The sequence below is a fragment of the Aulonocara stuartgranti genome (genome assembly GCF_965226115.1).
Source record: "Aulonocara stuartgranti genome assembly, chromosome: 5".
NCBI classification, from domain to species: domain Eukaryota; kingdom Metazoa; phylum Chordata; class Actinopteri; order Cichliformes; family Cichlidae; genus Aulonocara; species Aulonocara stuartgranti.
Window position 1 is genome coordinate 1,162,780 of NC_138943.1, and position 72,089 is coordinate 1,234,868.

Below are 72,089 nucleotides of genomic sequence, written 5' to 3' on the forward strand. Positions count from 1 at the left end.
CGCTGCTGCTCGGCTGTATGTTCTATATGTCACGTATAATGTAAAAAGCTACACCTGAGTGTCAGTATAACTACACCCTGAAGATATGTGATGAAGCTACCAGTGCAAAGACATGCTGTGCTGCTCATTTACAGCTAGCATGCTAACCTACTCTCCGTGTTAGCCCTGCGTCAGAGTAACCCCGCCTCTCACCTGTGGTGGTTCAGATAAGGATAATGGAGGCTAACATTAGCCTGGCTGCTTCCTGATGCTGCCTCATATCTAATTATGTCCATAGTTTGTTGGACAAAGCGACCCTGAGGCAGCAGGAGCAGAAACATCCCATCTTTGGATTTTAGTGGAAAATTTGAGTCTTTCACAAAGAAACGAGTCCATGTGTCACTCGAAGCAACGACAGAGTCAGACGCTCACAACAAGCTAAAATCTGCTCATATACTAGCAAACAAACATAGAAAATGTGTGCTAGCTGACTTTATTCACATATTACTGCTATATTTTTCTAAATATCATGCAGCTCTTTAATAAATGGAGCCTGTTTTTAAGGGTAGCATCCTGTATTTTTTTTTTTTAGTCCTTTATTTATCCAGGTAAAAAATCTCATTGAGATTAAAAATCTCATGTCCAAGAGAGACCTGGCATCATGGCAAAGTCAAATTACACATACCACATAAGTATATAACATTTAAAATAAATACAGTATCCCATACCAACGTGTAAAATATACAGATCAAATTAAGAGTACATTAAAAACAATCACACGGAGTAAAAGAGTTATTCTCTCGTTCCTTTAAGACAGAGTTAAAATCTCCCAAAAGGTAATTCTGATCATTTCAGTTCCTTCTGCAGATTTTTCCAGGAAGCAGGGGCAGCGTATTTAAAGTTTTTGGGACAATCAGCAGTATGATACTGTGAGAACAAAGGCTGTATTGGTTGTGGTTTTTACACATACAAACACATAAATAAGATGGAACCAGCCCAAGGACAGATTTATAGATAAAGATTAACCAATGGGAGAGTCTGCGAATATGCAAAGATGGACATAATATTTACTGAGAGCTGCTGTTTGTCTGTCTTTCCTGTTTGAATATCACCAAAAGGTACCTGGATAATGGGACTATTTACCCAGACGGTGGAGGAGCACATTCTGAAAAGGCATTCAAAGCTCGGTTTATCTCCTTCTCTCATATCCCTGTCTTCAGCTTCCTCTGTGTCACACATCTCCACAATAATTAGACAGCTAATGAAGGGCCTTCTGTCTCCCTCGAGTGCCTCATCTAACACACACACACACGCACACACACACACGCACACACACACACGCACGCACACGCACACGCACACACACACACACACACACGCACACGCACACGCACACACACACACACACACACACACACACACACACACACACCCAGAAGCGACAAATCTGTGCTGGAAGTGAAGGCATCACGTCCATATTCAAATGAACGGTGGGTCGAGTTGCAGCGAGTGAGAAGGATTCTTGCTGAAGTCTTAAACTACGACGTTTATAGGTGACTAACGCGGAGGCTACGCAGGAAGTGCTGCACCTGTGTCTGCATCCTCGTTCAGTCTGTGCAGGAGTGTAAGCAGAAATATTACATGAAGTTTAACTTCATGACAAACATTCATTTTTCTGGGATGTTTGCGTTTGATTAGATACTCGGCTCACTCGATGTTCCTCTCACCAGAATCTGTTGATGCACACGGTCCAGGCCTTCATCACCTACACCCACTTCTTCACTTGTTCTCAGTTTACATGCTGAGGCGTAAATGTGTTGTTAGGCTCGTCGCTGTGCTGGGAAACATACATGATTTAAAAACTTCTATCAGCAGGAACTTTCACATCGTGCATACAGCTGTGGGAATATTGGGTGGAGCAAACCAGAACTAACCACCACTGACACAAGCAACCATCTGAAGTCCCGGTCTTTGTGTCGCCGGTGCTTCTGCTGTAATTATCCTGAGCTTTTCTCCTCTTTGTTCTTGCTGTTCCTGAATGTTAACTGTTGGATTTATATTGTTACACTCACTACAAGCTCCTTAGACTGTTGCGCTTTTTTCTAAATGTTTTCGGGGGTGGATCTGTTTGTGTGAATTTATAAAAGTTAATTGTTTTATTTTGAAAGTTAGATCCTCCTTTGAGTTTGGTTTCCCCGTGATGTTGGTAACCTGTTCTGATGACCTTCCTCTCGGTCAGTCAGGCTATCAGTCATTGTTGCGTGCTCCATATTTATGTATTGTGTTTGTCTCTGTGAGATCTTTCTGCCATTACTGCACGTGTGCGTTTTATTCTAGACAGTAAAGATGGTTGTAGTCTCCAGGTGTAAAAACACGTATATGCAAATTCCTTTTAAACCTGCATTCTTTTAAATGGCCACCAGGGGGCGACAGCTGTGGTTGCACAAAGACCCCTGGTCCTTTAGCCCAGCGGCCCCAAACCCCCGAGCCATAGATCAGTACCGGTCCGTGAGTCGTTTGGTACCGAGAGTGAAATTTATGGTTTATATTCTGCTTGAAAACTTTATCGTGCATTGTTGTCAGTCGGTATTAGTCAACGATTAAGCATAGGAACTATCCCTGTAATATCAGCAACTCGGCAGCTCACATCACAGCTGCTGATTCTGCTCGTCACTCGAATAACGTGCACCAAATGACACGCGTGCATATGAAGCACAGAAAAGAAGAAGCAGTGGTGTGGGCGAGAAAACAGAGAAATCAGATCTGGATTTCCTGCAGCTGCGACGCTGCCTGAGATTGCTAACAGGGCCGAAGTGCTGACAGGGCGCTTTTAAACCAGCAGGGTTAAGCTCCCTTTTGGCCCGGTCCTGTGAAGTTTGGAGGTGAAGTTGTAAATTATTGAGTGCTAAAGTGTAAGTGCAGAGTCAGTGCATTCAGTCTGATCAGTGCTGAACGGGTAAGGAAGGGCTGGAAGTAAATGGGTTACATGATTGATAGAAAAGATCTGCTTGTTAAACACAGACGTGCTCGGCTCACCTGCTCAGGGCCTGAAGCATTATGCAGCTCAGGTTCTCCTCCACAAACACTCACCTTCGCACCACACACGGAGAGCTGCACAACATCCGCGCTTCGGTAAACTACATCAAAAGACGCAGCAAATAATTTGATAGATGCTTTCAAGCTGCCTGTGAAACTTTAGCCCCTCGATATCTGCTGATGTGCAGCAGACTCACGTGTGGTGGTGTGGGAAAAAAGCGCGCTTTGGAGAAATAACCCTGAAGTGCTCATTTCCTCAAGTTTTCGGGAGTTTCCATTAGTCGCCATCAAAAGCAAATCCATTACATCCACTGGGCTTGTTTCTGTCATTACAGTAAAATAGTAATGCTACATTAGAGCTCTAAGCTTTTTCCTCTCCATCATTAACAACATGGAAGCCAATTGATATGCTTGCATGGTTGTAATCCTCCCAACTCTTCTGAGAATTCACTGGAAAAACAAATTAAAGCTTGAGGTCTGGCTGCACGCGGGTGGAAAATCAGGTGATAATGCTGCAGTGTGCTGCTTTTTCTCCTTTCTCTCCTGCACTTCTTCTTTTTCATGCCTCTGCAGGTTTTATCTTCCTCTTTCCCCTCACCTTTTTTTCCTCTTTTAAATTGCAGCTTTCCTTCTGGTGTGTCCTATTGCAGGTATTTCATTACTGTCTTCTTTAAACACCTAACTCATCACTTATTCCTTGTCCATCCATTCCTTTCTGCCGCTCTCAATCTGCTTGTTAAGTGATGACGTATCGACCCTGCGTCCAGGTCCTGGCGTCTCCTGCGTTTAGGCGAGCGGTCGTTCTCCAGCTTTTCATCAGCTCTGTTCACATGCAGCACGTCTTCACGCTCTGTTGTTCACATCTCACAGTCTAACTACAGGCCATCAGCTCGCAGCGTCCCCGACACCTCAAACAGAATGTGTCTCTGAGGACATGAAGCTGAGATTCAGGACTTTGATATGTTTTCTGCGTCCTCATCCTGTCATATGATGGTTTTTGTTTCTGCTCGTCAGTGACCCTCAACATGAACTTTTACTGTGAATCGTTTAACACTCTTCCTCCATCTTCCTGTGCTGATGTGCTTTCATATTACCCAACTCATAGTTCTGTAGCTGGTAGCAGGTAGCACACAATCATCACTGAGCCTCCAAACACTGCTGCTGTTTAGTCTTAACCCTTTAAGACCTACCATAGAACCAAGTCCGCCAGAGCTTATATCATATTTTTACATACTGTGGAGCCATTTTTGGGAGCATTTCAAGTTGCTATACATCAATACAACCATTATAGCCCAAATTTTTATAATATGTCTGCATTAAGTCCATAGTAATTACATAAATTGCAAAAAAGTGCAATAAACTACAAAAAAATTGAAAATCGTTTTTGCTTTTTTAACATATATTTCTAGTTAGAGAAATTTAAGAGGCTTATCCCTCAAAACTGTAAATACAAAAAAGTTGCACAAACTAGTTTCCCACCACAGGAAATTTATTTTGTGTGTCTTCATAGTTTTATGTTTGAAATACACCAATTTTTATATACTGCAGGAAAAACGAAAATAAATATTTTAGTGCAAATTTGCAAAAAAAGCAGCATCTGCATCAAAATAAACTATTTCATCAGTGCAATATGAGTCCTCAGCATCCCAGAAACGACACAGAAAGTCAGAAAGTCTAACATAACTTATAAAAACACCAGTATAGGCTCATGAGGCCCTGATGGTAAAAAAATACATTTCTGCGAAAATGACGTCACTTCCAGTTTCGGGCAGGTCATGGCGGACGTGCGGAAGTTCGCGCTGACGTCTATTCCAACGTAGGAAGTGTTATGAACAGCTGATCGGATCGGCAAAGCGTGTTTCTGGAATATTATGTTTTTGTTCCTGCAAGCGCTTTTTATGCAGTTGTTGCAAAGCTTTATGTGGAAGGAAACCGTGACCGAGGACAAGCTGATGGCATAAGATGTAAGTACAACTCCTCCGGTTTCATATGCAAAAAAAAAAATTATTGTGCTTACGTGGTTGCAGAGCTACCGAGATTTAAAAGTAGTTGCGCAAAACGGAGCGTGCCCGCTCTGACCGGTTTTAAAGGGTTAAGACCTGGTAAAGACCAAGCTGAAAGACTTTTGACTGCTTGACCCTGAAAACGCCATCATTCCCTGATAGAAGACATATTTAGGACAAATCTGGGATACTTTTGGGACCTGGCTCGGTTACAGCATTGGTGAATGGTCACAAACATTTGTCACATGTGACCCGTGTACGGTCAGATCCCGAGCTGCAGAATCATATAAACTCTAAAGCGGCTCATAGAACCTGCAGTTGAGCCACTCTTGGACCAAGCAGTCGCCGTATCTGGGTTCTCCTCCTTTCTATGTTCTTGTCTTTGTCGTCGTCGTCTTCGCTACATCCTTGCTCCCTCCCTTCCACCCTTCATCATCACTTTGACCATTGAACCCAGCACCTCCTCTCTGGTATCAACCACTTTTCCCACCTCGTCTTTGTCTTTTCCCTTATCTCTTCAGGTTTTCCTTTCCTCTCCACCGCTGTCCTTCCCTCATCCGCCTCCTTTAGTTGTGAAGGACAGAAAGATTGCAGCGATCCCTGCATGATACCATCTAATTCCAATACCCCGATCAGTGGTGGAGACACAGCGAGCGAGAGGGACTGAAAGACAAACAGTGGGAAGGAGACATGGAGACGAAGTCATCTAAGAGAGGGATAATCCCTGCTCCTTGTACAGTATATCCTCTTCAGTCAATAAGCCCCCCTCCCCAACTCTTCCACACATCTTTTCTGCTCCCTTTCCTCCTATGCCCTTGATCTTGGTATTTCAGGCAAGCCGCAATCAGCAGGTGGAGCAATAGCTTTGCTGCTGCCACCTCTGGCCCCATCTCTCCCAGACAGCCATCGATTTCCTATTGATGTGCCAGCGGAGAGGAGGTGGGTGAAGTGGGCTGTGGGGTGTTGTGCGTGGAGTGCGGTGGGGTGTTTGGGTTGGTGTCTTTAGCTAATCCGTCACGATTATACGTGCATGGTTTCTTTTTAAAGCATTTACAGGCCTAAACTTGGACTGAGGTCAGTTTCACACACCGAGTGATTCCAGGTGGGGCAGCCGGCAGTGTTGTTGGGTCCTAACCTGCAGCACATAACAGCAGCCTCATTCAGAGTTAACCTACTTCATGTGTGCAGAAGCCATGTTGTGCAGGTCTTACACTTCATTTAGACTGAGTATCACAGATCATTGTTGGTTATGATGCGTATCTCGTTTACAGCTGACTAGCAAGAGTTCATGCTCCTGATGTCACACTTGCTCTGCACAGACGAGGTCATTAGATGAACACGTCATCATCGTGCAGTTTTACTCTCAGTGTCCTGATAAATGACTGTTTACTTCCTTATCTTTCCCAGCTTTACTTTGAAGATGAACGGCCTTCATTCCAGTTAGCTTTGCACTCTCCACAGATTTACTGCCTCTCAGCAGGTAGTTTGCAAAGAAGCTGATGTAACCACTGACTCATTTTAAATAGTTTAGGACAGCCAAACTACGGACCAGTTGCTAGGTTCGGCAGGGCTACAATAGAAAGCGAGGCGAATATGGAATGAAATGGCTGGAGACAGGAATCTGAGCAGCAACGGTTATTATTTTACACAAAAATTAAATGAACAAGACACAAATTCCACATTGACAGTAGTAATGGTAATAATAACAATAATAAGAATAAGCCAGCAAAACAAAAACAACCCCAAAAATAGTCCCTTTGAGCTCAGTGTTCAATTGTCTTTTTGTCTTTGGTCATTCGTCACGTCAAAACTTTTTAGTCTAGTTCTCTTTCGTTTGTGGTTTGTGTGTTACCACTTGGGAGTCTCCGTCAAGGAAGAAGAGTAAGTTCCTCTGTAAAGTTCAGTCTGGGCTCAGGCTCGCCATCTCCATCCGGAGAGAATCCATTGGAATCCAAAATCTTAGTTCCTTCCACGCGAACAAGAAAAAGACCTAGCCAAAATGTTAAAAAATTCCACATGAGCTATCCGTGGCCTGTCTCATCTACCTCCACGTGCAGAAAGACCTAGCTCGTGTGAAATGATGGTCTGCTGTTTTGGAAGACGGGGCTAAACCACTTTCAACCAATGAAAAAAAAGCATTTACTCCTTGTGATTCGGCAACAGAAAAACAAAGTTTGCTGGAAGATCACACTTCCTTTTTTTCAAAATAAATGTTGCTTTTCAAAATAAAAGAATGCAAATACATTCATACAAATAAAAAGAAACCAAGAAAGAATAACAACAAAAGCAGTTTTCTCTACTGGGTTACACTGGCGTCTTCAATATGGACCATGGGCGACCACGACGGTCTCCTAGCAGCCAAATAATCAGAAGGAAGTCAAAGGAGCTTGCAAAGAAAAGCGTCTGGACTTCTTTAAGTTGCTTGAAGACGTTTCACCTCTCATCCGAGAAGCTTCTTCAGTTCTAAGGTCAAATGGTGGAGAGTCCCAGATATAAACCTAGTGGGAGTGTCCCCCCACAGAGGGACAAAAGGACCCCTGATGATCCTCTAATCGCCTGAGCCAAGGTGGGAAACTGGGTGTGGGTCCCAATCAGCCAGAGTTTCGGGTGAGCTCATTATGAAACCTGGCCCCACCTTATCATGCGAATTCCTGAGGTCAGATGGCCCAGGATGTGAGTGGGCGTTAAGGCGTCTGGGGAGGATCTCAAAACTGGATTATAGATGGCAGAGAGTTGGTGTCGTAAACCCCGCCTCTGTTCAAAGATGGTCGCTCACAGTGGACATAGATGCTTCTTTCACTCCTCTTTCAAACCATCTGTCCTCTCTGTCCAAAATGTGAACATTGGCATCCTCGAAAGAGTGTCCTTTATCCTTAAGATGCAGATGGACTGCTGAGTCTTGTCCTGTGGAGGTGGCTCTTCTGTGTTGTGCCATGCGCTTGTGAAGTGGCTGTTTGGTCTCTCCAATGTAGAGGTCTGAGCATTCCTCGCTGCACTGTACAGCATACACCACATTGTTAAGTTTGTGTTTTAGCGTTTTGTCTTTCGGGTGAACCAGTTTCTGTCTGAGCGTGTTGCTGGGTCTGAAATACACTGGGATGTCGTGCTTGGAGAAAACTCTCCTGAGTTTCTCTGATACACCGGCTACATAGGGGATGACAATGTTGTTGCGTCTGTCCTTCTTATCCTCCCTCGCTGGTGTCTGGTCTTCTTTTCTGTGCCTCTTTGCTGACTTTAAGAACGCCCATTTAGGATAGCCGCACGTTTTGAGTGCTTCCTTTACATGTGTGTAAAGGAAGCACCAGGTTTATATCTGGGACTCTCCACCATTTGACCTTAGAACTGAAGAAGCTTCTCGGATGAGAGGTGAAACGTCTTCAAGCAACTTAAAGAAGTCCAGACGCTTTTCTTTGCAAGCTCCTTTGACTACGATGACCTGGATGACTGAGAACCTTCACAGACAATCAGAAGGAAGTTTTTGGTGAAGCTCGCTCTTTGGGCTGCAAGCTCGTACCAGCCCGTCAAGGGAAGTAGTGACCTGTGCAAATGTCTGTGTCTGACACGCCATCAGTTTTACTTCTGCTTTGGCTTGACTGTTGAATTTATTTCATCTGATAATCCACGAGAGTTGCTGCTCCATCGGCTTGTGCCCTCGGCAGGCAAGCTCCTCTAAGAACTTCTGTTTGCTTTCTAAGTTCCACTTCTACCTCGCCATGGCCACATTAGTCTCTCCGACCTCCTCCAAAACATTTATCAGAGACAGGTGTTTCTTTTTCACTCAGTTTCTGGTTATCAGCTGTGGTTTGTTAACTACATAAATGGATGGATTCCCATTGGCAGAGAACTTTTTATGTTATGAAGTACTGACATTTTACTACAGTTAACTTTTTTAAATTTGACCCTTTCAGGTTAACTATCCTGTCCTGGACACTTCTCACTGGCTCACCTGTACAACTACAACATGGAGACAACAGGAAGCAACACACAGAACAATGAATGCAGCGATAACAAAGGATTTAGACGCAGAAAGATCGAAAGCTCACCGACTCGTTTCCATATCTGAAAGGCTCTTAAACCATATCAAGAATTAAAGGGCAGTTTGCACAGATGCCACCCAACAGCCTGCACTATGGCGAGCAGCAGCAGCATTAAGAAGCTGATCATGAAGCAGAGCACAGAGCAGAAAACAGCACAAAGCCTGCTTACAGAACACTTCTCACTCTGCTCCTGGCACCACGCTGCTTCTGTAATGAAGTCTGATTGCTGATAGTGACTGCAGAGATACAAGCAGTGTCTGCTCTTTTTGAAGCTGCTGCCCACATTTCTGTTTTCACCCAACTTTATACCTTTCTTTCTTTCTGCATTTAAATTCAGATGATTTTTTGCCTCTTCCGTGACATTAACGGACCTCAAAGGCAAATTTAGAGGAAATAAACCCACCTGAGAGAAGCTGCCTCCACCGCAGTGCAGTTTTTGGTCTTATGCAAACTTTTACTGAAACTTACCGCTCTTATGAGCAGATGTTTGTGGAGCAGAAATCATTAGTGAGTGATTATTGAAAAAGGAGCTCAGTCATGTGAATGTAACAGCTGTGTGATGAACTTATGAATGGCTCCATAAGCTTTCATGCCTGCTGTCAAGTGACAGGCCGAGGGGACAGAAATAAATTCTATTATAAGGAAAATCAGAAGGTCTGACCATTACAGATTCATGCAAAAGGACAAACCTGATGCAAGCGTTTGATTTTTTTATTTATTTAGCTTGTGCCCAGCTCTTTATTCCAGGTATGCAGGAAGGAACCTGACAGGAAGCTCGGCGTGTTCTTACCTGACTGACATCTTATGCAACGCTCCCCGCAGCGTCCTGTCAGGTGGAATCATTCTTTCATCATGTTTTCCACCTTTTGGATCAACCCTCACTGCGTTTAGCTGCAATTAGTCAATAAAGCTTCAGTGTTTTCTCAGCTCAGTGTTACGATACTGCTGCTGTCACTCCTTTTTATTCTCTGTGAGTGTGCAGAGCATGTCTGATTTGCTTCCCTCGTATGACCCTGTGTGATATCGTGCCTCTCCCACTGTTCTCCTCGGTGATATCGCACACTACTGTGACTTTCCTGGGGTGGAAAGGACCCTAAAACAAACACGCCACTGTGTTCCTGCAGGCTCGTCACCTTCTGAGTAATCTCACACCAAAGGCGGAGCCAGTGTAGGGGAGCCATTCTGCTTCTTGTTAATCCTGTTGTGTAGAAGTTGGCTGCAGTTCACCTGGGGCTGCCACAGGGGGCGCTGTGAGGTAGTCCTCAGTCCTCATCAAAGTCCACATTTTATTTTTCACCAACCCAGGATTGTTGCTATCTGACCACCACTAATCTAATTTTACCCATAAAACACTAGCGTGTTGTAACCACATCTATTATAACGACTGCTATGAAAACAGCGATGAACTCGTGTGATGTCCCTGCCTTTCACAATAAAGCTCCTCGACAGCTCCGTCAGTGTAATCGCTCTACTTCTGCAGTAGTAGTGATGTGTTGCTGATAACCAAATAAAATAACTTCCAGGACACAAAGAAAATATTTTTTATGAAAAAATAGCCATTTGATTTTGTTGTAAATAAATCTCATAACGTGGAAAAGTAAACCTATAAAGCAGCTTTATTTGCTGGGAAAACTCCAGACTTAATACAGGAAAACTGAACAATAAGCTAGAAACATGAAAACTGGGACAGAGAACTAGCAAAAACACACAACACTGAGGAGGTATGATGGTTACAGAAAACTCAACAACAGAACGAGAAAAACAAGGAGAGGACGGGGAACAGGTGGAAACACAGCTGGGACAAATCAGACCTAACGAGGCTAAACTAGAGACACTGCACAGGACAGGGACTATCAAAATAAAACAGGACACAGGACACAGGCACGGAGACACGACTGACTGGGGAGACACAGGAGATGAACGAACACAGAGACTAACCACAGAAAACCAAAAACATGAACAACAATAATCAACCAATACAATTCCACAAACTGAAACACAAATAATGCGTCGCAAACTCAGTACCATGACAACAACAATGACAGGGATGCCACCGAACAAAAAGCCCAAAGAACATCAGCTGGGATGAGGCCAGGACCTCGGACAAACACTGGAAATCTGAAAAGTGCGTGTTGCCTGGGAGCGTGGGAATGTCCAAGTCCCAGAAAATGTGTTGTCTTTATAGAGAGCACCCCTGTGAAACACCTCCACAGACTAGGAGACGTCTGTCCCAATGTGTCAGCAGGGGGAGCAGAAGGTCCCCTTTCAGCTGTGTGTGGACATAAATCTATACAAGAACTGTACTGTGGGAACCCGCCTCGCCTTCACAAGCAGAACGCCTCCACAGACCCATAAAGTAAATGTTTGTCATTTCAGTGTGAAGACTCGGTTTGAGGTTTGGTTCAGGCTCACAATGATTGTGGTTATGGAGGAATTGTGGAGAGAACAAAGCAGGACACTGTAGTGGCATCAGAAGTGTCGGAAGCTTGGCTGTGGAAGAAATAACATGTTCCCTGTGTGTGTGTGTGTGTGTGTGTGTGTGTGTGTGTGTGTGTGTGTGTGTGTGTGTGTGTGTGTGTGTGTGTGTGTGTGTGTGTCAGGAGGTCACAGACGTACTAAGACGTCTGATAAGAAACTCACAGTGACACTGAGTGTGACGCACAGTTGTAAGCAGTGTTTGGATGGAGTCAGGTTTGTAAGGTGCACTTCTACCACACCGATGTCACCTGATCCAGCTGTGTGAGAGGAGATTTAAGCTTTTTGTTAAATCTGTGCTGTAGGCACATGGTAACTGCAAACCTCTCAGAAACCCTACGCCGTGACCTGACGTGCATGCCCCTGCTACATGTGGCTTTGATGCAAACCACAACTATTGTGACTTCACCGCAGTCACGAAGACAGAAAAGAACGTCTGCAGCTCGACATCAAACTGAAGATGTTTTTCATTGAAATGTCCATAATGGAATTTTAAAATGATTTAAACAGGGATTTCTGTAAAAGCATAGATCAGCTTGACTGAATTATTTAAATAACGCTGGGTGACCCCACCCCTAAAACGACTGATGCTTTTTCAGCCCGGCTCACACTCTTACTAACAGGAGGCCGTGTCCTCGGTGCCCCCAAAGCAAAAGCTATTTAACGCTGACTTTCAGCTGTGCGGCTTTGAAATTAAGCATGCACCACTGCCTCTAAAACAAATAAAAGGATAAAAGTGAACACAGAAGGCTCACACTTTCCAGATTGAGTTCATCCGAGCGTTTCGGGAACCCGGTGTCCGCTGCGAGCTGAAGGACGGACGTCAGACCCATTAAATGAGGACTAATGTGCACAGAGGGAACTTTCTGTGATACGTGTGAGGTCATCAAAGTATCTCACATGCATCACATGATTCCTCTGAATGTTTGCCCCTTTATGGTACCGGTGAGCACATTTGTCTCTGAGTGTTCACGTGTTTTATGAGAACTTTAGGATGATGTTAGCATACAGCAGGATACGGCAGCAAGAGATCATCTGCTCCCGAATGTTAGCGAGACCAGAGCGATGGTGAAAGAGCAAGCTGAACTGGCCGTATACTGGAAGAAGATGAGCTCCTTCAGCCGTGTTGGAGATCTTCATTCACACAGTTGTGGTGATCCGTGTGAACGTCTCTGTGGTCTGCAGCAGCATCGGAGCTGGGACACCAACAGACTGGATATGGTGCCAGTGACAGGGAAAACGAGGTATTCATGAAGGCTTTCTGAGTGCTAACTGGAGGTTGCTTGCTGTCACTAAGAGAAATTTGGTCAAAAAGAAGGGGTTGCACTGAAAAAGACCCAGTGATTGCTTTGCTGGGATGCTGCAGACGCCTGTCGTTTGCACTGAAGACGCCAACTTCTCCTCAGATTGTAAGAAGGTGTAAGAGAGTCGAGTCTGTTAAGATGAAGTCAATAAAAAAATGTTTTTTTTCCTGGTCAGTTATCTTTCTAAACAGCTGCTCTTATCTGTAGCGTTACTTTGGTCCAGGTGCATCTCAGCAGAGACATCCAGAGGATGATTCCCAGTGAGGTGAACCCTTTGTGCTGATGGAGCTCCACAGCATCAGTCCAAACAGTTTCCAGCACACACACATGTTGGTATTTAATTTTGTGTGTTGTGTTTTACAGCTTGGAGAGCGTCTGCAGTAAAATGACTCGTCCCTTTTAGTGCTTCGTTTGGCTCCGAGCTCAGTTTTACGTTACCGGAGCCGCTGTCGCTTTTGACAACATAAAGGCTACATGAATTATTAATCAACTGGTTTTGGCGGCGAATGAAATAATGGGAAGCCAAAACATAAATGATTAAAGGTAAATAGGCAGCATTTCATGGCTCCAGGGATGACATGTAATTGGTTGTGTGTAAACAACCAGCGTGAATGAGACGCTGACCTGACCTTAAAAAGACAGACGCAGCAGTGTTTGATCGGGAGTTTCCACTTTGTTTGTCTCCAATGAGAAAAGAAAGATGCTGGCAGAGCTTTTCATGAGCTGCCCTCGAATAAATAAACACCTTATTAAAGTTACCAGCAGACACGCGACCAGAAACAGAAAGCAGGCCCTGTGGGGGGCCGCTCTGGGTTACCAGATAATCAGCTGTCCCCTCCCTCGCTTTCCTTTCTCAGTTTTCTTAGAGTGTGTTTCAGAAACACGTTGCTGGAAAACAAAGATGGCAGGAAGTCAAGACGTAACATGTGGAACATTAAATACGGCGCAACAATGAAGCAGTTGGTAATTAAGTAACTGGCAGAGATGTGATCCAGCTGGCACGGATCAGAAGCAGACAGTCAGAAACCAGCCTACAGAAAACCGCTCTCCAAACTGGCCATGCTTCAAACCAACATCAGCGAGCAGAACCTCGCACACGACTTCTGACGCTGGAGACACGCCAAACCAGAGAACCACGCCTTCTCTCACATTCTCCTCCGACACACTAACATGTGTCTGTACATGAGACCAGAAAACACACAGCACAGTGGTAATCCAGCTGTGAAACATACAGATCAAATTTGCTGCAATTAAATATTAAAAAAAAAAAAAAAAAAAAAAAAAAAGAGCAAAAAAGGGCCGATTGGCGGGGCCTGGAGCCTGTGGCCGGACTACAGCTTTCTTGGCTGCTGCCTCAAAGCACATTGTGCGCTGTCTATCTTGCGTGCTGCACAATATCGTTTATTATTTAGTATCTACTGATATCTACTGCTAGCTAGTTTATTGTGATGGTGCTGTTTTTTTATTATGTTGCTCTTTGTTGTTTGCTTTCTCTTCTGTTTTTTTTCTCCATACAGGTGACCCAGGTGTTTTCTTTCTTCCCCCCTTCTCACCGTCTCTTCTCCCCTTTGGTTTTCTTTCTCTCCCTCTCTTTCTTTCATTCTTTCTCCCCGTCCTATCCCGCAGTCACGTCTGTAACAACCGAAAACCCAATCAAATAAATACATAATTACAATAAAGGTCAATCAAATGGACCAATAAGGTAAGGCCATGATGATCCCCTTGGTAAAATAAATCCACTTGGCATCTTTCTTGGCCTTCAGACAACAATTCTGACGGCTAAAGATCCAAACGGGACACAAAAAAAAGAGGAAAAACAAACAAACAAACAAACAAACAAACAAACAAACAAACTTGTGTTTCTCACGGTTACAGGACGCCTTCTGACATAAGGATATAAAACCCCAGAGTCTTTTTGTTGGTGTTTGCTTTTGTTTGGGAGGAGGACTCAAAGTTTTTTTTCACATAATAAAATCATGTCATTTCTTCATTGTGATGTCATCAGAATCGGTCCACACATCAGTTTCATTCAGTGTTTGAAACTCGTCCCATGTTTTACACGTTCAATAGACGTCTTTCTGACTGTAGAGCCGCGAGAGACAAACCTCCAGGTTAGGCGTCAGTCACACGGGCAGAGAGACCAGTCCGTCACCCCAAACCAAAATATGTATTCTCCAAATGGCCGTAAAGGGTTGCAGAGGTGTGCAGCACTGCACCAGAAACCACCTGTTGAGTGCTTTGATGTCTTGCAGATTTCCACATCGTCTCATCTGCAACCAGACTGTTCACGCTCAAAGCAAAAGTTCCACCTGCTGAAGCGCACTGGTGACACTGGTGAGGAACATCTTTCACCTGGAAGGTGAACAGTCACCGTTTCTAGTTTGTGTCACAGTTTTTCATATTTTGCTACCACTTAGTAAGTAGTTGTGAGTGTTTGCACACCAGTCTCCATCTTCCACATGACCACATCTATCTGCAAGAAACTAGAGCAATCACGAGCAGGTTTTTGGTCCTCTTTTCTCGCCCAGGGACACTCAAACGCCAGCACGTGTCCCCCTGTTCCTGTATTACTGTAGCTAAAGACTCACACATATGGTCCAGCTCTCCATGAATTATTCTTGTGTGTTTTTAAAGTCTCAATCTTGAGCTGGAGTCATGAAACAGCAGTATCCAAACTCTGATTAGGAAACAGAACTTCACAGATAAATAAATACAAAGATCTGACATGATAGAGAAAGACTGAACCCACCATCGGAGCAAATATTGGTCTGATTCCATCAAGCATATCAGTGCAGATGCTGTTCTGACAGTTCCAGCCATGATCCAATCAGCTGGAACGACAAATCTTCCCAACTCTGAGTTTCTGGATTCAGCTCCTGCTTCTGTGATCCACTGAGGCGAGCACCGACCCCGGCACCATCACGTCACTGACTGCAGCTCAACATGTTGTTGGTTGGAGCTCCAGCACTAAACTAAAGGTTCTGCATATTGACAAAACCAAGTATGGCTCATGCAGTGCGACTTTAGGTGTTCAGTGACTGCGGGGGCAAATGGTTCTGGTTAATTTGATTTGATGCTGTAGGCTAATAAGTTAAAGTGATTATAATTAAAGACACTTTTTTAAATTGGTCCAAATTGACTGAAACACTGAAGGAGCCTCAGTCTCATCTGTATCTATACATAAAATCATTGAATCATTGATTTCAGCTGCACTCTCTGCATGTTTGTGGCATGTGGTCACATCAGTCAGAGGCAATCTAAACGTGTCACCTATGGTGGAAACGTCAGACTTTCTGCTGATGTGCTGGAGGTTGTGAGATTTCATGTTTGTTGATCTTCTTTAAGCTGCCTGAGGTGGAAGCTCCTCGACGTCCAAAGAAAAGTTCAGTTTGTTTATGATTTTCTCTGAAATGTTTGACTTGTTCTGATAATCGGACTACATGATATAACTACAGTTTGTTTGATAGAAGTCTTTGTTCTTACAACATGTGACTGACTGCTGTACAACAACTGCTCGTTCTGATAACAATCTGTCTGTACGGTAATCGCTGTGAGCTCAGAGTTTCTGCTCTGAGGTGTAGCTCACAGGAACTGGAAGGTTTCAGCTTCAACTGGTTCTGATGTGCTCTCAGGCACAGCCCTAGCGCTGCTGAAAACTCTAGACCAGCTGATGGCACCAATTTGTTGTTTGCCAAACATCAATAAACTCAGAGAAGAAGAAGAAGCCAGACTCGTGACTCTGAGGCAGCAGAGTTAGGAAAACAAAAGGACGACCTTTAAAGGCGGTGAGGTAAGACACAGGAGATCCAGCGATGAAGAAGAGATGATCAGCACATTAGGAATCAGGAACAAACAGGATGTTTGTCATCAGAGAAACCGCAGGCTAACGAGGCTACATTAGCTTACTTACAGTTTGGTTTATTTTGATGGCTCATTAAAAACTACAAAGGATTATTTTGAACTGTGAATCAAGGAAATCAGCTTTATTACAGTCGAAGCATAAAAATATACCAATCAGAATAGAATAGGATAGAATGCGTCTCTCCGTCAGTTGAGGTGGTTCACACTTCAGAGTAGGACGGCTCCTGGGGGCAGCCTTTCAGGCATGTCCTACCGGGAGGCTGCCCCAGGGCAGATCCGGGCTCGGGAACGCCTCTGTGTTCACACTGAAGAGCAGGAAGAGGTGGCTCGGGACAGGGAAGTCTGGGAATCTCTGCTTACACTGTTGACCTTGCAGGCCAAACCTGGATAAGCAGCAGAAATTGGATGAATAGAATAGAAACGAGTATAAAACAGGTTTTGCTGCTTCTTGTTTCTGGTGGAATCTTTGAAATATTAAAGAAAGATGCTACAGCGGTCTAGGTTTCCCCCCCTGCTAACGAAAGCATATTTTAGAGGTTTGTTTTTCCTCTCTTTCACTGGAGGTTGTGTGAGGTTCAACAAGTCCTGTCTACTGCAGAATCTCTGTGAACAAGCAGCTGCTGATCTCCTCGGTAAGACAGCCAAACATTTTTGACTGTTTCAGAGCAACCAAGACAAATGACCTTTTTGTTTCTGCCGACACACCTGCAGTTTGAAGCCCCCGAACACCCGATGGTGAACAAGCAGAGGTTAAACATGTTTGATCGTGCTGCCCTGTGCCGTGAAGGAGATCTCCAAACTGCTCTACGTTTTAATCAACTTCACATTTACAGGAACGCCGGGAAAAAGCACAGGAAGAGGAAATATGTAGTTTGCAGATCATGCCCCGTATTTGTGATCATCCCTCTGCAGATCTTTTCTCTGACCCGATCTGAATGAGGTATTTTCTTCTCTGGATGGTTGGGAGGAAGCCCCAGCACATCAGCAGCTTCTCAAACACTCAGACCAACCACGCCACGTTCAGACTCATTTAATCCACTTTTCTTTCTGATGCTCAGTTTGAACTTCAGCAGGTTGACCATGTCGACAGGCCTAAATGCAGTGAGATGCCGTCGTGTGATTGGCTGATTGAGACGCAGTTGAACAGGTGCACATCCTGTAAATGTTTCTGTGGGTGCACGCTGAGCTTTTTTATTTTGGGCCTGTTTGTGAATGAGCCCACTCTAGAAGGAACCGGACCGTCATGAAAGAGGGAAGGATGTCCAGAGAAGCGTGTCAGGAGGAAGTGAAGAAATGAGTGCAGATGGAAAAGGAGCTACCTGCAGTTCAATGATACTGGTGAGAGCAGACTCAACAACAAACCGCTCACCTGTCCCTGCAGCTGGAGAAGACCTGCAGGTGCACCACGGCCTTTTGACACCCAGACCAGCTGGCAGTGACAGCCAGTGACTTAAAGCATATTTCCACTGTGGAGGGCAAAACATTGCAACCTTTTGTCCGGCCCCTAAAACCCACAAATCCATACAAATAACTGCTAACCAAGAGCACAAACATTCATATTTGCCAAATTAGGCTAAAATAGAAGAGTGATACTAACTGAAGAGCAATTTGGGAGCCAAAGCAGAAGAGCCACATCTACTGTTCAGTCAGATTTTACTGTTCCCACATGCTGAGGAGGCTCAGTGGTGCAGCGGGCAGCAAAGTGGCCTCACAGTGAGACGTTCTGACTTTGAGTTTGCAGACTGAGCAGGAGGAAGACATGAATATGAGCATTCAGTTAGAAATAAAGCGACTTCAGGGTTAGGACGTTCACTGACATGTTAACCGGCTCTGTGGCAAAGATATCCACAGCCTGAGAAAACACGTGAACCACCATAATTCTCCCTATTCAATACATACTTGTTGCATTTCAGCTGTAATAAAGTCCTGATACTTGTCAGTAATGACTCCACTCTTAGATCACTGCCGTATGCTCTCAGGATCATCAAGTCGGCGGCTTTCCACCATTTTTGTTCAACATCAGGGCAGAAACTAACCAGGTGGGAGAAAATGAGCTTTTTTTCCTTATTTCCTCTTCATATTTTGGCTTTATGAGCCAGAGTGCAGAGAGAGGACAGTAACACACCGTCCAGGAATCAAAGTGCAGTTTTTTATACTCCAGTCATCAGGCCTGCTGTCGCTTTCTGCCTGAGAGTTCGTTACAGACTCCTTTTACTTTAGTGCGGATGACTGAGGGGAACACCAGAGCTGCCTTTGAGAACAGACTGTCCGAATGTCCGAGGATGAATCATCGCCGCTTGCCTCTCTGTGTGGTAGCAGCTTTTTGTCCGAGGCCAATCCAAACTCTAACACTTCACACATGACCCCCAGCTATGGCGATAAATATTAGCTTTAGTGGAAAAATCAGCGCTCAGCCTTTTTGCTTCAGCAACAGATGGAAGTTCAGTCTCTAAGTGGCGCATGAGTCACATCAAACTTTGTCCGCTGCTCCTTTCTTTCAGTGTTTTGCTGCATGCGTCATCGCTGTTGATGTTGTGGAAGTCATTGCCTGTTGTTCCCAGTTTGCATGAATGTTGCATGGCTTCATAAAATCTGAACCAAAGAGTAAATATTTCAGTTTATTTGTATAACGCCAAATGTTGCCTTGAGGCACTTTTTACTGTAACGTAAAGACCCCACAGCAGTGAGGAGAAAACTCCAATATCCCACAGCCCCCTATCAGCAGGGGCTTGGTGACAGCGGGAAGGAAAAACTCCCTCTGAACAGGAAGGAACCTCTGGCAGAACCAGGCTCAGGGAGGGTCGGGGCCATCGGCGTCAAATGACTTGACTGTGATTCCACGGGCTAACGGACATTCTTTCACCTGAACTTAAATTTCCATGGCTACTCCAAACCTGAAAGCTTTTTTCCTTCCTGAGCATTCTGCTTCTTTAGTTATGATGCTTCAGGTATCGGACACCTGGCATAAATTCTCACATTTAAGAAATAAGTTTGGTCTCAAGAAAAGTGAAGATGAAAGATGATTTTGTTGGTCCTGAAATCCGTGAACTGATGTGTGTGAGGACAAAGGACCTGAAATTGTCATGGTTTGTGCTGTGAAATAATGAAGGACCGAGTCCCACACTCGCACACAAAAAGGCAAACTGAAAGTGGAAGCTGAGAAAAACTAACACTGAATGCAAGAAAACAAAACTAAAAACTAGAAAACTAACCAGAGAATTAGGACTTTGTCAGGAACACAGGGGAAAAACAGCACTGAGAGGTTACAGCATGGACAGAGGACAACACAGGCTTAAATACACCAGAGAGTAACGAGGCGATGGGAAACAGGAGGGCGCCACAGCTGCGACTAATCCTACATAACAAGACAGGAAGCAAAACTGCAGACATAACTAATGTCTGTGTTAAGGACGTATAAGGAGGTGTCCTGTGTTAGCTTTCATCTTAGCTTCCCTCTGTACTGTGACAGCCAGTGGGCTGGCCTTGTGTTTTGCTTTTTCTGTTACCTGTTTCTTGCAGGTAGGTGGAGCTGACCCAATTACAGATGCAGCACACCTGAGAAGGCCAGTCCCAGAGTATAAAGACACCTGAACCATGGGGGCGGTCTCTCTCTGCCTGGCATCCAGCATGTTTATTTGAGGCTTCAGTTATGGCTGTTATATCATTTCACTTGTGTTTAAGTTTCTTCACCTTATTTTCATTAAATATATCCTACAGCCTTTAAAAGCCTGTGTGTGGTCTCCCACTTGCTTGTCGCTTCCTTTCTAAAGTTTGAGAGCTGGTCTGTTTGCAGCTGATTGCAACTAGTCCTGTTTGGTTTCATCTGTTTAAACAACTAGTTGTGTCTTGGCTAGGACGTGCCTTGTAGGCAGTTGTTGAGTTAATTGCTGATAAGTTTGGTTATTTGTGGTGATTTGATATTCTGAGTTTGCTGTGTATTGTTTAGGGAGATTAAATGTAGGCAGTCATATTAGTGCTAATGTTTTTCTATGAAGTTCTATTGTTGGTTTGGTGGAGCTAGTGTTAATGTGCTGTCTTGTGTACACCTGTATTGATTATTGAATATGCATAAGTTAAAATCAGTGTTTCTCTCTTGAGAATCATTCATGAAATTTCTGTTGCCGTGAACACGGTTAGAGCAGTTGTCTCAGGAGCACATCCCCCGAATATATCACATAAGGGGCAGTTTGGTAGAAACAGTTTCAGTTGGTGCTCCTGTTGAGGTGTGAAGCCTTACACACCACCCTCTAATCTCATGTTCCATAAGCGCTTCATAAATCAGGATGTTGCTTTCTAATTTGTTGGACCTCATGTGATCATTGGCTGCACTGATGTTGCTGCAGTGTTTTAACAATCACTGCTTGGAGTTTTTAAATTCGATGGCACCTATGAAATCTGCCCCAAAAAGAGCTCATCCATGGATAAATGGGCACATAAGGAAGGTGAAAAGAATCTGTAGGAAAGTCGAACACATTTGGAAATCAACTAAACTCGAAGTTCACAGGCTCCACCTTAGGGAGCTTTGGGTTTCCCTTCAAGAAAACATAACAACAGCCAGATCAGGATTTTTTTTTATTTTTATTTTTTCAGTTAATCTCATCAAGCAAGAGAAATTCCATGATACTGCACGACTCCATAAACGCTATTGTTTCCCCCGTGGTCCACCCAGTACCCGTGACCTCATTGATAATGTCCGTATGAGCATTGGTTCTTCAGTACAGTCTGTTTGTGTCTCTGGACCACCTCATTTACTATCAGTTTAACCCAATGACCATACATGACCTTTGACTCCTGCTGGATAAAATGAAAATTACGACTTGTGCAAATGACATTCTCCCTGCTGGGCTGTTTAAAAATGCTCTCTGTCATTGGCCTCTCTATTGTAGACATGCAATGCCTCTCTTCTAACTGGTGTGGTCCCTGGGTTCTGTAAGCTGCTGTTGTTGAGCCAATATTAAACTCAGCTTAAGAATTATAGGCCTTTCTCTAAGCTCCCATTACTGTCGGAAATTCTGGAAAAAGCAGTTGCAGATCAACTTACTGTTTTTTTTTTTTTTTAAGACAAATATGAAATCTATGACAAATTTCAGTCAGGTTTCTGTAAAAGTCACTCAACAGAAACCGCATGACGTAAAGTCTCTAGTGACATTGAGCTCAGCTGACTGGAGCATCCACAGTCATGGTTTTGCTGGACTTAACATCTGCCTTTGACAACGTTGACCATCCTGATTAACAGGCTCCGGGACACAGTCGGTGTGTCCGTTCTGGCTCTGGAGTGGTTTCAGTCTTACTTCTCTAACAGGTCTTTTAGTGTTTTTGCAAATCAGTTTGTCACACTCTAAGGATCAGACATGTGGTGTCCCGCAGGGTTCAGTTCTGGGACCGATTCTTTTTCTCCCGTACATGTTACCCTAGGACTTGTAATTAGGCAGTTCCCAGAGGTGTCTTATCACTTCTATGCCGTTGATATTCAGCTCTACTGCTCTTTTAAGCCGATGGAAGTCCATAAACTGTCCTCTTTACTGACCTCTAACCCTTTCAGCTAAGAAACTCCAACTGCAAACTTTGTTGTCTAAATCTGAGTTAGAAATGAATATTCATGCTTTTTAAGATTTTCTCCAGTTAGTCCAGCATGCTGCTGCAAAGCTTTTAATAAAGACATGAAAAAAAACGGCAGATTACACCAGTGGTTCGTTCATTACATTGACTTCCAGTACATTTCAGAATTCATTTTAAGATCTTAGTCCTGACTTTTAAAGCTTTGAATTGTGATGTCCCTGCCTACATTTCTGATCTTTTAGAACCCCACGCTCCAGAGATGGACCCCATTGTCCTTTTATGTATTTCTGTTTTTCTATAACTGTGAAGCACTTTGTGGTTTTTACCCTGTGAAGAAATAAATAAATAAACGGAATTGAATTGAACTGAAAAGTTAACAGAAAGTAGTTTTAAACAAAAGGCAAACTCTTTATTATAGGCTGTACGAGAATGCAGAAGGAAACCATGGCTAAACTACCCTCCGGACTCTAGGACCATGGAAACCTGGAAGTGCTGACCTCAGTGTACACCTGTAACTCTGAAAGTAATCATGGTTCATTAAATCTGTGGTTAGGTTTGGCTTTCACACAGGCCCGTATACTGGTGCTAACATGTTCCAGGCTTCTTTAAAATAAAGTCGAATTTCACACTGAGCTGATAAAGTGAAAGAGGATGAAACCACCCAGGATTCACTTTAAAGTACAGGAACTTCGCTCAGGAGGAGCAGCCGGTTCATGGAGATACTGGAGGTAATTAAAATCGGTGACCAGGGCAGGTTATATTCAAATCACCCCATCTCCTCTTAGACAAATAAATCCCCTCCGAGTGCAGCTTTAATGTCAGTCTGTTATTGGATGATAGAGAGCTGCTGCAATCCGCAAGCAACACTACTCTCTGTGTGAGGGTTTTAGAGGAGCTTTGCTCTTAAAAAATGAGCATGGCGTTAATTTCAACGTGCAGCTGACGAGGTCAGCATTCAATAAGTCCAAATGAACCATGTGCAGGTACTTGACCCTTCCAGTCCAAAAATCAAGGTGAAAAATAGTGATTAAGTGTGAGTGTGCACTCATCCATCCGTCCCACGTGTTAACATGACCTAACACTTCCCCGCTGCATGCGCATGTCTGAGTGGACATGCCATTGTGATAGGTGGCCTTCGTCAGCGTGCGCCTCTGAAATCGTGAACACTTTTATAAATAACGAGCATTGGCATTATAAAGCAAACATTTTATTGTGCTGCTTACCTCCGTGCTACAATCCCACACCAGATGTTACGCTTTTTATGGGATTGCGCCGGCTTCAAAAGGCCTTTATGACTTCAAGAGTGTTGTAAAATATTTCCAGGAGGCACATATAAATGGAATAAGCTCCTGTGACGGGTTGTGTTGCTTATGTAAGAGTACAAAACATTAAAGGACCCCTGTTTCTTTGCTTTATCAAACAAGAATTATTTAAATGCATGTGGCTGCATGGCCGGCTGAGAATTCTGAATCAAAGCTTGCAGCGACGCTTGATCCTCCCTCTGAAGAACAACTGAATGCAATCAGCGTCAGCAGGAATGCATATTTTTAAAACATAAAAATGACCACTGCTGAGACAACGTTGCGGAGCAGAAGCTGGGAATGAACCAGCAACGATTGTAAGGACGCTAGACTGGAGAATGTGAACGAGACCACCACCAAGACACGGCACTGTGGCCAATGTGAGCAAGACCCACATCGATGCAAACGTAGGCAGAATGCCAACACGTTACAATCAGTCAGAATGAGCCGAGTGCACTGGTGTGCAGTCTGTTTACAGAAGGAAACACAAGTTGCAGCAACTACGTCACAATCTGTGGAGGGATTTCTGAATTCCTGTTTCAGGTGTTTGGCTGGACTCTGGATGGAAGTAGTTTGTGCAAGTCTCTGATTATGTAGGAAGCAGCAGATCTGTGGTTTTTGCTAATTTCATGCAGTTCATTGTTGTTGTGAACAGATGATGCATCACTGCCAGCTTGCCCCAATGCAGTTGCAAACTAGGGATGGGTACCGGTATCGGTTCTGACATAAACGGTAGTAACCAGACCGAAAAGCAGCGCACATTTCGGTGCTTTATTTCGGTGCTTTTTTTTCCTGAGCTGTGATACACTTTGAATTCTAGCCAATCACTTTACCTTTCCGAGGATAGTAGGCGGGGCCAGGTACGTACGGTCTTTTAGAGCAGAGCTACAGATTAAAAATGCCCAAGGCGAAGCGGTCAAAGTCTGGCTGTACTTCATAGCAAAAGATGCAAACTCAGCAGCAACACGTGCTTTAAGCTGATACTGTGCAAAGGAGGTAACACCTCAAATCTGATGAAACACCTGGCGACGCATAGCGTTTTTTTAAAAGCCGAGAAATGCGCCGTATTTGATAGCTTGCTGCGAGATCTCACACCGAGCGCATCTACTGCGGGTGTGGTGCCTGTTATCGGACCCGGAGTTAGCAACATCCCCCAAAAACCCGAGGAGGAGAGTCCTGGCCCCTAGCCCTGCCAGCAGGCCCGGCCCTAACCAATCTGGCGCCCTAGGCAAGATTTTAGGTGGCGCCCCCCTACATCGGCAGTGTAGTGTATGTACTCACAAGAAACCGAATAGCTTTGTCTTTGACCTTTTTTTTTTTTTTTTTTTTACTTAAAGAAAGCAAATTCACAATCAGAATAATTAACAAGATAAAAAAAAATATATGAATAAATAAATGAATACAAAAAATAAAAAATGAATATATGAAATACAATAAATTTTACATACATAAACACAATAAAACGTGTCAACAAGTTGGATAAAATAAATTAAAAATACAATATAAATAAGGCAACAGGAAGACCGCTTGATGCTGCTGCATCATGGCTGGGTTGTGCTGCTGAAGTGGAGGCAGCAGCGGTAGATGTGGTAGATGGCCCAGGGGTGGGATTTAGAAACTTCAACAGTGCATCTGAAGAGAGGAGTATGTGACACCACTGAGTATTAAAGTTTAATAATAAAAACATATGATTCCAGGAATAAAATGAAATGATATAATATAAATGAAAAACCAAAGAGATATGTATGATGTTAACTGATATGCAAATTAGATTAGATTCAATTTATTGTCATCATTACAGTGAAATGCTGAATAGCAGAATGCAAAGTAACAGTATAATATCATATGAGAATGTTATGTTATGATTATCTTTGACCGAATCACAGCAGTGCTCATATTAAAAAACAGCATTCCCTCTCATGTGATATTGCTTAATTAACATTAATGATGTGCACTTTAACAACTAGGCTTACAACTATAATATATACAGGGGTGGAAAAGTGACTATTACCTGCAGGGTAAACGTTAGCTAACCAGAAGGCAATAACAATGTAAACAAAAAACACCTGCTTAAAAGATGAATACAAATGAGGAATGGTGGGAAAGGTGGGAGTACTGTAATTACCTAACGTTACATTATTATTTTCCATAACAATTTAGCCCCCTCCACAATATTAACTGACGTTAAAACAGTTAACTAGCTATTTATTGATTAGCAATTAGCGAATCATGTAACATTAGCTTAATGCTAAAAATTTAGGTTACTATCACATTCAGACAAATAATTTCATGTAGGCTAACGTTACCTACCTCTGTCTTTTTCTCGTTTCTCCTCCTCTTCTTTTCTCTTTTTCTTCCCTGGGCACCTGACAGTTTTGGCCGTTTTGACATTTTGTGTTGATTTTTTGATGTGGTGACGTCCAAAAGGAACCATGATACGGGAAGGGAGGGGGCGCACCGTGCGGGGAGGGGGGCGTAATGTTCTAACAAATAATATTTCTATTAAATAAGCTTTACTTTGCATTTTAATTAACGTGGGATTATTTTTGTATTTAGAAATAATAGTACCAACTTTTTTTTTTTTTTTTTTTCAACATTTGTGGCACTGGCGTGGCGCCCCCTGATGGACGGCGCCCTTAGCATTTGCCTATACGGCCTATGCCACGGGCCGGCCCTGCCTGCCAGTGTAGCAGAAATGATGAGGATGATGATGCAGCAGCAGCCGTTCTTCTCTGCGTGAGTAGCTTAATGTTGTTCGTGTGTAATTTACGTTGAGTAGGCTAACCACGTTATTACATTAATGCATGTAAGGTGAACTAGCAAACATCACCATAGCTACATGCGGCTGTCTTCTTGTTTGATGGCAGATACTCCCTTCACCCTGGCCAAAAAGGCTAAAATGACCAAAGAAAAAGTGGAAAACAGCTGAACATGAGAGGTTTTTGGACAAAGTTTGTGTTTTTTCCATTGTTTAAGCACTGCTTCCAGCCAAGAGTGATACCATATATGCTCCATAGCTGCAGAAAAGGCTAACATTGTTATCTTTTTACAAAGAAACAGCTGAACATGAGAGGTTTTTGGACCAATTTTGTGTTCTCCATTCTTTAAGCACCGGCACCGTTTCAAAAGTACCGGTTTGGCACCGGTATCGGATAAAACCTAAACGATACCCATACCTATTGCAAACTCATAGCAGATTGACTTTGTGTCATTGTTGTCTTGATGCACAGACGTTGCTTTGAATACGGCAACTGCTCACAGACCTGGTCCCCATCTTCAGAGCAACCATTTCAAACATAAGAAGCTGCACACATCACTCTGTAACTTTGGTGATGCCAAACTGTTTGCAGCAGTTTGTGGCCTTCTGTCTGTCTGTCCAAGAGCCTCTAAAAGGATTCACCGATTAAAAACATCTTCAAAGCCCAGCGATCCACTGATGCCAGAGCATTTTGGTCAAAATCTTAATATTTTCCAGCATTTTGGTGACATAATGTCCCGAAACAAAAGTAATGATTAAATTTGGAGATCACCAAACTAACATTTTGAATCAGGCATCTGCCCAGATCTTAATCTGTTCCAGAATCTTAATCATTACAGAGCTCAGATAAGGCAGGAATGGACCCCTGTCAATCAGGATTTGGCACAAAGGCTGATGTCCAGCATGCCACAGAGAACTGCAGAGCTGATGATGAACAGAACATGACTGCAGAGTTCTGGTGGTGATCCACCAATCACATGCAGAGATGCAGGCAGTTCATTTAAACATGATCGACATGACATCATGCTGATCATCGCTGCTCTTCATAGATCAGCAGTGATCAGAATGATGAGTGAGCGAGTAACGCATTAACCTAATAATAGCACAAGTTTTGCACACATGCCTCTGTGGGCAGATGAGATCAGGCAGCTGGAGGAGAATCAATCTGAGATCGTGACCCGTCTGCATGTTAATACAGTCAGTGTAACCATACCACGTATTCATAAAGTCAGTATCAGTCACTGAAAGACGAGTAATGGGATGTGAAATGTGTTAGATTGCCCTTTGACAGATGGTCTGATACCAGAGAAGTAATAATAAACGTTCTGTGCAGAAATGTTACTTAAAACACATCAGTGTCACAGTTCTGGGTCGTTTTGACCCAGTTATTCTATTTTGAGTTTCTTATAGTCCCTGTTCACTTCTTGGATTATTAGGTTGTGTTTCTTGTTTCATTCTGTTTCCCCTCCCATCCTGTCTCCTCTCTCGTCTGTCCTTCCTCCACTCCTCCGTCAATCTCATGTGTCAGTCTGGCTTCATGTCCTGTTTTATTGTGAAGGTCTTGTGTTCCATGTTCAGTGTGTTTAATTTTGCTTCCCTGGTCTTGTCCTGTCTAATTTCTCTCAGCTGTGTTCCCTGTGTGTTTCCTGTTCCCTCATCGTTGTGCCTTTATTCCCTCTTCTGTCCAGCAGCCTCGTCTCGCTCATTCCTAGCTGTGAGTTTCTGTGTGTTGGTTTATGTTTCGAGACTCACAGTTTAGGTTGCTTTTGCATTTCTCTGACAGTCTGAATTTTTGCATTAAATCCTGCGAGGCGAGTCTGTCTTTGGTTAATACTTGTACAGCTGCTGTTATTGTGTATATATTTATTTATATTTATATTTCTTCATACATTCTTATATAGTTCTATATTGTGTATTTTGCTGTACAGTTATTTTATTTTCAACTTTAATTTATATATTTTATCTTATTCTTCCCAGTTAAATTTACCCTTCATTCTAATTTGTGTTGTACAGTTATTTCATTTTTAACCTTAATTTATATTTTATTCCTTCCTAGTTAAATTTACCCTTTTTAATTTTTCATATTTATTTCCTATCTTATTCATAGCCTTTTCCTTTTTGTTCTCTTTAGGTCACGAGCAGTTGTCCAAGCATTTCACTACATATCGTACTGTGTATGACTGTGTACGTGACAAATAAAATTTGAATTTGAATTTGGTTCCAATCCTGGCTGCTCCAGTCAAACGCATCAGCTCTCTGCAGAAAGGTGCTTGGCTGAATGTAATAACAAATCCAGGATGCATCCTCCTGCTGTGTGTTTGGTAACGTTCTATTTCGTTGGATCAAAAACACTGAGATCTGTGGGGCTCGGCTCTGAGGTTTTGGGTGAAGACTCAGTGAAGAGCCAGACTGAGCCAGAGTTTTGTCACTGCGCTTACAGCTTTCACCCATCCAGCCACAGCAAGAGATGAGGTGTGCCAGTCAGGTAGCCAGGAGACAAGGAAGCAGAGAAGGAAACACACGGAGAGCTGCAGGAGGCAAGAAGGAACCTAACAGAGATGTGCCACGTTTGTGTCTCTGCAGTCCTTAAGTGACACCTTTTTGGTTGTTTTGGAGCTGATTTGCATCACGTTGTATTTCCAACTCTTCCGTGTGTGTGTGTGTGTGTGTGTGTGTGTGTGTGTGTGTGTGTGTGTGTGTGTGTGTGTGTGCTCTGAGCACCAAGTCACATGTGAAGCATTTTAACTGTGATGAAGGGAACGCTTTGTGCACTCCAAGCACAGCAGAAAGTAAATCGAAATTTAAGAGCATTTTAAAATCTGGTCATATAAAGCACCACAGAGGCAACTGTTGCTGTGATTTGGTGCTGTGTAAATGAAATTGAATGAATAAAATATAAGTATTTATAAATGATTTATCAGGGATGCTAAGGATATAAATGACAACTTGAGGCGTGACTAATACCGTAATGATCCTTAACTGTGTACACAAACTTTTAAACTACATAAAGTAATACTTATGTCATCTAAAATTGCATTATGTTCATTTTTCATGTTTCTTTTCTTTTTGTTGGAGGGAAGATTAAACTGCTTTTCATGGATGAACCAAAATCCTGTAAGAAGCCCATTTGAGAAGCGCTGCAGTGGCCAATCAAAGACCTGATATTTTTGACTTGGCTGAATGTTTTCGTTGAGGTTTTTCAGTTCAAACACCACATCATATTTTTTACAGTGTATGTAAACCAGCAGCAAATGGAGCCTGAAGCATAAAAACTGACTCAGCTGGCTGCAGATCTGCTCGTGGGGAAGACAAAAAGGAGTCAGCAGCGCTAACTTCTCCCTCCGCACGCCTCAGATGTAGCATATGGTCCCCTCTGCTGGGCTTCCAGCGATCATTAACCAAAGACCTGAGAGGGCAACGAACAGAGCTGGCACCACCTCCCAACAGCTGTAGCAACCTCCACCTTAACATCTCTGTTTTTAACACCAGACCCAAAGCAGCGCATCAGCTTCCTGCGTACATCCAATAACACAAGTCTGCAGAGGCTTCTGCATACAAAAGCAAACAGCTCCCCTGAGGGATATTGCTCCTCAGCTCCATTCGATGGATGCTTGTATAGCATCGTGTAAATACGGGTTCCCTCCTCACCTCGGGGATTATTCTCGTTTACTTCAGTCTGCTGTATTTCCCCTTAATGTGTCTGCTGCGCATCTGGGCCAGGCTAGCTCTACACAGAGGAAAGGGATTGTGGGAAATGAGGAGTCACACAAAACATTAAGTTAATTATGAAAGCCAAGTAAAGTAGCCTGTTTGCACAACATAAATAATGATCAATATATCAGTTGGTGAAATGGAAAGTATTCCCTGATGTAGGAATGTGAAGAAAATGTCTTTTCCAAGCTGCTGGGTCATTCAGCAAAGAGTCAGCTGTACACATGCAGGAGGAATCACAGCTACAAGATGGTCCTGTCACGGCCCAGGTCTCTGACCCCGGGTTTATGGTTTGGACTGTTTGAACCTGGTCTAAGTCGGGTTAGGTTCTGAGTGGGTTAGGTTTTCTTGGTCTAATGAGTTCTTCTCAGATTGTTTAGTTTGTGTTTAGTTTCTAGCTCTTCTTGGTTATTCTTTCGTCATGTTCCAGGGTAGAAGTAGAAGTTTTACTTAATATCATATAACTTCTTTGGCCTGGGAGTACATCAGAGAGTACATGAGTTGATGGATGGATGCTCTATGCTGAATTCAGGCACGTCACAAAATAATTAAGGCCATCTATTTAAATAAAGTATAAATCCAATAAAATTTGGATGTTGATCAAACTACCACAAAATTGCCAGAATTCTCAACTGAGTTTGGCACATGTCAGTCAGGGGTGTCCAACTCCAGGCCTTGAGGGCTGCAGGGCTGGTGTCCTGCAGCTTTTAGATCTCACCCTGGGTCAGCACACCTGAATCACATGATTAGCTCATTCCCAGGCCTGTGGAGAACTTCGAGACATGTTGAGGAGGTCATTTAGCCGTTTAAATCAGCTGTGTTGGTTTAAGTGTCACGATCTGGTACAGGGATTCAAGCGCAGAGCGGTAAGGTATCTCCAAGGTGTGGTTTATTTACAGTGCAGTGCAATATATGTACAGTGAAGGGATCCAAAACTCCGGGGGGGAAATCACAGGGTAACTCGCTCACGTCTTCTTCTCTCACACTCACACACTTTCCCGCAGCAGGGAGGTCGCAGGTCCGGGGGGGGAATCTGAAGCAGACGAGAAGGCAGGTCACCAACTAATCACAAGTCACGGATATGAAGCACAAGAGCTGTGAGAAAACTAACGTTAGGGGTACAATCATCCAGCGACGAGAGGATCTGTGTTCCAGCCTCAAATAGTGCTCCCGGTGATGATGGGTGAGTGTTGTCAGGTGTGTGTGTGGGCCAAGGGCGGGAGCCCACAGTGAGCTCCGCCCAGGCAGAGAGGGAGAAAACAGCAACAGCAATTGTAGCCTTGTGGGGCCGACCGGGCAGGCACGGAGACCATGACATTAAGGAGACATCTAACCCTGCAGGACACCGGCCCTCGAGTTGCCCATCCCTGAACTACATTATGGAGGGTGTGTTACTGCCCGAGCTTATCTTGTGTGCATCCTGCTCTGATAATGGCAGTTAATGACCAGAGAGGAGCCGTAAGGAGTTTTGATCAGTTGTGTCCAGTTGTATTTTAGTGTAAATTTAACCCAATTTCTCGCATAAAGTGACCAGTAATGTGAAACCATCCAATAAAACAAAACTGTGGAGTAATTGAGTAAAGGAGCCAATGAAAGCCAGCGACCCGGGCTCCACGAGGTCAGCTCTCCTGGGACCGCAGATCAATACTAAACGGCGTTCCTCTGCACGTTCCTTTATCATTCGCTGTCCTCGGAGGGAAGTGCTCCTCTGCAGTGTGGTGTTAGCTTAAGTGTAATAGTGCTGCTGATGAAGCGCGCTCTCAGTGTACGTTACACCAAAACACAATCACAGTGCACATCTCACGGCGATAACAGCAGATTGAAATTGACTTCTCATCCATTGTAATCTATTTTTCTTTGTGCGCACAGTGGTGAGATATTAGAATGTGACCATGCGTGTGTGTGTGTGTGTGTCCTTTGCTTGGTGTGTGTACTTGTCTGACAGGCTGCTGCTGCCTGCATCCCCTCCACCCTCCTGCAATTTACCTGAACCAAATCAGACATCAGGTAGCGGCATTGTACTGAGACACACGTGTAATTGTCTTGCTTAATGAGCCCTGGCACTTCGGCTGTCTGTGTTCAAAGCAAAGCCCTAAAATTAGCTCTCCATTTAGCAAACTCCAACAGGAAATAGGCGACCTGCTGGGGCCGCTGAAGCAAAGAGGTTGTAGCACACGCCGTATCACAACACACCGTTATTGAACTCTCTCCTGTCTTATTGTGCTTTACTCTTTTTGTTTTATCCAGACAACATGATAAAAAGCTGTGCAGCAACAAAATAAATAATTAGGATACATGTTTATCCAAACGTTACCCTGAGGGTGGGTGATGCTAAACAGCCCGCTAGCACACAGACTCGTTCAAGTCAAAGCCTGAACCTGGTCAAACCTAAACGCTCAGAAAGCTTAAAGCCAATGAGAACACTCCACGTCCACTGCTGCTGTCGCCTTACGCCTCATATCGTCACTCAGTGTGATTTATGTTGTTTCCACTGTTCCCACTCTGTAGCTCAGTCCGCTCTCAGCTTCTGTTATTATTCCTGACAGTTTTCCTTCTTCCTGTTTTGTGTGTTCCTGATCCTGGTTCTGTTGGAGCTTTCTTCCTGTGAAAAAAGGAGTTCTTCTCCCCACAGTCACCACCTTCCCACTCACAGGGGGTCGTCTGCTTGTTGGAGTTTGGTCTCTAAAATTGTAACATCTTCACCTTACAGATACTCTCCAGCTTCCTTTTGTCGTATCATCTCCTACCTGTTGTTTGTCCAGACTTCCAGCACTGCCTTCTGTTTTCCCCACTGAAAACACAGATCTTTATTATCACTGTTACACTGTAAAACCTAATAAGTTCACAGAACTCAAAAATTGTTGTGTAACAGATTACACAACAATTTTTTTAGTGATGTTTTTAAAAGTTTTAAGTTTAACTAAAATAAAAATTATAGTTGCAGTTGCCTTAAATTACCTCAATGTTAACTCATAAATGTTGATATTCCTCAACTTATAATTAGGGAGTAATAAACTCAAAATGTTCAATATTTTTCAACTTAATTAAGGTGGGAAATACACTCAAAATATTTTACATATCGCAACTAATACGATGTGGGACCTCAAACTTCTTCATATTTTCTAACTTATAATATGGGAAATAACACTTAAAATCCTCAATATTTTTAAAATACTGTGGGAAATACACTTACAAATAATTCTAAACTGTTTGCCCAGTAAATGAGAGGCAAATGGTAAAAAAAATGGTTAAAAAAATGGTATATATAAAAGAAAACAAAAAAAGAAAAACCTTCAATACTTAGCTTAACGAGTTGTCTATTCCAAGTGATTCACTTGAACAAATTCTTCTGCATCAGTAAGCGACCTAACAGTGGTTTGTTGTATTCAAGGCACATCACAACCTTCTGGATACATGTGAATGTAAGCTCAAGTTTCTTTGGGTATTGTAGGTCTAGTACATAGATGTATCCAAAGAGCAGGAGAAATGACTCAGCCAGATTTGTGGGACCATTCACAAGTATTTCATCCTCAACGACAATGCAGATGCTTTCGGGACTGAAGAGGGCCGAATCAGTAGTGTCATCCGTGACAACTGTCAGCAGAGCCACAGGAGTGTCAGTGAGGTCTGGACCATCTGCTGACTGCAAAACAAAAATAATACAAGAATGAGTTCAGCCCCACAAGGACACAAATCATGCTATTGATTAGAGGTGTGAATCTTCATAAGTCGTTTCATAAGTTTCTTTTAGGATTATAATGTCAACGATTTAATTTGATATGGCGATACATCATGATGCATTACAATAATCTTAATTTGGGTTTGGTTTCAAAACATATGTTTAAATAAATTGAAGTTTTACTTGTTGGTACACCATCTATCTTAACCAAATCCCACAGCTTTTCCATTAACGTTGAAAATTCTCCCACCCTTCCCTCCCCTCAGGTTAAGAGTTTGGGTGTCATACTTGATAATACTCTTTCATTCCAGTCTCACATTAATTACATAACACGGTCTGCTTACTTCCATTTACGTAATATTCACCGACGCCGTCCCTTCCTTACTCCCCATGCTGCTGCCATCCTTGTCCATAGTCTTATTACATCCCGTATTGATTACTGTAATTCCCTCCTATTTGGTCTCCCTAAAAGGTTCCTTCATAAACTCCAACTTCTTCAAAATTCTGCAGCTCGGGTCATAACTTGCACTCCGTTAAGTGCTCATATTACCCCAGTTCTTCAGCAGCTTCACTGGTTGCCCATAGAAGCCAGGATAAATTTTAAAATCTTACTTCTTGCATACAAGTGTATCCATAAATCTGCTCCTTCATATTTGTGTGAGCTGCTCCATATCACCACTGTTTCCCGCACTCTCAGATCATCATCTGCTATTCATCTTACTGTTCCGTCCTCACATCTTATTACTATGGGGAGCAGAGCTCTGCTCCTCGGCTCTGGAACTCTCTTCCTCCTGCACTAAGAAATATTGACTCCCTCTCCGTATTTAAGACACAGCTCAAAACACATCTGTTTAAACTGGCTTATTCGCTTTAATGCTGATTTTATCTGTTGTCACGCTCTGTTTTGTAATTTTAACTTATTTTATGTATTTTATGACTATTGTTCCTTTTATTAATTGTGTTTTTTGTAAGGTGACCTTGGGTTTCTGAAAGAAACATTTCAAATAAAATGTATTATTATTATTATTATTATTATTATTATTATTATTATTATTATAATAAATGTTTTCAATAATAAATATATGCCAAAATATTTGTTTTTGTTATTTACCAAACATTTCTCTGACCACAACATGGCACCTCCAAAAAACTAGAACACTTGAATTTTAAATGGGAGTTTTTATCTGTGGATTTGTTTTTGTTTAATAATCTTTCAACTATTTTCATGTTTTCTGGTTTATGCGTAACAATCTTCTTGCAATCTTATTCAACAATAGTTGATATATGGGAGAAAACAAGTCAGATGACTGTGTTGAACCTCCTTCCTGATATACACCCTGGTTCTCCTTGAGTTCTGAGTGATGTCATATGTTCGACTGAACTGCTAGGCAAAGGGGTTGATGCTGAGGCCAGTACACTTACATCACAAGTCCTGAATAACGTGGAGGCATCTTCACGCAGGTACACAGGAAGTGCACGAAGGACAAGGGCCCGTCTTGTATTCACATCATGCTGTTCCTAGATGAACATACAATATCTATTAGAATAGTATTTACACAAATGCAGAGTAAAAACAAAGTGTTGGATAGCCATGTTCTGATTGTCATTGTTATAGATCAGGGGTGTCCAAACTTTTTGTGTAACAGGCTAAACCTGTCAATCTAGAAGGGTAACTGAAAAAAAATCTAAAAATTTTGAATAATTCAGGGCAAAATTCTCTAGTTTCTTTGTATTTATTTTTATTTAAATTAGGACACAAATTATAAAACTCACCCACTGACAACTGGTGAAATGTTGACTCTCTGTAGCGCTCTTTGCAGTCTGATATCTGTAAACAATATGTGCACAAAGACGACTTATTACAGTTTTTCTCAAATGCTAAAACACATGTCACAAACGTTACCACCAGGTCCCCCAATGTCCAAACACAACACCCTTCTCTAAAGCTACATAAACACAACCACACCTTCCCACTGCAAAACTCAAACTCCCACACCAAGAGAGCAGCTCGAAGCTGTCAAAACTGTAAACACTATACACAGCATTACACACTACAGCAAAACAATTGAAAACACAATGCTCAATTTGTGAGAAGGTTCTTTGGTCCATAAACTGTACAGTAACGGATCGTCATAGAACCCTGCAGAGGATTAGGCATTTAGATTTGTGAGTTTCACATGAAGACTATAAATCTATAAAAACATCCTGCATGTACGTACACTACTGTAACACAACTCAATGCAAAAACAGAATCTATCGCACACAACAGTACTCTCGGAAACATGATCAGGGTGTGAAGTCTTTTTTATTGTCTACACGGTCCTTTTACAGTATTACACACAGTCACTGTGCGGCATCATGTCGCCGAGCTGCATTGGGCCACATCACCTCATCCACATCACAGGCTATATTGTCCCTTGCTAGGCACCACGGGAAAAACGCCCTGGAATGGCGAATCCATCCCTGGAAGGCCTCCACTGGGATGTCAGCACAGGCCAGCTCCATTGCCCGTACGAGGTTCTCTCTTGTGTCTGTCATACACCTTCCATCTCCATGATGAGAAGAACTCCTCTATAGAGTTCAGGAAAGGGGAGTAGGGTGGCAGACAGACGTTTAAAAAGTGGTCACTGTTGGTGGTGAACCACTCTCTGATTTGGTGTGTTTTGTGGAAGTGGACGTTGTCCCAGATGATCACATACATGTGATGTGCGGGCCCAGGATGGTGTTGTTGACGGTCCAGGAGGATGTCTTTCAGCTCCTCTAGGAAGGTGAGGAGACGTTGGGTGTTGTAAGACCCAAGGACAGCATGCCGGTGGACAAGCCCCTCCATACCCATAGCTGCACAAAGAGTAATATTACCCCCCCCCCCCGTTGGCCAGGAACCTCAGTGATGGCTCTTTGGCCAATGATGTTACGGCCTCTTCGCCTTCGTTTCTGGAAGCCAGCCTCATCCAGGAAGAGGTACTCATGGGGTCTGGCCATCGCATCCAACTGCATTATCCTCTGTGAACATGGAAAAGCGTACAGGTGTTCAGAACGGTCAATCAGGTAGCACAGTATTGTCCAGAAGTAATGTAGGCCACTAAGCAACACAGTATGTCCACTAACTGTACTGTGGACATGGATGTATACGTACTTGCACACACTCGTAACGTTGTTCTATGTGTCGCGCAGAGTGGCGCTCAAAGGGAACCCTATAGACCTGTTTCATCCTCATCTGTTGGCGCCGGAGAACTCGGTCTATTGTGGACACGCTGACAGCATCGATGTTCTCAAAGTTTACATTATCTGCAATGACTTTGTCTCTGATCTCTCGGAGTCTAATGCAGTTGTTCTCACGGACCATATCTGCAATGAGGGTTTCTTGTGCCGCTGTGAATATGGCAATCCTCCCACCTCTATGTGGCATTCTTTCAGCTCTAAAGAAAGAAACATGTGTTGTCAATTGACTGATTTATATGTAAAACTACATGTAAAGTAACAGACCACTTTCACAGGCCTGTAAAACTGTAGTGTGACAAAGAAAGCAATAGCGTACTATACCTGTTGTGTTGTCTAAATGCCTTGATAATGGATAATTAGCAACAGGTGTCTTCAATTTTGAGTCGTTGTGTGTAGTGACTGACGCCAGGTGTGTTCCCTGTGTTCAAAAATTGGTGACTGTGGCAAGCATTTTGCATTACATGGGCTTTCATTTGAGAATATGAGCAGAGTTGTTTTGCAACATGTGTTTTAGCAAGGAAAAATGTGTGTAGATTTATGAGTACAGAGGGTTGTGTTTTGTGAATTGTGTCTTCATGTGACATGTGTTTATGGTACTGGAATATGGTGGCTACATTTAGTAAATGTGTTTAGACTACTGGTCATTTGGGTTACAGGATTGGCTTTTGTGTTTTAACATTTGAGAAAAACTGTAATGTTCAAAAACATTTTTTGCACAGCGCACGCACACGTAGTCAGCTGATCTCATCTGATGCAGATCTGCTCCTTGATCAAGTGACATTTGTCCGGATTTTTGGCACGAGTGGCGTCGAATCAGCACCGCAGCTGGATGGCCCGATTTACATACCCAGCGCAGCTGATACTCACCACAATAATTTACTAAGATTATATGCACTCCTGTTATTAAGTCCAGTTCAGTCTGTTAATGTTAACCGTTTCAAACTAATGTTGATAGGTGTGTTGCTAAGCTTAATAACTTAAATAACAAACTTGAAATTTACCCGTCCTATTTTCCCCTTTATTGTTTTTTCTCTGTGCTGTAAATCTTCTGTCTAAGAAGAAATCTGAGGCTGCTGTTCTGAAAATAAGCTACCAAAGCTTTTTCTGAATGAATCAATAAAGATCCATTTATGGAAAGCTGTGATGAAGGCAGTTTTGTCTTTAATTATATTCAACAATATAACATATTCGACCACTTTTAAGTGATTTTGTGATCTTTAATACACTTTAATACACTAAAGGTAAGGTTATTTCCCTAATTTCTAGTAAGTGGCCCCACCCCTCCTATAGTTTTATGTATGCGGCCCTCAGTGAAAAAAGTTTGGACACCCCTGCCTTACAGGTTAGGGAGTATTTGTGATCCGCGCAGTCTGCATCAATGATTCTTTCTTAGCCTGGGAGCAGAACGCGGCTCTTTATTTTCATTTCAATTTATCTAGCAAAGATCGATAGGGTCTGGCTTAAATGTGTCAAGGAGGCGCCTCAGTCTGGCTGGTTGAGCCTTGTCGAATTAGCGCGAACAATTTAGCTGAACTTCGTTCGTAGCACTGAGTTCGACCAGTGTGTAATGTTAGGCTGAATCAGGCGATGCATTTTTCCGCAAGCCTTGACTTGTAGAGCTCGCTTAGTGGAATACCCCTCTAAACTGTTAAAAGGATTTCGAGATTATCTCACAACCACACATTTGAGACTACGAAAAAATACAAACATGTGTCTAATTACCATCATGATAACACACTCATGTTGTTTATTATTGTTCGCTTCATGCTAGCACACACACACAGCTCAACAGCGTAAACTACTGACTGTGTAACACGGACACTTATTGAAATAAGTATACTCACAATACGCCCGTGCATTACCAGCGAATACGACAACCGGTAGAAACGGACTGTAGAAAGTTTTAGTAGAAAGTTCAAATGCATGGAGCTAGAACTGCCACCGTCAACTTCCCGGGCAAGAATGCAATGCATTATGGGAAATGTTGTCCCCCCACGGAAAACTGCCAAAACGTTACACCATTCTAATATGAAATAACATTACGTATTTGTCACATTCGAAAACTTCTAAAATTACAATTACTTGGATTCGAATTCATTTATAACAAACATTCACTGTGCACAAAGTACGAATATATTTCCAGTAAAAAATAAAAAAGAATGTTTATCGAAATTAAATTTAAACAAAACAAAAACACGTTAGACTTACCAAATGTAGGGCAGTTGATGAAAAAAAATAAGGTGGTGGTCGTGGTGGGTTGAAGTTGGGGACTCTTAATCCACACGGGCTGGCCAAATCTTCCCCGCATCAAGGTAAATTCAAGATGGCTGACTCAGCTTTCCTGAGGGAGCGACAAGACTCCACCCACCAGAACGTCACTAATATATGCTTCTTAAACTTTTTGAGCGTTCCAAACAAATTAGCTAAAAAATATTGAGCCCTATTCAATTAAAGCTGCATAAAAGCCAACAGAGCTCAATACTTTATAGTTTGCTCAACTACAAAACGACATTTGAGTGTTATGAGCTTATTAGTTATGAGCTAGAACAACTGTTAGGGATTACAGTGTACTAGAACAATGAAACACAGTTTGGCATCTCTCCATTTGCAGCTGTAGGCTTTTACATTCAACATTCAGAGAATGACATAAATAAAGATAAACGTTTCAGAGGTAATGCACATATTATATACAGCAACAAAATATATAAATATATCTACAGCTACAGCGTAAGGAGTAGGATCAGTGCAGTACAAGGTGTGATGTGATTGGTGGTATTTCACATTGAGTAAGGGGTAGGAATGCTGGTTGCTACTGAACAGTTATATAAATACAGGTAGTTGGTTGTATTATACTGTAATGAGTACTGTTTAAAGATAAGTACACTGCAAGTGTCTATGAATGTTAACAGCTCAGTATTTATCTAATTATAATTATGTCGTAATTTTGGACTCAATATGTACAATATTTTTACCTTTATTTGATAAAACTGTGAAAATTTGTCAGACAGGCAAGTTAAAGAGCCGAGGTTCAGAATCAAATGCTGCATCGAGCCTTGTGGCAAACAGTCGCCTGCTCAACCAGAGAGCAAAACTGGTGCCTGATGTTCAGTTTTCGCTTTCATTTTCAGACTTTGTGTTTGGACCTTCAGCTAAAATAAAGTGTGGATGTTGAGATTTTCCGTTGGTATCTTCCATTTGGGTTTTTTAGGAGCTGGTACTTTATCTAAATGTTTGCAGATGTCATTCAGTTGTTGTTTATCTGAAACATCCTGATGCCAAATCACGACTGTGGAAGGAGCTCAGAAGTCTTCACCTCAGTGAGAAAAGCCCCGTTCTCTGCTGTAATCTCAGTCATTATAGGGAAATTTTAAAATTAAGACAGAAAATAATGGTAAAAAGAAAAAAGCGATGAGTAAATTGAAACAATAACGAGACTGTAAAGAAGACGATGAGAAGCGTGTGTTTGTGAGTGCGTGGAGGGAGGGTGTGTGCAGACTTGGCGTGCAATTAATACCAATATCCCTGCTTCCGTTAGACCGTTAAGCGGATCAACCCACACAATTTAGCATCGAGATGAGGCGAGGAGCGTTCATTTGTGTGAAATAAACGACCTGGCTGTGTGACCACAGCTGCCACGTTACTCATGTGCACCACCGAAGAAGAGAAGATTTCCTCTTTGAGCCCGGCCTGGAGAAATAGTAATGAGCCTCTCCTTTCTGGATAGCGTTTCTTATTATCGCTGAGATGCAGGGTGTAACGCGACTGTTGGTCAGCGCTCTCGTTTTTGTTTATGATGCTGTTTCCTGGACTGGAGGGCCAACGTGGTTTGAACAGAACGCTGAAAAAAAGGCTAAAATGTTCCCGATAAGCGCAGATCCGATTCATCCGTTTGAATGCAAAGCTGTGCCTCGAAGCGGCAATGTCATCAGGAAGTAAATGCAAATGAAAGCAATCAAAAGCTTATAAGCTTATATAAGGTTAGCCTGGAATGGGCAGACACTAAGTGTGTAATTCTCTGCTGCTGATGGGAAACGGTTTGTCAGATGTACTCCTTTCATCATTTTAATTTTACATTTGCCGTATTTTAAAGCTCCGCTGGGGAAACTGTGTCCGCTGCCTTGTCAGCATAAATCACAAAGTAGAAATAAAAATGCTTCCATTTTTATTTAATTAGAGAGTGCGTCTTAGATAAATACTGCTGATGGATGTTCGGGAAATTTCACGGCAAATTTTAAAAGGGCAGTTTTTTGGTAGCATGGATGCTGAAAAAAAGATTTCCTCTGGGTCTAAAAGAAAATCAGGCAACGCTGGAGTGCCTGAAACCTTCCTAAAGGAACCAAAGGGAATGTATAATGTAAAGAGTAGTGGTCCTAGCACAGAACCCTGTGGAACTCCATAATTAACCTCAGTGTCCTGACTTTGTCCTCTCAAAAGCTTAAAGCTTGAATGAATCACTTCCAACTGCCCCTGATGGCCAGATGACCCCTCCCTGATCCTGGCTCTACAGGAGGCTCCTTCCTGCTGAATGGGAGTTTTTCCTTGCCACTGTTGCCAAGTGCTTGCTCATAGAGGGTTGTCTGATTGTCAAAGTCTTCTCTGTATTATTGTTGGGTATTACAATATAAAGCACCAACTGTTGTTGTGATTTAGCACTGTATAAATACACTGAACTGAATGGAAGAGGACTCTCCATTTACATGCACAAACTGGAGTCTATTAGATAGATATGATACAAACCACTGCAGTGCAGTACCTGTAATACCTACAGCATGTTCTAATCGCTCTAATAGGATATTATGGTCGACAGTATCGAACGCTGCACTGAGGTCTAGCAGGACAAGCACAGAGATGAGTCCACTGTCAGAGGCCATAAGAAGATCATTTGTAACCTTCACTAAAGCTGTTTCTGTGCTGTGATGAGCTCTGAAACCTGACTGAAACTCTTCAAATAAACCATTCCTCTGCAGATGATCTGTTAGCTGTTTGACAACTACTCTTTCAAGGATGTTTGATATAAAGGAAGGTTGGAGATTGGCCTATAATTAGCTAAGACTGCTGGGTCTAGAGATGCTTTTTGAGTAAAGGTTTAACTACAGCCAGCTTGAAGGCCTGTGGTACACAGGAACAGGAAACAGGAGATAATTTAAGGTGGGAGTACCTATGATTGGCAAGTCTCTAACAAATGAGCATTCTCTGTCAGATCCGGTTTTTGCTTGTCACTTATTTGTTTTCTTGAGGTTATGTTTAATAAGGTCGCTATGGTAGCTGGCGAGGATATCCAGACATGCTTTATTGTAGCAATGCGATTTCGTTCCCGCTGGGTATCCCGAAGCACTCCCAGGTCAGGTGAAGGAGGCTTGTACCTCTCCAGCTTGCTTGGGAAACCCTCAAAGAGAGGCACCCCGGGAGGTAGCCCGATCAGCAGTCTGAACCACCTCAGCTGGTCCTTTTGGATATGAAGGAGTTTACTGTGAGCTTCTCACCATGTCTCAGAGGGTGAGCCCAGTGACACTATGGAGCAAGTTCATATCAGCCACTTGTATCCTCAATCCTATTAATACTGCATATTAATCATTAGTCATTATTAACCTCTGTCTCTCTTCCACAGCATGTCTTTATCCTGTCTTCCTTCTCTCACCCCAACCAATCACAGCAGATGGCCCCGCCCCTCCCTGAGCCTGGTTCTGCCGGAGGTTTCTTCCGGTTCAAAGGGAGTTTTTCCTTCCCACTGTCGCCAAAGTGCTTGCTCATAGGGGGTCATATGATTGTTGGGTTTTTCTCTGTATTGTTTGTTGTCTCTAAGCTGAAAGCTTTACCTGCTTTAGCGTCCACCACTCTGCCCCTCAAACTCATGCTCTGCTTATGCTCATGCTCCACAGCATGAACAACATGAACATGATACCAAGAAGTTTTAATTCCCTTGCTTAAGAAAGCAACTCTTAAGAGTGAGGCCTTCAGTGTCATCACCTTTGAGTCAGAATCATCTCTAATTTGAACCACTGGTGGGGGATGAAACCACTGGACATGAGGTGTGGACCACCAAGGGAAAAATATGGAGTGAAGGTGAGTTAGCTTAACGCTGAATGTCCTACACTGCTGATTATCATTACTGCTAATAAATAGCACAAACAGTGGTGTAATGTGCACGTGACTGTCAGCTAGGCAGATTTTAAGGTCAATAAATACTAATACAAAGGTTCCTATGCACACGATTCTGCACATTTAGGCTTCTTGGATGTAGAGGAGAGTAAGAACGACTCTCAGGGGAACTCCATGTTATTCTACTCAGATCACTATTAGCTTATCATGTATTTGCATGCCAGGGTTTATGATGCTGACTTTATGGAGTGATGTGACGCTTGTGATCACATAAACACACTGACCGTGCACCCTCAGATAAAACTCCATTAACAGTAACTCTGTGACAGTTAAACCCTGCAAACATTCACACGTCCAGCGTTAAAAGGAAATAATAAATAACTGGAATAAATATTCTGTGTTTGACTGCAGCAGGAAGCCTGAGTTCCTGTCCGCTACAGTGACGATGCAGCTTCCAGCCTCGAGCAGTGGAGCTGCTGTGGTGTCCTTGACTGCTGCCCAGAGAGGATAAGTGAGCCTGTTTTTTTTATTGACTTTGTTTTCTCTTCTAAGTTTCAGATTTCCCACGAGACAGTACACACACACACACACACACACACACACACACACACACACACACACACATATATATATACTGTACACATGCCTTCATTATGTTTTAGAGGTAACGCTTGATCACATTATGTTATCTGGTAAATGCCACGATAGTTTCAATGAACTGCACTAATTAGGGCCTCACAGTCACATCCTGGCAGTTGCATGCAAAGAGCCGTACAGGAGGAAGAAGACTAACAAACCAGAAACATGTGATGTTCACTGAGTTTCAAGAATCAGTTTCACTCTGTTGGTGACCCTTTAGGCCTCCATCTCACTCCAAGCCTGCATCCTCTCTGTCACACCAACCCTCTGCATGTTCTCCTTCACTACATCCATGACTCTCACCCTCTCCTCTTTACACAGTGTCTGCCAGCACAGAGTCAGTGGTTGTTAACCCTGGCCCTTGACTGATCTGGCATGTTAATCTCATCTTTAAGTTTGCTTTGGTAAAGATTTGCCAGACACCCTTCCTGACCTCGCAGTCCCCATTTATCTGGGATTAGGTGTGCACTGGCTCGTGGCCCGCCCAGTGGCTGGTTTCTGAAAATATTCATTTTATCAAGGTAAAATTTTCATTGCTTCATTTAATGCACAAAAGTTATCATAGAAAAACAAATCAGTTGACTCTGTGGGGGGGTCAGGTGGGAACGTCTCTCAGAGTGGATGTGGAATGATCCAACAGTCTGTCCTGCTCAGTGGAAGATGTTTAGAAGCACAGAGGCTTCACATGATTATACACACACACACACACACACACACACACACACACACACGTCCAGCAGCATCAGACCTTCACAAACTGACTTTTTGTATGTTCGCTTGTGTTCGTTGAGGTCTTTTCTCCCAGCCACCTGGTTTCAGGTGTGTCATCATTCATCATATGGAGAAGCTCGGCGGCGGGACGCTGTAGTCTGGGAGGATCTATCAGGGATGCATCTAAAATCCTTTACCTCTTTATTTCCTTTCTGTTCTTTTCCTCTCTTGCTTCAAAATCTCACCTTTCTCATTTCCTCCTCCTCCTCTCTTTTTCGTCTTCCTCTTTTATTTCTCTTGATTCTGTTTGAGTCCAGCAATATTTAATCTTTTCTCTATTCTCTCCTGCTGTTATCATCTTTGTCCCCCCTCATCCTTCCTTTTCTCCCACCATCTGTTCTTTACTCTCTATCATCCCTTTGGCTCCTCTTCTCCTCTCAGTCCTCACCTCCTCTGCTCCTCCACCCCCCTCCTGCTTTCGTTTTACCGTCACGCTCCTCTTCCCTTTCATTCCCGGCCTTCTCCTCCCACCCATCTGTCTCCTTTCTCTCTCCGTGTCTCTTCTCCTTCACCACTTCTTTTCTATCGTACACTTCAAATCACCCTTCTTCCTTTCATCTCCTCCTCTTCATCAGTGAACAGCTCGTTTTCCTCCTCCTCCTTTCCACACACACTTTTATTTTCTTTTACTTCCAGCTGAAATGTCTCTGTGATGTTCAGACATGTCTGTTTGTTTGGCATTCCAGCAGGATTCACATACCGACGGTTTTGGAAGTTGGGCCGCAGATTAGAGGAACAAGCTGTTGCAAAAACATCCAGGAGATGCTTCCTGTGTGTGTGTGTGTGTGTGTGTGTGTGTGTGTGTGTGTGTGTGTGTGTGTTTAATGTGGCTGTGCACAAAGAGAGGAAGACAAAGACGTATGGGTCACAAAGTGACTCATCTCTGGCCCCTCACTTTACCTTCCTGCATCCTTTTGTGAGCTTTAGGTAATCAGCCAATGACTAATCTATCGTGTGTGTGTGTGTGTGTGTGTGTGTGTGTGTGTGTGTGTGTGTGTGTTAGGATTACAGGCTCTGTGCATAAAGCTAAAGGAAAAAGCAAGTTGTCAATAGAAGTTCTATTCAAGGACACAAGACAAAAGTCTCAAAAAACTCACACACACGCCTCCTCAAATGGCTTCAGTGAGTAAAAACTGAAGGTGTAAAATCACGTCTCACAGGTCGCTATCAGGTCTGAGTGACTCTAAACTGAGACAGCGTTCTTCAGCCTGCACTTATTTAACACTTCCTGCTGTTACAGGAAGAGGGCACAATACTTTTCCATGGAGATTGTATGAAGGTACTGTTGTAGAGGAATCAAAGAGTTTTGTTACAATATTTTTCTTCTTTTATCATGTAAATCAGCGGTCTCCATCTCCCGAGCCACAGACCGGTGCCAGTCCATGAGTCGTTTGGCAACGGGCCGCAAGAGTTGAAGCTCGGGTGTGAAATCGTTGGTTTTCTGGGTTTTTATCGGTTTTTATCGTTAACTCAGTTTCCCTGGGTCTTTTCCCTGGGTGTTATGACTACATTTTCTTCTTTTCTTTTTTTGGTCCTGGTCTTATTTTGTTGTATTTATCCGCAACACCTTAAAAGCTGGTCTGTCGGACATAAACCGGTTCGTGGTGCAAAAAAGGTACAAGGGAACAAATAAAAGTCACATTTCCTTACAGCCCTCGTCCATGATGAAGCTGCAGCAGTGCACGCACACGCAACACATGAGCATGAATTTCTATTCTACTTTTTTCTATTTTTTTTTCTGTACATCGCCTCTTAATAACCAGTGAAAAACCAGTGCTACTTTCATTTTTCACAGTCTGTGTTCTTCACTGATCACGTATCAGTTTGTCCTGTTACTCAGTCACAAAAATCTTAACTAAGGAAATTCTCATTCATCCTCAGATTATATTTAGATTTCAGTCACATTTGTTCTGTTAGATGTCAACATTGACTCATAATCATTTTATTAATAAATTCAAATTCTAAGTTTTTTCACGTCTTTCTTCAGTATGATTATTAAAAACTATTGGAACAAGCTTTATGAGTTGCAGGCAGGGCAAGGTTGACCAAAAATATCCCACACATGCAGAAAAAAGAAGTTCAAAGATTTGTGACTGATTTTTTCCTTAAATATTAAGAAACCAAAAAAGAGCAACGAACAGAAATCAACAAAATTCCTCTGAAATGTTCCCCTGGAATGAAAAACTCCCTCGCTTAATTTCAGAGCTAATAACTTTTTATTGAAGTGTATGTCAAATATTAAAATGAAGTGAGTGAGATGTAAACAAATGTGCTTCATCGTTCCTGAAGGTTTGCTCGGAGGCCAGGCCGACTGCTTTAATAAAGCATCGACTCTGGAATATTCTTCCTGTGACTCCATTAGAAACAGTAGCTTCCACTAATGATCACCAGCAGCAAAGCAAATCCTCATAATTAGGAACTCTGTTGATGTGCTGTTTCCTGTTTGTTTGGTTAGTCCCCGGGGTTCGCCGGCTTCCTGTTTGTTGTAGCGCTCGGTTTGCAAGCCGGTGGATGAGGTGAAGGAGAGCAGGGCACAGCCGGAGGAGCGGGAGAAAATGTGGACATGATGTTTAATTAGTTTTACATGCGAGCATGTGAATGTGCTCTTCCTGCGTCACACAAAGATCACATTCACTCGTGATCCTGTTTCCTGTTTCCGATCCTGACTCATCTGTGCCGTGTGGTTCCCTCTGACTGAGAGTCTTAGTAATTAGAGAAGTCACCTGTGCAGGTATAAAAGACATCCATGCACTCTGATAAGTGGAACTATCCTGACAGCAGCTGTGTGTCACATGTTCTAACTATTAAAGGTGACTCGGGAGCTGTTCTTGCACTAAACTCATTTTTCATCCTGCCTGTTTGGTTATTTCTGCACTGTTTTTTAGACATTGTACACATGTTGTGTGGATGATATCACATTGTTTCCATGAGTGTTTGCTGTTTAAACGTTGTGTAAATGCTGCTGTCTGATTTGTTGGCACCTGAACCACGAATGAACAGGCTGCTGCTGGAGAGCATCCACTGATCCCCCTGAAACACAATCAGGATCCCTTTAACTTCTGTTTTTTTTCTCTTTTTTTCTTTCTGATTGATTTTTTCTGAAGTAACTGGAATAATTCCTTCCTCCAAACCATCAATGTGTCATTCCTACATAAATATGATCAACCTATCTACTCATCACTGATTGAAGAAAATAAGAACAACCCCAGGTTTCTCTTCAGCTCTGTAGCCAGGCTGACAAACAGTCAGAGCTCTGTTGAGCCAACCATCCCTTTAACATTAACTAGTAATGACTTCATGAACTTCTTCACAAATAAAATTTTTATCATTAGTGAAAAAATTACCAGTAATCATCCCACAGATGTAATATTATCTACAGCTACTCTTAGTACCATTGATGTTAAGTTAGACTCTTTTTCTCCAATTGATCTTTCTGAGTTAACTTCAATAATTACTTCCTCCAAACCATCAACCTGTCTTTTAGACCCCATTCCTACGAAACTGCTCAAAGAAGTCCTGCCATTAATTAATGCTTCGATCTTAAATATGATCAACCTATCTCTAATAATCAGCTATGTACCACAGGCCTTCAAGCTAGCTGTAGTTAAACCTTTACTCAAAAAGCATCTCTAGACCCAGCAGTCTTAGCTAATTATAGGCCAATCTCCAACCTTCCTTTCATATCAAACATCCTTGAAAGAGTAGTTGTCAAACAGCTAACAGATCATCTGCAGAGGTTTATTTGAAGAGTTTCAGTCAGGTTTCAGAGCTCATCACAGCACAGAAACAGCTTTAGTGAAGGTTACAAATGATCTTCTTATGGCCTCTGACAGTGGACTCATCTCTGTGCTTGTCCTGCTAGACCTCAGTGCAGCGTTCGATACTGTCGACCATAATATCCTATTAGAGCGATTAGAACATGCTGTAGGTCATAGGTGTCAAACTCTGGCCTGCGGGCCAATCTTGGCAGCCTAATTACATTTGGTCCGCAAAGCCATACCAAAAATACTATCAGAGCTGGCCTACTATTATACAGCTAATATATGTATTGTTTAGTATTAAGCTTTGCTTGTTCCATATTCAGTTTTTCAGCAAAACGTGTTTGAGTCCATAAGAAAATATTCATTCTTATATCTGGAGGAATAAATATATTTCAATAAATATTAACGTTAGCCCACGACTTTGTTCTAGTTTTGAATTTTGGCCCACTGTGTATTTGAGTTTGACACCCCTGCTGTAGGTATTACAGGTACTGTGCTGCAGTGGTTTGTATCATATCTATCTAATAGACTCCAGTTTGTGCATGTAAATGGAGAGTCCTCTTCACACACTGAGGTTAATTATGGAGTTCCACAGGGTTCAGTGCTAGGACCAATTCTATTTACATTATACATGCTTCCCTTAGGCAGCATCATTAGAAGACATAGCATATTCGGAGTCTTCTCTCACCCCCGTTCTCTGCGACCTGCTGGAGCAGGGGGGCTAGGACTAGGAGGAGGAGTTGGCCGTCCGACTGCGGTCTGGAGTGTGGAGCCTTCCTGCTGCTGCGGAGTCGGGGAGGTCTGCCTCCCCCCACCGCAGGGAAAAGGGAAACACCACCTGGGTCTGGGTGCAGTTCCCCCCTCCAGGGGCGGGGGCACCTAGACCCGGTTTGTAGAGTACGCTTGGGGAGTGTGATCGTGTGTACAGCGTCTCTTTATGTATGTCTCCACGTTGGTTGAGTGTGGAGTAAGTGCATATGAGAGCATGAGGGTGGGAATGGATGTTTGTATCTGTGTGTGCCTGTATGTCTGTGTCTATATGTCAGGTTGGGTATCAGGCGCCACCTCTCTGGGGACATCTCAGGCCCTCCAAGGTTTGGAGGCCTATCTCCCCCTACCACCACTTCCCCTGCCAGTGGCGGACCCCCTCAGACATCGGTGCGTTGGTGGTTCTTTGTGTCCGGGGATGGGCGTCCAGGTACACACCGGCTCACTCCTTGGCCGCTTATCGGGGCCTGGAGCCTGGGGCTCGCTCGGGCCACTTCGGAGGTGGGGTGCCCCCGGCCTCTCGGCCTGGGGCTCGGTCACTCAGGCACGGCTGGCTGCCGGCGGAGCTCACGGGCGCGTCACTGCAACTCCCCCTGGCTTCTGCTCCGCGGCTGCTGAGTGAGCCCTCATCTGGGACTCTCCTCAGCTCTTTCTGGGACAGTGGCGCGGCTGCCCCTCTGTTGGTCTTCCTTGGTCTCTTGTGTTCTGGGGGCCTCTGGATGTCTGGAGTTTTGATCTCCTCCACACCTGCTTCACGCCCTGGAGGACGGGGCTGTGGCCCCCCACACCCTCTAGCAGATTATTACATGAAGGAACCTTTTAAAAAAACAAAAAACAAGCGCGTCCATGCTCACAGGTGTACACACGGGTGATCACACCCACAAACTACACCCTTTTTGGCTCCTACCTCAAAGCACACTGTGTTCTGTTGATCTTACACTCAAAAAAGTCAACTAAGGCAGTTGTTTGATTAATTCAATAGACATTTGTCTATTTAACATGAACATATTGAGTTTAGGTTTTTAAATCATTATCAGTTGTTGGTTTAACATAAAATAACAAAAAGTTTAATGAACTAGATTTGCATTCTTCAGTTCAATTAAATGTAATTATTTTAAATCAACAACTCTAAAACCGATGCCTAGTGCGCATGCTCAAACTTCCCAAAAGTGAAGAGGCGGGAACGCGGAGAAGTTATATGTGTTCAGTGGACTGCCATTTCCCTCTGCGGAATCTTCCACAATACAGGTAAGTAATAAATAACTCAAAATATCTTAGTCAAACGAAGTTGTTTTGTCCATTAATTGTTTAACAATGTTTTTAATTCCAAATGTGTAAGTTGTCATTAGACAGCGGGAGTGGAGCAAATACAGTGAAAATCTGGTATTAGACGGTGCCAATCGGTACCGTCTAATACCTGATTTATAATCCGCTCTGGGTATATTTATACTATTATTAGCATTTCCACTTCATTGTTTTTTTTTTGTTTTTTTTTTACCCGTTTTTGCAGTTAGTCTTATAGTGTTTTTAGCGGTTATTGATATGTTTAATTCAATATTTAACACGTTTGTAATTCACTTTCAAAGTAAATGAAGTTAGCTAAAGCTAGTATGGTTGTCTCATTGAACTTCTACCTAGCTCTGTTAGCATTCACTTTGGTTTTAAATGACGGTTATTGCAAGACATGGTCTTTGTTCACTTTTTTTATTATCATTTGCATTTTTTCTTTCTTTCTTTCTTTCTTTCTTTCTTTCTTTCTCTCTCCTTTTATTTTAAGCATTCGGCCTCTCACAGTAATGCAAGTTAAACTAGCATGCGCGATTTGCTAAATATTAGCTGTGTCCAAATTCAGGGGCTGCATCCTTCGAATTGACTTGATGCTAGTGCATGGGAAAAAGAGCATAAACACGAGGTCAGAGGAAAAGGCAATGGCGGATAGTTATGAAAATTGCCTGTCGGACCTATACCGCAACTACCAGCATCTTTATTGCATAGTGTGAAACACTGCTATTACATTTGGCAACAGATTGGATATTTATCTGTGAATTTTTTATTGCAAGAGGTATTTATATGTATTTGTATTTTTTTTATACATTTGCAACAAAGTAAAAAAAAATCCACTGTGGAATTTTTATAAAATAATTTTTTCTGTTTTCTTTACCATAGTAACACCACAAAGAAAGCTGACCCCTTTTTCTGATTGTTTGTGCCTCCTCTTTAATACATGGTAAGCCTTTTACCATCATATATTTTTTATGATAGTTTTATGATTTAATCAAAGTGAAAAAAAGGTGCCAATAAAACTATCCTTAAAACTGCTTTTCTTTTTTTCTTTCAGTGACTTGTATGTGGCAGTGCAAGCGTTGTTCCATCAGGGAGAGTAGTAGGTACAATTATTGAAACACTGTACAGGGCTCGCAAAATGGCTAGCCCGACGTCCCAGGGCTAGCGATTTTTCCAGTCGGGCTACCAAAATCTATCTCTGCCCTGCCCGTCGGGCTGTCATAAGAAGGAAAAATATATGTCAATGCTTCTGCATTCTTTCGGAAATGTAGCTGGGTAATTATGTCATTGGCATCGGTGAGCCACTGTCAATATGTGACATATTGAAATCGCGTTTGAATTTGCGCTTGTTTTTTGCTTTCACTTTGCAATCGCGCGACCTGTGTATAGAGAGCGACAGCACTGATCTGTGAGTGATGATAATTTGTGCACCAATTCCTCTGACATCGTCTTATCAATCGTTAGCTTACTATGCAAACATGACAAGTGAAATCTCCCGCAGCTTAAACATGTGAGAGGTTGATCGCGCAGACAATCGCTGAGTGTTATGTGAGTGCGTGTGTAAAAGCAGCAGGATATTAATTGTAGTTCTGCTTAGCCAAATAAGACAGGTCAGGGTGAAGAAGTGACAGCCAAAGAAAAGCTTACCACAAAACGGAAAAGTTATGACAAATCAGACTATAAGGCAAAAAGAAAGTGCAGCTTTATGGTTTCATGGACAAAAGAATTTCTGTGGCTGCAACATGACGAGCTATATAACCGGGGCTGCACATAAGTGGTCCGCAAGTGCGTATTTGCTGTCAAAATAAAAAACGCGCACAAGATAAGAAGTTGCAACGCGTGTTTGCATACATAAGATTTTCTGGAGGAGGACATATTTGTTTAGAACTCTTAAATATGTCGAAGAAGCTCCTTTAAGCAATTACTTTGGTTTTCCTCCACCTCCAAAGAAATGTCAGAAGGAGTCCGAACCACAAAAGAAGCGCGTATTCTCGCAAAAGTGGTTGCAGGAGGTGAGCTGGCTTCAAACAAATGATGAACACACAGATGTGGTGCAGAATGTGCCGTGAAAATCCCACTCTAGCGGACAAAAACAGTGCCTTTTATATGGATGCAAACGTGCGTTGCAACTTCTTATCTGTTGCGCGTCTTTTATTTTGACAGCGAATGCGCACATGCGGACCACTTATGTGCACCCGTGTAAATAACATAATGTTCTGCCGGGTGTGTTGTTGGTTTTCCCTCGATTTCTGAGTCGACAAGCGCCTTTGTTACTGGGACCAGTCATTTTGAGAAAGGCCCCCATTAGAAATGGATTATTGCTCAGTCTGCAATATCTTTCCCAGAACAAACACCAATTGCAAATAATATACTAAAAATAAACCTGAAAAATCTGTTTAGAACAGCATACTGTGTTGCAAAGAGTGAACTACCACTGGTGCAATTTAGCAGTCTTTGCAAACTTCAAAAAGCAAATGGCCTAGATCTTGGTTCCACTTGCCTCTTACTTGTGACTTTAGTGGAAATTTCAAATTCAGTATCTGACACAGACTGATTCATGTCCTACACAGACAGCACTGATGTCTGCATGGTCTTCTAAAAGCAGCTTTAGTCAGCTTAGATGTGAAGTGAGTGAAATATACAGTTGCGTTTTTAATCAATGTATTTGTTCTCTATTGCAGATTGAGAAGGAGTTTCTGCGAATCACCACAAAGCCTCTGCTATCTACTTTCTTTGCCGAGCTTGACCAATACGCGCCACGCTTAATGGAAATCTTTCTGACCAAAGGAGGGACACGTGGAAAGAAAATAAGAGGTCTCATGCTTGCCATCTCCAAGGTTTGTATTAGGATTGAGTAGACTTTGTCATAGGCAGCAAAAATAACTTTTATTTGGAGATGAAGTTGTCAATTTTGTTTCGGCTTAACAAGTGGTACATGCCAGGTTCTAACCTAAAGAATAATTATGCAAGTTAACTGATTACCCTAGCTTTAAGAAAAACAGACTGGTTTTGGCTCATATTATCTCCTCCTCCTCTCCAGCATGACAACATCCATACCAGACGAGCATGCATCTTGAAGTCTTTGTGCATCCACCTAAACGAAGACTATGAGAAGTTAATAAAGGAGTACTTGGTGAGCCATTGTGACAGCATGTTGTCTGTAACATTCTCATACAAATTGTGACGTTGCCTCAAATGCAAATCATTAAAATTACAATTTTGAGATTAGCAACAAGACACCTGGTATTGGGGAAAGGATGTCTTGAATACCAAACAGTATTAAGCGTTGCAATAAAGAATTTCTGGAATTTGGTATTGGAAGGAAAGAAATTTATGCCTACTTAAACTTGATACACAAACATACAATGCATTTAACATGCATCAAGACTATATTGCTTTTGAATCTGTACTTGGATTAAAACAAGTCCTGTTGTTTTTTCATTGTTATGGTCATCAGTATTTGTAAATAGAAATGTCTATGAACTTTGAGCTGTTTAGTACTAACACTTCTATACCTGTTTTATTTTAGCAGCTGAGTTAGCCTTTTCTCGAGTCCTGTCCCCCTAAGTTACTCTTGCTACGTCCGACAAACAAATGGTTTCCTCTGCGCACCAATGGGTACCCGAATGTGCGAGCAGACATGCTTCATAATGTTCGGTACATTTACCTGGGAATGGGGCCATACACACTGTTTAATCCATTCACGTTGTTTTTGACTTTGTGAATGGAAAGAACACAACTCCTCCAGACACAATCTCTCGGCGTATCGGTGGGCACACCGCTTCTCCATATTGCTTGAGGTTAATGTTTGTCAGACACAGTAACGGTTGCTATAATGTGTAATTGGACAATGGCCCTTTCGGGGGAGGGGCCGGTGAGAGGTCAATTATGCCACCTCTTTTGACATGAGAGGTGTATTTTATAATTTATGTATTGGAGTAATTACTAACAACTACTTTAGTGGTGTAATTTTCTGTTTATTACTTTGACTACTTGGATTTTATGAACAGCATAGAAACAGTTGTTTAAACAATCTCTTAAATTTTACTTTGTTGTCTTATACTTTTTCATGTAGGATACGGACAGCGAGGCAAAAAGCTGCATGGAGCAAACTGTGATGGGGGTGTACGTCATCCAGAAGGAGGGTGCTGAACCTGAAGATGACCCAGAGGACGTTGGTGTCGTGATTGAGGGTGTGGAGGCTAACACTGATTTGGGTAACATTGCACAAGCATGTGCTCTGTTGTTTGGACTCATATACCGTTTGAACCTGAGCTACCCACCAGAACTTAAATGCACCTTTGAAGTCCTCCAGAAGATACTTTTAAATCTTGATGGACAAAAGCTGTCTTCAAAGGTACAGTTTCTGAAAAACAAGCTTATGGGGTGAGAGCACTTGAAAATGACTGATAGGTCTTGAATGGTTCATTGGTGCAATGGTGATTTCCAATATATAATGTTAATATTTGAGTTGTTTATATTTTTTTTCTTTCATTTAAAACATTTTTTTTTAAGTTTTTGGATTCTCTCTGTTGGGCAATTCACCTTTTATACAGCACTGCAGATGATTTTTGTTTGTCCTTATATAGATGGCTCAAAATGGATCAGAAGTACTGACAGAAGTACTATGTTGTGTTTATGTATCAAGGTCCTGTAAAGTTTAAGACCACTGCCACCTGTTAAGTTCACTGTATTATTGTTTCCATTTTGCTTGCTAGCATGTTTTAAAACACAGCAAAACTATATTGCTAGCTGTGGAGGACTGCAACCAAAATTAAAAAAATAAATACAGAAATATAAAAATTGGTCAAACTAATAATTATTTCAATGAGATACACCAAACAAATATAGATTTTCATCACCTATGGAATTTTTTGTTGTTGTTGTATTGCCCCCAAAATATTTCTAATTATTTTATTTTATTTTTCCAAATTCACACAATTCGATTTTGTCACATGTTTTAACTTGCCAAGTGGGAGATGTATTTTTATCTTTTAGTTTAATTTTTTAAAATGCAGTCGATATATTGAGCAAATTTTGCATCTGTTTTTAGTTGTGGAAGCTTTGGTTCCAACATATTACCTATGTAAATAAGTATTCTAACATTTTACCTTTTGAAGTGGCATAATGCTTGCAGGTGTACAAAAATGGTAAGCTTTTATATTGTCCACTAAATCCAGTTAATAAAGATAATGTTATCATAATCTGATTGTGACTTTTTTTGTAAAGTAGTGGGTTTCTAAATGTGTAACAAATGTAAACAAATCTAATTGAAATAATTTGGTTGAAATGAGTGAAATCATTGCCTTGATTAACAAAGTAGTTGTTGAAACAACAAGATTTAATTCTGTTTTCCTAAACTTTTTAAATTGTGTAGAATGAATTAAAACAAATTTCACTCTACATACTTAAATAAATCACTTCAAATCAATGTAAGTATAGTATGTTGATCCAACGTAATCTGATTACATTAAACCACCAAATGCTAAATGTGTTGGTTTGACATGATCGAAAAGGGTTTATTGTGCTTGGTTAAATTGTGTGCAAAAAGGGTGCCATGATTAAATTGTGTTCATCCAACAACAGATTTTTTTGAGTGTATGTGCTGCACAATAATGTTTAACATTTAGTATTTACTGTCATATTCCCATATATCATTGTGATGTTGTTTATTCTATTACTCTTGTTCTCTTCTGCTTGCTTTCTTTTTTCTTTCTCAGCAGGTGATCCAGGTGATTGATATATGCATTTTTTTTCTCTGCCCGTTCTGTTGGTTTTTGTCTTTTGCCCTTCTCCCCCGTCCCTCTTCTCAGCTGTTTCTCTTTCCCTCTTTCTTTCTCCCCTTCTTTCCCCCAGTCAAGTCTGTCCCGTATTCATTAAGTGAAAATAAAATAAACAATAAAAGGTGAATCAAATGGACCATTACGGCAAGGCTGGGATTGTCAGTTTGGTAAAGTAAATCCGTTGGGCATCTTTCTTTGCCTTTAGACAACAATTCTGATGCAAAAGAGCCAAACGGGACAGGCCAAAAAAAAAAGAAAAAAAAAAAAGACATAGCATACATTTACACTGCTATGCAGATGACACCCAGCTCTATCTGTCCATGAAGCCAGATAACACACACCAATGAGTTAAACTGCATGTCTTCGTACAGTGGGAGGAAGCTGGATTAGTTTTTAGTGAGGCTGTAACACAATTAATGAGAGATTTTAAATAGCTGGTCTTCATTGTGTTGGCACCTGGCAGTGAAAGAATAATACCCTTATACTTAGTTACAACCCTTTAATGAAACCTATCCCCCTGCTGTGTAATTCAACACTGTAAATTTAATGTTATTAGGAAAAGGTCAGACAAAAAAGGATTCTGACTGAACTCGAATTCAGTCATTTTCCATTACAATCGAGGACCACCTGGGGTTGCTATAACAACTGCAGGTTATAGCAGGGGCGCTCAAACTTTTGGGCGTGAGGGACCCCTTACAGGGGGTAACATTTTTCCATGGACCCCCTTATAATCCTCATGCTGATAATATTTTTTTAAAACTGCCTTGTGTACTCCCAGATACTGTAGGAAATATTTATTATTTATTAATATTTAAATTGATTCCTGATACATTTTAACTCACAGCATTTGTGTTTTGCGAATAAAAAAATCTGAAAGCTTCCAAAACAGTGAAAAGACTGGCACAATTCCAGTGAACCCACTTTGTTTGAATAGCAGTTTAAATACTATTTTATTGGTGCAATTTCTATACAATAAACACATTGTCTTTATTCAAACTATTGGCAGAAAACTGAGCAAATAGCAATTTAGCCTTATTATAAACATTTGCTTTGGGCTTTATTACACACAGTCAATCCAGTCATCACCAAGAGTAACAACGCCCTGTATCAGCAAGAAGGATCAGCCTGTCTCTCCTAACACAGCTTCTCTGTTCTTGGAGAGATGATGACAAACAGACTCTGAGATCATCTTCCACTTATAAATGTTCATTTCAACAGTCAGAGTTGAAATGATGATTGACAGAGGTAAGTGGTAGGAAAGGGGAGCAATATTTGCATAGCCTCAGCAGCTAGTTTGGGACACTCGTGTGAGCGTTTGCATGAATCTGCCCTTCAAGGTTCTATCACAGGATCATTCTAAGAGCCGTTCTTCGGCCCTTCCTGTTGGGCAGCGTTCTGTTGCAGCTCTTGCAGATCACATCAGAGAAGCATCAGCTGAAGTGCTCACACAGAAGTGCTCACACAAATGGATCTCACCCGTTCGCTCTGTGCAGTGTTGCCAACTCCTAGTAAGGAAAATCGCTAAAAGTTGCTAAATAACGTCATTGCCTAATTTGTATAATTGGTCATGCTTATGTAATTATAACCTATGTTGTAGGAGAGATAAATAACCTCATGGAAGTGAGTAAAAAACATCCTACATGCATTTAGAATATATTTAGAACTACAAATTACATTCTTTTAGCAATTACTGGTTTTTAATGTTACAATTCCAACCCCGCTCCTTTATCTGGTCTTGGTGCCAGCAAAAGTGTCCCGAAATAGGCACTCTGGTGGAGTTTGTGTGTGTGTGTTTAAGTAGTTTTAAACCTTGTGATGCACAAAAAGTAAGAGTAAAAGAAGAACTGACTGTGTTACAGTCAGGGCGGGATCAGCGGCTTCGTTCATGCGCGATTCATTTGCAGTTTGGACGCATCTCCTGCTCTGACAGAAGCTGGGGGCGACTGCTGCATGAGGATGACTCGCCCTCTGTGAGCGCTTTGGCACGGGCGAGGTGCCCACGGCAGCACCTGCTGCTTTTTGAGACTAAGTGCGATATATGTTTTCACATCAAAAAGTAGTCATAAGTCTTCCCAATAACACCAGCATAAGTCCCCAGATTTGAAGTGGCTAAGGGGGTCTGAAAACTCGCTAAATATAGCGACTATGTCGCTAAGTTGGCAACACTTACTCTGTGTGAGAATTCCACATGCAAGCCACTCCAAACTGACCACATCCAGGTTTAAGTTTTCATGGTTCGGGAAGTCTTAGCACAAAGAGACTAAAGTCACAAGTTTATTCACAAGAATTTACCAAGCTGGATTTACACTGACGTATCAAACTTTATAGTCCAGTGACGAGGGGCTCAGAGCCATTTTTTTGCAAAAAAACAATGAAAGTTGCTTGAAGAACAAATGCTTCTTGACACATTTGTTTTTCAAGCAACTTTTTAAAGTTTTGCTGGTTTTTTTTACTGGTTTTTACTGTTTCTTCTTCTAGTGCTTTATTTTTTATTTTTTTTGCCTGTCCCATTTGGTTCTTTATCCGTCAGAATTGTTGTCTGAAGACCAACAAGGAGACCCAATGGATTTACTTTGCCAAATGGATCATCACAGCCTCGCCGTATTGGTCCATTTGATCGACCTTTGTTTTTATTGTTTATTATATTTTATTTTCAGATGTTACAGACGGGACAAACATGAGTGAGAGATAGGAAAGGGAGAGAGAAAGAGGAAGGAAAAGAAAAACAGAAGGGGAGAGGGACAGTGAGAAAGGGGGGAGAAAAAAAAATCTCCTGGATCACCTGTTGAGAGAAGAAGAATAGAAAACAAGCAAAATAAAAAACCAAAGCAACATACTAAACACAACACCATCGCATTAATCTAGCTAAGTGTAAACAGCAGTAAATACTAAATATTCAATGTTGTTGTGCAGCACGCAGGACAGACAGCGCACAATGTGCTTTGAAGTAGCAGCCAAGAAATGTGTAATTTAAGTCTACGAGCAGTGAACACCCGTGTGCACACCTGTGTGGATCAGCGCGCTTGTATTCAAATGGTTTCCACATGTAATGGTCTGCAAGAGGATGTAGAGAGCCATAGCCCCGTCCCCTAGGGCATGAAGCAGGCATGGAGGAGATCCAGGCCCCAGACATCCAGAGGCCCCAGAGCACGAGAGCCCAAAGAGGACCACCGGAGGGGCATCCGTGCCACCCTCATGGGAAGGGCTGAGGATCCCCAGACGAGGCGTCACCCAGTAGCCACCGAGCAGAAGCTAGAGGGGGCTGCACTGGTGTGCCCGCTGGCTCTGCCGGCAGCCAGCTGTGAACCGAGCCGCAGGCCCAGAGGCCGGAGGCCCGAGGGCCCCCCGCACCCCGGAGGAGGCCTGACCGAGCAACAGGCGCCAGGCCCCGCCAGGTAGCCACCGGGAGTGAGCTGGTGTCAATGGAAAATTGTATTTATTAGTCAGTATAATCTTTTAGTGATATAAGTTTGCATATGGTAGAATACTGCATGTAGTTATTTGTATTAGAAAATATTCAACCATGTATACTTAGAGGCATATAATTAATTGTGTGTGATCTCTAACAGGCTGCAGGCTTGGGGTGCATCCCAGGAATGCACCCCCACGTCTGGGAGCATGAGAGCTCATACCTTGTTTTATTGTTTTACGGCAGGATTAACGTAGCTATGTCTGTTTTAGTTTAAGTGCTTCTTTACATATAGATGAACTGCTGGACTTCCTCACCATGTTATCTAGGGTGGGGGAGACTACCCCCTTTCCTGACCAAGGATGTACCTTTTGTGCTCTCATGACCCTTTGATCAGCAGGACACACACACACACACACACACACACACACACCTACTGAAGTATAAATAAAGATTGGGGCAGTTTCTTAGTGCGAGTCTCAGTCTGGAGGCTGCCCTTGCTAGCAAGAAGTTCTGTGTGTTTCTCTTCTCTGAGTCTTTACTGAAGAAGTGTTTTAGAATATTTTCCCTAACAGCTGGTATGGTACATACCTGAGTAAAAATGTATTCTTCAACTTCCCCCATATGTGACAGATGTAAAATATCAGAGAGCACAATGCTTTCTGGCATTGCCCCTCATTGACCAACTTCTGGTCCAAAATATTTGATTGGTACTCTAAAGCTTATGGGATCTCCATTTCACCCAATCCAGAAATTGCAGTTTTTGGCTGCGTACGTTCCAGAACTATCTCTGCAACTGTGCAGGTGCCAATTGATCTCAGAATGATGATCCTAAAGGAAGTCCACTGTTCCTCCCTCCTTCAGTGTCTGGCTCAATGACATGTCATCAGTCACTCAAATGGAAAAAGTTCAATACCTACAAACATCTGCAGCAAATGTTGTCTCAAAGTCCTGGACTCCATTTTTTAATTACCTCGAGGAAGCTCACATTATATGAACACGTACCACGGCACTGCAATTTCTGTTTATTACGTATTCATGACATTTAATTCATTATGGATTCTGGTAGTTTCTAATTTTAATTTTTTGGGGGGTTTTGTCTTTCTCTATTGATTATTATTATTATTATTGTGCTATTTCTTATCCTATTATCTCAGCACTTGAGCTGTATTTGTTTGTTGTTTCTATGCTGGAAAAATTTAAATAATATATTGAAAAAAAATGCAGAGTGACGGCTGAAATGCCAAGCCTGCAGGTGAGTGAAAGGTGTGCAAATATCCAAAACTCTTCTGTTTCTTTAAAATGATCTAGAAAGAGACTCAGCTTTGTCTGACAGTCACTATAATTCTGTTGATTTATGGAAACTTCAGGAACAACAAGTGAAGACACAGGGAATCTTGGCTGGTCCAAAATGCTGCAGGACGGTTGCTAACTGGCACACGCAAGCGAGAACCAATATGTCCCATACTGGCATCCTTACAATGGCTGCCAGTTAGTTTTCAAATTAATTTTAAGATTTTATTATTTGTTTTTAAGGCGTTGCATGGGTTAGCACCCTCATACCTCATTCATATTCTCCTCCTCCTGCAAGATCCCTGAGGTCTGTGGATCAGAGGTCCAGATTAAAGAGGAGATCAGGCCTTTGCTGTGACTGCTCCTTCACATCAGGACCCCCCCAACATTGGACACTTTCAAAACCCGTTTGAAAACCCATTTTTATTCCTTGGCTTTTAAATCAGAATGAGTTTCTACTACTTTTATTTATCTTATTTCTTATGATTCTTATCATGTCTCCCTATGTTATAATTTCTTTTAATTATCTTAAACATACAACACCTTGGTCAACAGTTGTTGTTTGAAATGTGCTATATACGTAGCGACTTACAGACAGGCTAACCTGCGCTTGACTAAAATAAGACAGTTGATGCTTTCTTCAGATGCACAGGCAGACTTTAGAAACGTGCCACATCCTGCAGAGCCGATAAAAATGTGAGGCATTTTATCAGTATGATGATATGGGACAGGAGGAGAGGGGATAAAAAGAGTATTGGTTTTCCAATTCCAATACTCCAATATATAAAAATACTCAATTGTAGGTATATAGGTGTATATATAGTCTATACAGATATATATGTCATCTACAAAATCCACAAAATTTTCAAACAGCAGCTCGAATGTTTTGACAGTGGATGTGTTGCTAATAGATGAATTAGCATGAAAACGAACTGAGTGGAGTGAAGATCTGTGTAGAAACAGGAAATGCAATCAGATGCACTCACCAGTGGTGCTGAGAGAAACCTGATGGACTCTGGAGAATCTTCTCTTCCACTCTAATGGGACTGAACTGCAGCTCTGCTGCTGCTATCTAACACTTTTTTACTTTTACTTTTGGATGTGATGTTGAATTTCATGTCTTTCAGCTGTTACTCCTCCTCTACCTGCATCTGTGTTTGTACACTCAACAAAAATATAAACGCAACACCTTTGTTACTGCTCCCATTCCCCATGGGATGGACGTAGAGACCTAAAATTCATTTCAGATACACAATATAACCATCCCTCCCAAACAGTGGTCACAAATCAGTCCAAATGTGTGGTAGTGGGCACATCTGCTATATTGAGATAATCCATCCCACCTCACAGGTGTGCCACATCAGGATGCTGATCTGACATCATGAGTAGTGCACAGGTGTACCTCAGGCTGCCCACAACAAAAGGCTCAGGCTGACATATTGTTTAAAGTGACTCAGAGTGCAGAAAGGTCAATGCAAACACGCTTACAGACACAAATAACAGTAGATGCAATTCTAGGTCAGAGGTAAGAGATACATTTTGCTTGTAACTGCATTTGTTCCTGCACAGCAACAGTTGGTAAAGGATGTGCTAAAGACAAGCATGAAGAGAACAAATCAACAGGAATCATCGGGAGGGTAAGACGGTTGAAACAGCCATGTACGGCAAAATGTTGCTGATAAGGGAAACTTGTCTAACTGTCACTGTAACTGATGCATGTTATGTTATCTGCTGACGCAAGAAGGGGCGGAGCCCCGACATACCAAACCAATTTGAGCTGTGTTTTCTAGCAGAGATCTTTCCTGATGATGCCACATGTCCCCACGCGTGTGTTCAATAAAATCGTTGTTTTGACTAAACTCATCTGGACCATCGTTTGTTTGTTCTCGACCTCAAAATAAAAGAATGGGGACAAGTGACAAAGCAGAAACTGGAGATTACAGGTGGAAAGTCATCTAAATAGCTAACTGTATTATTCATATTTTAAGTGTAGCTTCATATTTGACAGTACAGATGATGTTGTTGCAGATTACAATAGTCCAGCAATAATAACCCAGCTGCAGCGCCGTACAGCTTGCCTGTCCTGTGCTACATGAGCAGTCTTCATCTTTGTGTGGCATGTACCTTGCGTGTGAGGCACTTGTAGAGAAGCAATAACTCACATTTGATCTTATTTGATTCTCCGTGTTGAAATGGGAAGCGTGCTGTTTAGCATGTGTGTGTGTGTCTCCTCATGCAAATAAAACACCTGCACAGAGAATATAAAATCAGAGGTAAACAGAGTTTGATTGAGTCTCATCTGTGCAGCGTCCTCCAGAATCACACCTCATTATGTACAAACTGCTTCCCCATAGTCCCAATTTGAAAGCATCAAAAACACATCAGTAACGTGCTGCTGAGTCCCTTTGTTCATTTCTTACTTTCTTTCTCTGGGTGTGTTCTCGCCTCTCTGCCTCTCTGCTGTTTGAAGTCTACCTGTGGTGGATTCCCAGCAGGGTTGGTCAGGTCTTTATGAATCATTAGTGCTGCATTGGGCTTGTTTCTTACGCTGCCTGCACCACACCCACGTACTCCCCACACACACACAAACACACTCTTTTCTGTGGCCAATCACAGACTCGGGTTACTTTGAACAATTTCAACTTCAGCTGCATATTAATGAAGCTCTGATGTTTCAACATGAAAACCCAAATCCTGTAAAGCACCAGTGGAAACTGCGCTGTACAGAACAACAGCCTCTGACCTTTCACACGTCATTTATTATAAGCTGCTCCGGTTTAAGTGCAGCAAAACAACTCACAGCTGAAGCCTAAAATACGTGACAAACCCCCGTCACATTAAAGCTGTGAAGACTATCCTCTGTTTCTTGCCATCTCCTCCCACCACTCCTCCTCTCTCCAAACCCAGATGTCGCTTTAGGTGAGGAGGTATACTTGTGAGGCTGTTCTGCAGGTTCACAGCGGATGTCCACCCACTGCAAATGGAGCATAGAAAATATGTAACAGCTGGATGAGGAGATTCATAGCTCCCCGAAGACATAAACGAGCTTTCAAACATTCATCTTCTGTGTATGTTTATCCCTCTGCCTGTCTGCACGCCTCTCACACTGTGTCCCTCCATAATTATCTGTCTGTCTTCTTGACTTTACTGCCTCTTTGCAGTTTCCCCCCCTCTCATGCGGCACATCTCTGGCCTTAGCACGTAAACGCCGACTGTTATTCAGCTGTGCTAAATTTCGTCTGTGCATGCTCAGCACGCCAGAGAAAATCCGACGTCCCGATAGGTTAGATCTTGTGGTAATCTTCGTCGCACAAATTAACCTGAGCTCACCCACATGGAGATCCTAACTGACATTACAGTCACAGGCTTGAGTCAATGTGGAATTAAAGCAAAGCACGATGTCAGGTCCCTGCACAGTGTGTACGATGCTATGGATGTATAAACGTGTGCAAAACTCAGTGACTCCATGCTGCAGCGCTGTGAGGCTCTGAGGCTGTACTGGGGTTACCAGAGTATTTTTATCCCCTCTCCTCCTGTCCCATATCATCATACTGATAAAATGCCTCACATTTTTATCGGCTCTGCAGGATGTAGCACGTTTCTAAAGTCTGGCTGTGCATCTGAAGAAAGCATCAACTGTCTTATTTTAGTCAAGCGCAGGTTAGCCTGTCTGTAAATCACAAGATCTCCCAGATCTCTGCAAATATGATGGAAAATGAAGCAGCAGCTTACACTGAGAAAGAGGTTTTGTCTTTTTTATAGTTATTTTCCAGCTTTGCATTGGGGGAGTATGGTATGATATGACATGTGTCATTAAAACTCTCTAAATTAAATTTCTCATCTCAATTCACTAATTGGATGTCTTTATCTCTCTGATAGGTCAATGTGTGTCAAAATAAAGAATTGTCTGGATTATTTGGATGTTATGTTCAAGTTCTTTAGGGTAGCTGAGTTAATTTGTTTATTAGGTTCCCTTTGTGTTTTCTACCCCTGTATTTAAGTTTCCTTCTCCCTTTATGTGTTTCATGCTGCGCGTCGTATGTTGTCAAGTTTATATTTTCATGTCTGCGTCTCTTGTTTCCTGTTTTATTTTGAAGGTCTGTGTCCTATGTCAGTGTAGTCAGCTTTGCTTCCTTTGTCTCGTTATGTCAGACTAGTGTCAGCTGTTTCCCCATGTGTTTCCACTTCCCCTAATGGTAAATGGTCTGTATTTGTATAGCGCTTTACTTGGTCCTAAGGACCCCAAAGCGCGTTACACTATACGCAATCATCCACCCATCGGTGATGGCAGCTACATTGCGGCACATCTCTGGCCTTAGCACGTAAACGCCGACTGTTATTCAGCTGTGCAAATTAACTTAGCTACCCTAAAGAACTTGAACATAACATCCAAACAGCCACAGCCACCCTGGGGCGCACTGACAGAGGCGAGGCTGCCGGACACTGGCGCCACCGGGCCCTCTGACCACCACCAGTAGGCAACGGGTGAAGTGTCTCGCCCAAGGACACAACGACCGAGACTGTCGGAGCCGGGGCTCGAACCGGCAACCTTCCGATTACAAGGCGAACTCCCAACTCTTGAGCCACGATCGCCCCTAATCGCCCTTCTGTGTATTTAGTCTGTGTGCTTCTGTTCATTCTTTGTCAGGTCGTCTGTTGTTCACGTCACGTTTCCAAGTTACATGTCTCGTTTTTTCTTGTTGTTTGTTTAGTTCACCTAGTTTAGGTTAATATTAGTTTTACTTCAGTTTGCCTTGCCCTTATTTGTACCTTTTTTTTTTTTACCAGCCTCATTAAACGGCTCACTTTTTGTTAATTCAAGTGTTTCCACGTCCAATTCTGTCTGCATTTTGGGTCCTCTACGTCACTCCGTGCAGTCTGCCTCCACCAGACTGTGACAGAGAGAAGGAAGACAGGATAAAGACATGCTGTGGAAGAGAGACAGAGATTAATAACAGATATGATTCAGTGCAGAGAGGTCTATTAACACATGGTGAGTGAAGAAGAAACACCCAGTGCATCATGGGAATCCCCGGCAGCCTACGATTATTGCAGCATAACTAAGGGAGGATTCAGGGTCACCTGGTCCAGCCCTAACTATATGCTTTAGCAAAAAGGAAAGTTTGAAGCCTAATCTTAAAGTAGAGATAGTGTCTGTCTCCTGAATCCAAACTGGAAGCTGGTTCCACAGAAGAGGGGCCTGAAAACTGAAGGCTCTGCCTCCCATTCTACTTTTAAATACTCTAGGAACAACAAGTAGGCCTGCAGAGCGAGAGCCAAGCGCTCTTTGTTCCTGGGTAAATCGGTATGCCTGAGATTAAAGTTATAGTTTTCACACAGCTGAATAAACTTCCGTGTGTGACTTCCTGTCATTGTCATCACCTGTTTGCTGTCTCTTTTTCCCCAATGATCTCTGTTTTCCCCTCTGTCAAGTTCCCGTGATCTCCTGGCTTCTTGTTTACTTCCTGTTTCTGTTTTGTTTTCTGTGTGTGGAGCTCAAATCACCAGCATGACTTTAAAGAAGCAAGATGGTGAGTTTTTTTCATGTGTGACGTATGAGATATTAAAGTGCAACTAGATCAACAAAAAGATTTGACTATCCAAAGCAAACAGAGAAGCTGTGAAAGAACCCATGAAGGTGACTCGAAGAAGTCTAAAAGCAGCACTCAGACCATCGTTTTGATGGTAACACCAGAAAACAAACAAATCTCTGAAGGAGTCAAATCATCAGACTAGCTCAGTGTCACCACTCTGTTTTACACTGTTAGAAACTGGATGATTTAGTTTGTCTTGTAAAGAAACCATTGTCCAAAAAGTGTGCAGTTGCAAGCGTGTTTGTGCTTGGAAATCACTAAACTAAGCCATCCATCAAAGTTTAATTTTCGTGCCCATGTCTGCCTGTCGTCTCCAAGAACAAAATCAAGTGCAAAGCACGGAGCGTTGCTGACATCCTGTGTGACGGCCTCTGTTTTTTAAACCAGTGCATCCTTATAACAGCGAGAGACTCGGAGGCCTGCAGAAAACACAAAGATGAGTTTAAAAGACCAGAACGCACTACTGTGGTGGGAAAAGCTCGTTTTCAATGTGACGTGAAAGCACAGAGAGCCTGTAATGAGTCACTCAGATTGAAAAGTCTGTTTTTTTCTGTTGATGACTTTACTTTTTATGTGAGTTTAAAGGTCCGGTTTCAAATTACTGAGACGCTCACAGCATCTTCAAAACAAATCCCAACGCTGATAAAACGGCCCAAAGAAAATAAAACTCCAGATTTTCTCATAAAAGCGTTTTGTAAGAGTTTAAGGATCCGTGACTGCAAACACTGTCGGTTATCCTCTGCAACACAAACTACAGGCTCCAAAAACCCCCAACAACACAACAACTAGCAGTGACCTGTAATCAGTCTTTTTGTTATTCAAACAAAAACACCGGGTGAGGTTTGGGAAAGGACCATGGTTTGGACAACCTGAGCGCGCCAGAAAACTGATAATAGTGGTTAATTTTAACGACCGTGTTGACCAGTGCACCACTCGTCATCCTACGAAGAAACGCCTTTAATCTTTGGCCGTCACCACGACGATAAAGGAGGTGAAGAAAGGGGCTGTTGCCACCATGTAATCTGAAGCTACTGCACACAACCACCGCATCATGCAAAGACGAGGAGGGATGGTAGTGATGGGACATGTTTAAGCACAACAGGAATTAGTCTGGTTCACTGAATCAGTCAGTGATGTTTGGGGAAGTTGGCAGTTCAGGTCCCATCGAGGACCTTTATGGTACAAACCTTTGACAAGTGGTTTATGAATACACGCACATTACCAACATTACCAACTCCGGAAGATGATCAAAGCAGCCAAACGTGAGTACAGGGACAGGGTGGAGCAACAGTTTGACAACCCTCGGAGTATGTGGCAGGGACTAAACACGATCACAGACTTTAGAGGGAAAACCAGCACACCGCAGACCACGGCCTCTCTGTGTGAGGATCTAAACATATTCTACGCTAGATTCGACGCAGCGAACACCATGAGACCGGACAGTGTGCGCACCGCGGATGACGTCAGTGCGCACACTGTGTCTGAGGAGGATGTGCGGAAGTGCTTCAGGAAGTTGAACGCACGCAAAGCTACTGGTCCGGACGGGATTCCCGGCCGCGTCCTCAGGTCATGCGCGGCTCAGCTGGCTGGAGTGTTCACGCACATCTTCAACCTTTCCCTCTCTCTGTCTGTAGTCCCAGCCTGCTTCAAAATGGCCACCATCGTCCCTGTACCCAAATCCTCCACCATCTCCTCATTGAACGACTGGCGACCTGTAGCCCTGACCCCCATCGTAAGCAAATGCTTCGAGAAGCTGGTCAGGGACTTCATCTGCTCTGCACTACCCGACTCACTGGACCCTCTACAGTTTGCATAGCGCCACAACAGGTCCACTGATGATGCCATAGCCCTGACACTACACACTGCCCTGTCACACCTGGAGAAGAGAGACACGTATGTGAGAATGCTGTTTGTAGATTACAGCTCAGCATTCAATACCATCGTTCCCTCGAAGCTGGACAGGAAACTGCAGGATCTAGGACTGAGCAGCTCCCTCTGCAGCTGGATCCTTAGCTTCCTGTCTGACAGACGCCAGGTGGTCAGACTGGGCAGCATCACCTCATCCCCCATCACACTGAACACTGGTGCTCCACAGGGGTGTGTACTGAGCCCTCTCCTGTACTCACTCTACACCTACGACTGCACAGCCACTAACAGCTCCAACATCATTGTGAAGTTTGCGGACGACACTACAGTGGTGGGTCTTATCACCAACGGTGATGAGACGGCTTACAGGGAGGAGGTCAGCGCCCTGACCCACTGGTGTCAAGACAACCATCTCACCCTCAACGTCGCAAAGACAAAGGAGTTGATAGTGGACTTCCAGAGGTGCAGAGAAGTACACACCCCCATCACCATCAACGGCGCTGCTGTGGAGAGAGTGAGCAGCTTCCGGTTCCTTGGTGTACATCTGGCTGAGGATCTTACGTGGTCAGTACACACAAACAAAACAGTGAAGAAGGCGCAGCAGCGCCTCTTCTTTCTCAGGAGACTGAAAAGATTCGGCATGAGCCCCGCATCCTCAGGACCTTCTATCACTGTGCCATTGAGAGCATCCTCACTGGATGCATCACCACCTAGTATGGCAACAGCACCGCCTACAACTGCAAAGCTCTCCAGCGAGTAGTGCGGTGCTCTGAACGGATAATTGGAGGTGAGCTTCCCTCCCTCCAAGACATCTACAGGAAGCGGTGCCTGAGGAAAGCGGGGAGGATCATCAAGGACTCCAGTCACCCCAGCCATCAACTGTTCAGACTGCTTCCATCAGGAAGGAGGTTCTGCAGCATCCGGTCCCGTACCAGCAGACTGAGAGACAGCTTCTTCCATCAGGCCATCAGACTGCTGAACACGTCATAGACACCTCAGCTTCACTACTGGAACTTCAACATTATGCACTCCATACTGTACAGTAATGCCACTGTTTTGCACATATTCAACTCTGTATATTTTATATATTTTATTATTATTATTATTATTTTATTTTTTTTTTTACTATTTACTATTTAATTTGTAAAAATGTGTATATACACACACACACACACACACACACACACACACACACACACACACACACACACACACGTAGGAAAATATTTAGTATACACATCCAGAAATGCATACACTATTATATATTGTACATATATTTATTAGTTTCAGGTTGGCCATTCTTGTATTTTGCTCGTTTGTGTTGTTGTGTTTGCACATCTCTGTTGCTTGTGGGGCTCGCACACAAGAATTTCACTCGCATGTGCTGTGCCAGTGTGCCTGCACATGTGATGTGACAATAAAAGTGATTTGATTTGATTTGATTTGAATAACATGCCGAGTGATTTTGGCTTTCATCAAATCGTATTTCTTTCTTTTTATTGCCATGAAAGGGACCTTAACCTTTACTTTCTACAACAGTTAGAGCGCCGTTCTGTGATTGAGCTGCTTTGTGTCTACCTCACATGTAAAGAAAATGATTGCTGAGCAAGTCTGGAATGAAATTAAGACTTTGAGTTAAACATTTTCATTTCGCTGTAAGATTGATTGAATTTAGTGTGAGTGAGCTTGACAGCACTATTGAACAACAGGGAGCAAACAAAGGGAGTCGAGGGGAGAAATTCTTTCATTCTTAATGTGAAATAAATAACTGTCAATCGCTCTGTACACTGTCCCATTAAAGAAAAACCATTCAAACATCAGAGTCACACAACAGTAAATACAAAGGCTCCACTGTTGTGCTGCTAATCTCTCACAGGGGTAATTCGCCAAGTCAGTCTTTGAGGTTCTTCAAAGTGAAGGAAACCCCGAGACTCGGCATAAAAATACTCTTTGAATTATTGGAACAGTTTGGACGACTGGATGTTCTCAAGAAAATTAAAGTCTGGATTTGTTACCTTCACAAAAATGAAGGTACCTACAATATAACGATATATATCGGATAAAGATATAAAAACGTCTATCGTTTCATTTTACGCTGTGGTTTGTTTCGTGGTGTCACAATATAAACTGTTCACGGCAATATTTTTTCGTTTTGATGGTCGCTGTAGAATTCCTTAAAGTTCTCTCTTTCGCTTATTTAAAATAACCACACTACACTTCAACTGACACTCGACTGCAGCTACACGACGCCCAGCTGAAAACACTTCACGCAATTCGAGCTGCTGAGATTCACAGAATTTACAGAAAATGTCAAATGTTTGTGATTTATATCGCTGTCGGGGCGATAAATGTTTTATATCAGGATATGAGATTTTGGTCATTTGGGCAGCTGGAAGAACGATGAACTGGTTTCTGAACACGACCGGTTCTAGAAAAAAACCTTTTATTGAACTAAAATACAGAATGAATAGAAACATATGGGAGACTTCCCTATTAGTGAATTAGCTTTAAAACAGAACGATTTACGACCATCAAGCGATGACGCAAGAACAAGCACTTTCATATTCTATACATTTATTTCAAAGTGCTGAAACCTGCAAAGAAACATATAAAAAGACCATTGTCCTCTGATGTATAAGCACAGCCTTTCACGCTTCAAATCTTGAGCTGTTTGATGTCCCTGACACATTGAAGTACATAACCAACCAAAGCCGAACACTCGTCATGGCCAATTCTCACTGCCTCCTTCCCTGATGGTTAAAAGCACCGCACAGCGAGAGCAACACAAAGGCAGAGAGACATACAATAATCCGGTTTGAACCCATATGCGCTCGAAACACAGCAACCAACAGCTGAATATAGAGAGACATAAAGAGTGAAATATGACGGGACAGCTTTGAGCTGCCAGCAGCAGAGAGACAGACGGTTGCACGCTGGGGACAGGGAGAGTTCCTCGCCGCGTGATGGAGTGAGGCCAAAAAGGCGGCACTGAAAGGTTCGAGGTTATTATATGTAAGGTCTGCCCCCGCGGAGAGGAAAAAATGCTCTGAACATCCATCTTACACAGTGCCGCCTGCATGGGGAGAACACGCACACACAAACATGCAAACACAGGATGCACACACAAACCAGAAATAGACCTCAGCTCTTGCGCTGGGGAGGGGGGGAGATATTAAAACTGGCGTGTCCCTGCAGACTGGATGGAGAGATGGAGCTCCTTAAAGTCTCTCATCCGAAGCTGTACATTAAACCGCAGTCTGGAACCTGTATTACAAGATGGCGGCGCGCACGGGTGCAGCGGCTCTTAGCTCTCCAGTTTGGTGCTCGTTTTTACTTTTAATGTGGATATTTTTGAATGTTTGCAACGCCGCCATCTCTTACAGTCGCCAGAACCTAATTGACCTAGGTTTTAAATATAGTTTGTCTGTTTCTGGCGACTATCAGCGGACACACAACATCCTGGTGGAGATAGCGAGACCGCCAGGGTCACCGTGGATGGTCTGCCCGCCCAGCAAGCGTAGAAGGCGACGGAGGGAAAGAAAGCAGAAGAGGGGATGCCGGTCGGGCTCAGACGCTAGGCTACGCAAACATCCACACCGGCCAGCACTTCCGAGCCTTTTCCTATCGAACGCCAGATCCATCACCCACAAACTTGACGAATTGGAGCTACAGATAGCCAACACAAGCTTTGCACGTAACTGCAGCATTATTCTTATTACGGAGACGTGGCTTCACCCGCTGATTCCCGACGCTGCAGTCGAGTTAGCAGGCCGCACGCTACACCGGCATGACAGAAACAGCAACTCAGGTAAAAGCAGAGGAGGGGGGCTATGTGTTTACGTGCATAACGAGTGGTGTTGTAACAGCAGGATCATTCACACACACTGTTCTCCTGAT

General features: G+C 42.7%; 2 long non-coding RNA genes across 2 annotated transcripts; one reads left to right on the forward strand and one right to left on the reverse strand.

The window, feature by feature from the left end:
* Window positions 1-33,389: 33,389 nt before the first annotated feature.
* On the reverse strand, window positions 33,390-35,740 carry LOC309706732. Its single transcript, XR_014276781.1, has 3 exons — window positions 35,477-35,740; window positions 35,126-35,221; window positions 33,390-33,667 (listed from the first exon to the last, which is right to left on the reverse strand). It is a non-coding gene; the product is annotated as an uncharacterized lncRNA (long non-coding RNA).
* A 14,204-nt stretch (window positions 35,741-49,944) lies between these two features.
* LOC309706274 lies at window positions 49,945-55,746 on the forward strand. The gene is made up of 6 exons (XR_014276705.1): window positions 49,945-50,211; window positions 51,130-51,190; window positions 51,302-51,350; window positions 52,929-53,084; window positions 53,288-53,380; window positions 54,323-55,746. It is a non-coding gene; the product is annotated as an uncharacterized lncRNA (long non-coding RNA).
* The last annotated feature ends 16,343 nt before the right edge of the window (window positions 55,747-72,089 follow it).